The sequence below is a fragment of the Nicrophorus vespilloides genome, unplaced genomic scaffold, assembly GCF_001412225.1.
Source record: "Nicrophorus vespilloides isolate i.1.1-1 unplaced genomic scaffold, Nicve_v1.0, whole genome shotgun sequence".
Classification (NCBI taxonomy): domain Eukaryota; kingdom Metazoa; phylum Arthropoda; class Insecta; order Coleoptera; family Silphidae; genus Nicrophorus; species Nicrophorus vespilloides.
In genome coordinates this window covers 109-72,197 of record NW_017098258.1, presented here as the reverse complement: position 1 = coordinate 72,197, position 72,089 = coordinate 109, and the positions used below count along the sequence as shown (strand labels likewise).

At 29.8% G+C, this 72,089-nt stretch overlaps 2 protein-coding genes across 3 annotated transcripts; one reads left to right on the top strand and one right to left on the bottom strand.

Annotated features, from left to right (window-relative positions):
• Positions 1-47,379: 47,379 nt before the first annotated feature.
• LOC108562037 (exportin-6-B) lies at positions 47,380-52,092 on the top strand. Of its 2 annotated transcripts, XM_017920215.1 has the most exons (15): positions 47,380-47,519; positions 47,577-47,783; positions 47,843-48,040; positions 48,102-48,279; positions 48,376-48,521; positions 48,578-48,750; positions 49,261-49,467; positions 49,521-49,629; positions 49,683-49,775; positions 49,843-50,020; positions 50,078-50,219; positions 50,278-50,812; positions 50,870-51,036; positions 51,090-51,750; positions 51,802-52,092. In XM_017920215.1, exons 1-15 carry the CDS (start codon positions 47,517-47,519, stop codon positions 51,901-51,903), a joined length of 3,099 nt encoding a protein of 1,032 aa, XP_017775704.1. In that variant the 5' UTR covers positions 47,380-47,516; the 3' UTR covers positions 51,904-52,092. The 2 variants fall into 2 exon arrangements, with proteins under 2 accessions (XP_017775704.1, XP_017775703.1); XM_017920214.1 differs by having other exon boundaries at positions 48,102-48,521; positions 51,802-52,090.
• Positions 52,093-53,828: 1,736 nt separating this feature from the next.
• Positions 53,829-55,317, bottom strand: LOC108562034 (tachykinins). The gene is made up of 3 exons (XM_017920210.1): positions 55,020-55,317; positions 53,965-54,399; positions 53,829-53,899 (listed from the first exon to the last, which is right to left on the bottom strand). The coding sequence occupies exons 1-2, from the start codon at positions 55,315-55,317 to the stop codon at positions 53,972-53,974; spliced, it is 726 nt and encodes a 241-aa protein (XP_017775699.1). The 3' UTR covers positions 53,829-53,899; positions 53,965-53,971.
• Between the last annotated feature and the right edge of the window lie 16,772 nt (positions 55,318-72,089).

Genomic DNA, 72,089 nt, shown 5'->3' with positions numbered 1-72,089 from the left:
GATCAATATGAAACTTTTCAAAAGAATCCCAGATTTGTTTCAATTAATTAGTATAATTTTATTAATAATTATAATTACATCTTTTTGATGATTTTTATGTATTTTTTTAATTTTAATCCTACATATTTTTGGATGGTTTCTATAGGTTTCTATACATTTGTGCAACTATAATAGTTTTTATTTAAATTTCTATTTTCAAAAGGCAAAGGTTTTCGTTTAGATTTTTTTGGTTCATGTTGTGATTTCATTAAATGAGAATACAGCCTTTTTTTATACTATTTACATATAGATTTTTATCAACAGATCGTTATAAAATTGGTAAAACTATATAAATTTAAAAGTTTTCCTTAAAATTCATTAAAATTTATAATTTAACACTTTTCAAATTAATTTTGTTTTAAACTAAAGTTTGAAAAACGTATTTATCGACATATAAAACTAGGAAAATTACATCAATTTCAATTTTTTTTCTCTAAAATTAATTAGTCTGTGTACTTTCTTATAAAAACGTATCAATTTCTTAATATTTCTTTATAAAATTAGAAAAATTACATGAATTTCAAGTTTTTCTTTAAAATGAATTACTTTGTGTACATTCTTACAGAAACGAATCAATTTATTAACATTTCTTTATATTTGGAAAATTACATGAATTTTCAATTTTTCTTTAAAATGAATTAGTATGTGTACTTTCTTATAAAAACGTAACAATTTCTTAACATTTTTTTATAAAATTAGGAAAATTACATGAATTTCCAATTTTTCTTTAAAATGAATTACTATGTGTACATTCTTATAAAAACGTATCAATTTCTTAACATTTCTTCATGATATTTGGAAAATTTCTAATTTTTGTTTAAAATGAATTAGTATGTGTACATTCTTATAAAAAGTATCAATTTGATAACATTTATTAATGATATTTGGAAAAATACATGAATTTCCAATTTTTCTTTAAAATGAATTACTATGTGTACATTCTTATAAAAACGTATCAATTTCTTAACATTTCTTTATGATATTACGAAAATTACTTGAATTTCGAATTTTTCTTTAAAATTACCAAATTCTAAATGATTTTTTTTTTAATTTCTGTAATAATTATCATCATTTGCATATTATTATACTTTTATTACTTACAAATATTGTTTACGTTTTCTCTCTATTTGAATTAATACAAATTTCTAAATATTTTATGTCTTTGTTTTTTCTTCAATTAACACAATTTATTTGAGCTCAAATTTAATTGTTAAATTTGATTTTACTTTTACATTTTAAAGATGAACAATTTTACCACATTTAATTCCATATATTTAAGAAAATAGTGACGATAGTCCATTTCAGCAAACAAGATGAGAGAAAAAAAATCATATTTTTTAAAATTATAAATTGAAAAATACGTTTATTACTGTAACATCACTCGGATGAATGCCGAAGTTTAATCTTAAGTGCAAAACTTCCCATCCCAAATTGTTCCACCACCGATTAAAACTACTCGTACAGCAGAAGCACCAGCAGTAGTAGAACTACGACGATCCTCGCGAGTTCCGTCAGTTGAAGGGAATTACCGGAGGGTTTTAGATAAGAACGACGAACGAAAAGAATCTGAACCACCGTCCGAAGTAAAATTGTACGTGCTAAATTCCATTCCGCGGGGATTTCATTCGCCAGTGTTAATCATTCGGAATTCGAGCCTCTTAATGGCATCCAGTTGTTTTCCAGGACGATCTTCGAGAGGAGAGCAACAGAAGAAGAAGAAGCGGCAGAAGCAGACACGACCCTCTCATTTAAGAAATTACAAAAACAAATGAATTCCACCCGAAACCCCCAGGAGAGGGCCTTTCCGACAAAATCAATATGGCTTTTCAGCTAACCAATCCGATTTCAGGACAATTATTTACATTCCACGATTAGTTTATTATTTAAGAGGATCTCTTTGCATTGTATTTATTTACATTTGTTTAATCTATAAAGTATGATTTACAAACAACAATGTTAACTTTCGTTTATACTTGAAAAAGTTAATCTTTATCTCTAAATTCACAATTTTTTTAAATCAGCTACTTTCATTTTCTTTCATTAAATTAATTCTTTGAAATCTCTTCTACTTTTCGAAATATCATAATCATAGAATAATATACACATCAAATTTCACTTAACTTTCCATCAAAGTAAATAAAACGTACTTTAGAGTAAATTAAGCAGTGAATATTTTAAATATTATGTTTTAAAAATTGGTATCATTTCTCAAGAAAAAAAAAATCAATTTCCATTAATATCTTAGTAAAGTATACAATATTTTGTATTTTTATTTTGATTTTTTATCAATTATATTTATATAAATTACATAAACAAGACTTTTTGATTGAATATTATCGGAAATAAGGAAAAAAAAAAGAAATCGAAAAATTATACCTTCTCATTTTGTGAATTGAATTTCTAAATAAATACAAAGATTATAAGAAACAATATGAAATTAAGAGTATTAATCATGTTTATTATCAGTTATTTTTTGTTGGGAAATAATAATTTCAAAACTATACAGTAAAACGTTTTTTATGCGTTAGATAGGGACCGCATAAAAGAAATCGGACAAAAAAAATATTCGAAATTTTCATAAATTTTTACATATAACAAATAAATTTATATACTACATTAGAGAAACAATACATTAGCACTTAAGTAATACGTCATAGATTTACGAAATACATGAGAAAATGCACCCAAACAAAATAAATAATTAAATTACACATGGAAACATTTTAAAAACATTTAATTTCTCATTTGTACATAGAGGGAAATTTTAAAAATGCACATACATAATTTACTGCTACTCGTGTTAATCCAAAACGCGCATCTTCTTGTGATGAATTGGTTCAAAATCGACTAACAGAATCGTTTGAGATAGAAAACATTACAATGGTGCCAACGTCATTGAAATTGGTTAGATTTCATATACCGCATAAAAAAAATCGCATAAAAAGGACCGTACAAAAACAGGTTCTACTGTACATATTACGTAAAGTAATTTTCATTTCTGCTTTAACACATATTTTTTCTATATAAATTTTGTCATTTTAATTATAAGCTTCGTATAATAATTAGATATTTTATATCCATGGCTTTTGTAAATTCTTTTTAATGTGTTTACACAAATAATTAAATTTTGCTGCGCGATTTAAAGCCGTATCGCATTAACGAGATAATTGCGTTTAATTTAATAAAGTTTCGAAGCTTTTCTCGACTGTTAATTAAAATGTCAAAGTCAAATAAACAAAAACAAACAGAAAAATACATTTGTAACAACTCTCACATATATTTCAAGCACTCAGAATAAAATAAACGTTTAATAAAATTTTGTTTTTTAAAAGCATAATTAAACTACATTTTACATATATTTTACTAAATTTTGTTTATTTCTAATATTTATATAAATTAATGCTTAAATTTTGAATAACCTGCGAGAATATTATTAATTAATAGAGAATATTAATAATTATTTCTTAGAATCTTAGAATTATATGATTTAGAAAATTATTATTGAAAATTATACTTAATCTATATTTAAAACAAATAACTTTAATTGAAAATAACATTTTTTTTAATACTAAAAAATACTTTTTCTAATGATTTGTTACATTATATTAAAAATAATTAAATATAAAATAAGAAATATTAAAAAAAATATGTATTATGGAAAATAGTTAAAAAAGTTCTACTCAATTTACTATTGATATGCTATAAAATAATCAAAATTTTTGATATTTTTGTATATCTAGTGATAATTTATAAATTAAATTCATTTTCTCATAAGTTGATGCTTAACCCTTTGAGGACATAATTATTGTTTTTATTTATAAACACCGTTTCGTTGGTATTTATATGTTTATTTTTAACAAAAAATAACGTATTTCCTGCAAGATATGGTTTACCTATACTAACCACTAGGAAGATAACACATAAAACTGAGCCATTGAAATCTGTCTCTCGATATGGTGGAACTAATAAAATAATCTCTAATTTCTTCTTTAGAAGACCAATAGTCCTTAAAACTTGGCATCTTCTTCAGACTCATTGTCAGATTAACTCCAATAAATGTTTTTATTTCGGAAGTAGTTGTTGGTACAAAGTTGTTACTATCTCCGGATTTGTAGCGCATATAAATTTGTTTGGAAAACAATATCTTCTATGAGGTCTTCTATTCTATCTGATTGGGTTCATCGTAAATAATTTCCATATTTTTGATGTATAACAGATTTGTATTATTCGAAATAATAGGAGCAACCAAATCGACATCATCCTCCGTTACCATTATATTTTTAAAACCATTAAAAAATTACTTTAAATCCTAGTGGTTAACAGCATTAACCATAACAAAAAAAGCTACATTTCTATGTTATAAAATGCAATTCAACCAAATAATTAATTGCATAATACTAATTAGAGATAATATTATTGCTTTCATGCCATTGTTGCAATATTTTTAACAAAAAGCACCATACACAAAACGTGTAATTTTACCGGTAACTGACAGAGGTGGCCATGTGAGATGATCGACGTGACGTCATTACGACATAGGTAAACTAGTAAATACTCTGGTTCTTTAAGAAGACCCTGATTCTCAAAGTTAATATATAAGACAAATATTGATATTTTTTATTTTTAATGAAAATGTATTGTCGTGTCCCGTGATTCATATATCTCTGGACACTGTGGAATATCTCGTAGTTATGTCGTTGTGGAGTTTTTAAGGAATGCTAGAATGAAGTTGGAATTTTTATGATAATAAACACTTTATTATTCACTATAAGATTATTATGAATCTAACTAGGACTCAGGAGGACTCTCCTCTTGTACTAAAACTAACTTGGACTAGCCACTAGCTAGAACTAGGACTAACTTTGTATTACATAGTCATCCTATTTTATAGTAGGAAATTAACATAGTTGGTAAGGGAAGATAGTACTTTTCCGAAGAATGTATTTAACTTTCACTCATTAAGTGATTAGGCGAGTGTACATATTAGTAGTCCTTACATGGAATCTTCCTAAGTGAAGTATGTACTAAGTCATTAAGAAGTACATAAACATACATAAAATAATAAAGGTTAATACAATATAACCAATAACGGTTATACATAACAGTATAAAGTAAAATAAGACAAAAAGCTTTTTTATTTCTAATTTTTTTAAATGTATTCATTTATAAATTGTAGATCAATGAAATGGGACAAAATAAATAAATATTTGTATCTGGGTTATGTTCAAATGGATGTAATGTGTATTTTTGTAATTGGACGTCGGTAATTGGGATCAATTCCGCTCGGAACGGAGGAGGCCCGGAGGAGCGTTAAATTGCTTTGTAAGGAAGTAATTTTTAGTTTGCACCGGGAGGAAAAAAGTAATTTAAGCTTTAACGCCAAATAAATTACTATTAATACGCGAAATGGGGGCTCGGCCGTTGCCTCGGCAATATTCTCTTTGTACTTTTGCAAATTTTAAACAGCCAAAGTGTATGTGTGCGAAACAGCAAGAGAAAGAAGACTATGTTTGTTTGTGTATGTGTGTGAAAGAGAAGGAAGAGAGGACGATGATGATGAGAGGAGCAAAGCGAGTGCTGCAACATAAAATATAATTACAACAAGAAATGTTGCTCGCAACAAAATAGTAATAAGGGCAACGCGAGCAATATAAAAAGCGAGACTGCGACGATGATCATCATTATAATGCATAACGTTCTTGATATCTAACGAAGCGTTATATAACAACTAGATGAATAATGAAAAAAAAAATATGTAGCAGAGTTTGCAAACAAATGGGAACTAAGGGCGAAGATCGATGATTCTCCGGGCTAAATTATAATCAGCCTATAAAGGATGCTTCATTATCACGGTTATATTACAAAAATTAGTACAAAGAGAACAACGAAAATTACAATAGAATAGAAATAATACATTGAAACTTTGCGTCATAAAAGAAGCTTTGTCGTTTTGTTTCACTTCATTTTCTTGTAATATGTAACTATTGTGTAGTGGGATTATCTAAATATACAAGGTGGCGCAAAAGTAATGTCATAATTTAAATTGGCTGCCATTTTTGCAGATGGCGCCAAATGTCACTGTGCTTTGACATTTATGATGTAGATATATAGTGAATTAGTTGTCAGCAAGCCATGTAGCGATACACACCTCAAGAACGTGGATTTATTGTTATTGCTTATTTGATAAATTTTCAGTGATGAGCGATGAAGCGTATTTCCACTTAAGTGGTTATGTTAACAAACAAAATTTGCGTTTCTTGGTCACAGAGAATCCACATGCAATGCAAGAAGATCCATTGCATCGAGTTTTTTTTTGCCGCAAGTTTCTACATTGGATCTCATTATTGGTTTCAACTCACACAGCTCGGGAAACTTTAGTTTTGCGCCACCTTGTAATTAGAAATGTATTTTTTTTAGAAATAAAATATCCTTTTTTACAAAAAGAAAAACTACTATATATAAATAATAAAATTAGTTTTAATAAATATTTCATATATAAATACGTGTGTGAAAATATCCCAGATTACCAAAAAGACAACAACTAAAATTACAAGAAAAGAGAAATAATTGCTAGATTATTTATTTATGCAAACCGTAAAAAAAAACTTTGTTTTTCCCATATTTTGTTTCTTATATATTTTGAGGTTATGTAAGTTTTGATACAACAATTGTATTATTAGATAACATGTAGACTTTGTTCAATTATTTATAACCAAAAAAAACTCGGTAGTTACAGAAAGAAATTCGTTCAATTCAATTTTTATCACATTTTCTCCACAGTTTTACATTAAAAAAGAATCTTAGTTTTTTTCACATTTTTTATATATTTTAGAGTTATGTAACTTTTGATGCAATAATTGTATTATTAGATGTATTTAAAGTTTTATCAATTATTTGTATTAAAAAAAATTGTCAATTAATTGAAAATTTGCTTCCAAATTAATAAATATTTGTCAACAAAATAAACAATTTATTATATAATTCAATAATTTTATTTAATACACACTGACTTAAGTTAAAAATAAATAATTTAAAAGAAAACTCTTGATCATTACAAGAAAAAAATGAAAGAAAGAAATTCGTTCAATTACAGCCTCCCCAGTTCTACATTAAAAAAGATTTGTAACGTAATCATTGCGCGGGGGTGGATTTAATGCGGCCGTCGTCCCTCCAGAGAATTGAAAACACATTAATAACTCTCTCCTCTTCCTCCTACATCAATTCTTTAAAGCGAAATGATTATTTATTTTATTATTTTCTTTTTCTTCATAAATATTATTCGCAATCCATTTCACAAATTTAATCAATCGTACTTCCCGAGGCTTTACGCTGAAAACTTCCCTCAATTAAGGGATGTTTATAAGGATGCGCTTCCTACGTTTCCGTCCATCTGAATCGCATCCACTTCCTCTTTCATAACATATCTGTATGTCTCTTCCTTTTCTTCTTTTTATTATATAATATTGTTGTTGTTTGCTGCTGGTCGGGCAGGAAGCAACAGTAAAGGATATTTATGCTCGAGGGGTCCTGAATATGATTTATATTTGTGAGGAGGGAGCTAGTGGCTATAAAACTATGCAGCACTAAAAACGTATATAAATATCTTATATTTCTTCCCCATAAGATATACATTTTTAATGATCATTCGCGAAATCCATCATTATATCAAGTTTACATTCATTCTTAAAGCGAAAATAGTTTCAGTTTATATAAAAAAATCGGTTTACGAACAATTTTTCTGAAAGAATTATATTCGATAATCGAAGTTACACTCTAAATCAATACCCATATCCCGGACTGTTTGAATTCGGGACAATAAAACCGCACAAAGGGAGACTTGATTGTATAAAGAAAAAAATAGATTGTTTTAAAATATTCAAACCGAACTATAGTGAATCCGGACTAATCGAGTACTTTAAAACCGCACAAAGAGAGATTTCATTGTATAAAGAAAAAAATCGTTTGTTTTAATGTTTTTAAACCGAACTATAGTGAATCCGGACTATTCGAGAACTTTGAAACCGCACAAAGAGAGACTTGACTGTATAAAGACAAAAAATCGTTTGTTTTAATATTTTCAAACCGAACTATAGTGAATCCGGATTAACCGAGGATTTCAAAACCGCACAAAGGGAGACTTGACTGTATAAAGAAAAAAAAATCGTATTTTTTAATATTTTCAAACCTAACTATAGTGAATCCGGACTAATCGAGGACTTCAAAACCGCACAAAGGGACACTTGACTGTATAAAGAAAAAAAAATCGTTTGTTTTAATATTTTCAAACCGAACTATAGTGAATTCGGACTAGTCGAACACTTTAAAACTGCACAAAGAGAGACTTGACTGTATAAAATAATCGTTTGTTTTAATATTTTCAAACCGAACTATATTGAATCCGGACTATTCGAGGACTTCAAAACCACACAAAGAGAGATTTTACTCTATAAGGGAAAAAAATAGTTTGTTTTAATATTTTCAAACCGATCTATTGCAAATCCAGATTAATGGAAGACTTTAAAACCGCACAAACAGAGATTTGATTGTATAAAGAAAAAAATCATTTGTTTTAATATTTTCAAACCGAACTATAGTGAATTCGGACTAATCGAGGACCTTGAAATCGCACAAAGGGACACTTGACTGTATAAAGAAAAACAATCGTTTGTTTTAATATTTTCAAATCGAACTATATTGAATCCGGACTAATCGAGGACTTTAAAACCGCACAAAGAGAGATTTGATTGTATAAAGAAAAAAATCGTTTGTTTTAATATTTTCAAATCGAACTATATTGAATCCGGACTAGTCGAGGAGTTTAAAACCGCACAAAGAGAGACTTAACTGTATAAAAAAATCGTTTGTTTTAATATTTTCAAACCGAACTATATTTAATCCGGACTAATCGAGGACTTCAAAACCACACAAAGAGAGACTTTACTGTATAAGGGAAAAAATAGTTTTTTTTTAATATTTTCAAACCGATCTATTGCAAATCCAGATTAATGGAAGACTTTAAAACCGCACAAACAGAGATTTGATTGTATAAAGAAAAAAATCATTTGTTTTAATATTTTCAAACCGAACTATAGTGAATCCGGACTAATCGAGGACTTTGAAACCACACAAAGAGAAACTTGACGGCATAAAGAAAATATATTTTGTTTAAAAATTTGCAAATCGAACTATATTGAATCCGGACTAATCGAGGACTTCAAAACAGCACAAAGAGAGACTTGACTGTATAAAGAAAAAAAAATCTTTTGTTTTAATATTTTCAAACCGATCTATTGCAAATCCAGATTAATGGAAGACTTTAAAACCGCACAAACAGAGATTTGATTGTATAAAGAAAAAAATCATTTGTTTTAATATTTTCAAACCGAACTATAGTGAATCCGGACTAATCGAGGATTTTGAAACCACACAAAAAAAAACTTGACGGCATAAAGAAAATATATTTTGTTTAAAAATTTTCAAATCGAACAATAGATTAATCGAAGGCTTTAAAACCGCAAAAAGAGAGACTTTACTGTATGACGAAAAAAATAGTTTATTTTAATATTTTCAAACCGAACTATAATGAATTCGAACTAATAGAGGACTTTGAAACCGCACAAAGAGAGACAAAATCGTTTGTTTTAAAATATTCAAACCGATCTATAGTGAATCCGGACTAATCCATTCTCTTCATTACAAAAAGGAATCGATTTGGTTAGAAAGTATATTGCGTGGCCCGCAGGAATTTCGGGTATAACCGACTCGTTGTTAACTGGATGTTAACTGGAAGTTAACGAAACGTTAAACGTATATCGGGCGAACTTGGCCGTATGAATAATTCATCGTATTACTACATCGTTGCAGTGCATCGTAGTATTCGAATATTCAATGCTTTCGGCTGCTTGCCTCGCCGTTATTTTCCTGTGGAGGAGCGTGTTTCATGTGGCGGTCTCTCAGGGATTCGGGAACCGTTTGTGCTGGATTATTCAAGCAAATTCCTACGCGCTTATATAATCGATCCACGCAATAAAACACGGAGGCCCCGGATTAAAATAATCCATTGCAATCACAACATACACACACACACACGTGAATAGATAGGATAACTGGGTACACACAGGGCACGTGAAAGGAATGCTCCAAATCCCCGATTAACTTTTAATTAATGGTTTGCAGATTTAACGTACAAGTAAAATAATCAACGATAGTTTTTACTGCAAACATTACCAATTACTTCTTTGTATTTACCAATACCATAGATCAGGGTTTCCCAAACTTTTTTTGCAACGAATACTTCGTAAATCCTGAAATCCTGAACCGGTTGTCTCTAATTTATTGATTAAATTAATCACGGTGTCACATGTAGGAATATTAGGATGACCAAAGAAAGTACAGTTTTGATTGTTCGATCTTGTACTTTTCCATAACTTAACATCAATGTTTACTAATGACACAATATAAAAATCTCCACTATAGTTTTACCGCGAAAAAAATGGTGGCAAATTTAAAATGTCCGTTCTTTTTGGGACAAACTTTACAAATACAAAAAAACATATTTAATCAAACTAATTATAAAAAATAATTATTATTATAAAAAAAGGTAAAAAAATCAAAGCGTATTATTGTGAATCCGTACTATACGAGTACATTTGTTTATTTATATTTGAAATTAGTTAATAGGAAATCTTTAATTTATAAAATTATGAATTGTTCTTTTTTTTGTATTATATCTAATAATTAGCAAATATATTAGAACTTTAAATAAAAAAAATAATATTTGTCCTAAAAACAGTACAATTTCCGAAAGGGAAAATGTAAATGTCTTTAAATTATATACAGAAACAACAAACATTTCGCATGTGTCCTAGATTTTGAAGTTTGGGTGAAGTTACATTCAATAATTTATTCTTTTAATTTACTTTTTCTTTTCCCATGGCAAACACACAAATTAAACTTTTGTTTAGTTTCATGTTAAGAACGGACGACGGTCGTGTGCGTTAAGCTTTTCAATTATTTATAATCAATTTATCAAATAGTTTAGTGGTAAAGGGGGAGGTTGGTCTCTATTTATAGTTTACATGGTAGTTGTTTCCTTTTCCACCCTAGTTATGACCTACGAGGAACATGCGAGGTTTTTACTCCTTAGAGAAAACTGACCAAGAGGGGTGATTTCTACAAATATCCTTTCGATGACATCATTGTACAGTCATAGTGCGGGTAATAGGTTTCCCCAATCGTTTCTGGTTTATAAACCGCACTAATCAAGGACTTTAAAACGCCTACAAAAAAAGAGTGTATAAAGTGAAAAAAAAACATTTGTTATAAGCTTATAGACTTTAGTTAATCTCTAATCCAAATTGATTTCTTTTTATATACTCAAGAAGCAAGTCGTATTTAATTTAAACATCTTTAGGTACTTTTATAATACATTACATTTCCTTAATGTTCTTAATAAAAATAAACTTTTAAGTTTTGTATATTGATTGAGATTTAACTCTTTCCTTTGAAACATCATCAAAATTTCAAGATGTTTTCTTTCATAAAAAAAAATAAATTTTGTATAGACATATACACCATAATGTAATTTGCGCAAATTGCTGTACAGTTGAAGGTCATTCAAATGCACAGCGTAAAGGGTTTTAGCCCACCCGAAGTGAACTTTGCGGTAGACCAGTCGTTAAACCTCAACGTTCCAACGCAATGCGACCGACCAAACGACCGACCGACCCTTGCTTGCTTGCAATCTGCGTGCAATTTGTTAAATTTAACATTTGCGCATTGATCGCAAATGCACTCAAATACACTACAATAATCCTGCTTGACCAACTGAATAAATTCCCTGCAATCTGTCAAAACAAACATCGAAACTCATAAGCCGTAGTAACTACAATTATTTTCACTACAAACTCAAATCACATTAGATTAGGATACTTTACTAAATAAATTAATTAATGACTAATTAGTGATTTAAGTAAATACATTATTGAATTGGTTTAAAACAGAATCAATATAATTTCAAGTAGATTGAATCTATTTCAGTATTTCTCTTATGAAATTAAATTAGGAATGAAAAAAATAGAGATATAACCCGTATGTACCAGGGGTGGGTCAAACTGACCCACCTGATATTAGTTTTCATTATAATTTAATTGACCTTCTAGATATTCAAGTATTTTCTAGTGCATTTTCAGTAAAAGCAAAGCAGTCGCGACAAAAGGTACTTATCTTATTGTAGAGTGTATTGCAGGTCAAAATGACCCGTCTTTAGCAAATACGTTCTTGAAATATCATCAATATTTAAATTTCAAATTAAATTTCTCATAACTATGTGAATGTCCAAGCAAGAGCGATACAAAAACAGCAACGTTTTGTAAGAGAAAAAGTTTAAAATGATGTAAAATTCATTAAATAATATGAATGAATCTGTAGAAATTAATAATTTGTTCTATTTGTTTTTTAATATTTCATAAACGGGTCAATTTTGACCCGTTGTTAGTACTTGTATTTCATTTGTTTGTCCGTATTAGTTACGAGTTAAATCATGAATGAAAAAATAGAGATTTAAGTTAATGAACTTATAACAGAATCACATAATTTTTGTATAAAATGATCAATGAGGATTATTATTTTAATTATTTAAGTAAAAAATATGATAATTATAATGAAACTGGTCTAAAATATCTATATTGATGCATATAACTATAGTTTTCAATGAAATTATTGACTGAATTTACTTTAAAACTGTTGAAACAATGAAGATAATTGCAATTATAGTCGAGCAAACCTCAAATGCTAGCGAAATATGATGGATGTTTCTGTTGAATAATCCACACAGTGAATTTATATGGTTTTAGTAGTACTCCTTCGGTCCTCGGAGTGAGGGCACGCTTGGCACACGGTTTTTGGCGCTCCGCCAAAATGTTTTACTTTGCAGAGTCACATGACAGATGCATATTTTATGGAAATGTATCGGGCTTGATGTGTGATAATGCAGAAAGCTCATATACGAGCATCAACATTACATTCATGACGGCGACTAAATATTTCAAAAACATAAAAGCAAAACGAGGTCAACTTTATCTTCTTGATTAATAATAAGTGTAATACAGTCTGAATTTTCCTAATAAAATTATCTAAATTATAATAAATTAACTCATAAAATTAATAAAAGCTCATTACAAATATATTAAAGTTAAATATTCTAATTTCACAGTGAATTATAATAGTAGAAATTATACTATTTTCTATTTAATAATTAATGAATTTATATAAATTTATTAAAAAGTTTTTTTTTGTTTGAAAATATTGATTTTTTATTTAATAAAATAATAATCAAACTATAACAAATAATGATTATGTTGACTGATGATATTAGTATATTGATTAGATCAGGGTACTATTGTGAATCCGTACTATGCGAGCACATTTCTTTATTTATATTTGAAATGTGTATATGGAAATCCGCACTATGCGAGCACATTTCTTTATTTAAAGTTAAATATTTCACAGTGAATTATAATGGTAGAAATTATACATAATTATACTAATTTCTATTTAATAATTAATGAATTTAGAAAAAAATATTAAAAAAGTTTTTTTTGTTTGAAAATATTGATTTTTTATTTAATAAAATAATAATTAAACTATGAGAAATAATGATTATGTTGACTGTTGATATTTGTACATTGATTAGATCAGGGTTCCCCAAATTATGTTCATAGGTAATAACTAAATGTATAATTAATGTTTTTTTTCAGTATTTTACCTACAAAATAAATAAGGTGTTCTATGAAAATTTCAGGATTTTCGAAGTGTTCATTGCAGGATAAGTTTGGGAAATCCGGTTGTCTCTAATTTATTGTTTAAGTTCATCACGGTGTTACACGTAGGAACGTTACGAAGACCAAAGAAAGTATAGTTTTGATTGTTCGATCTTGTACTTATCCATAACTTAACATCAATGTTTAATAATGACACAATATAAAAATCCCCACTTTAGTTTTACCGCGAAAAAAATGGTGGTAAATTTAAAATGTCCGTTCTTTTTGGGACAAACTTTACAAATACAAAAAAAAAATCAAACCTTACTATTGTGAATCCGCACTATGCCAGCACATTTCTTTATTTATATTTGAAATTTGTATATGTAAATATATTAATGTTAAATATTTCACAGTGAATTATAATGGTAGAAAATCACATAATTATACTATTTTTTATTTAATAAAATAATAATTAAACTATGAGAAATAATGATTATGTTGACTGATGATATTAGTAGATTGATTAAATCAGGGTTTAGCAAATTATGTTCATAGGTAACAACTAAATGTATAATTAATGTTTTTTTTTTCTGTATTTTACCTACAAAATAAATATGGTATTCCATGAAAATTTCAGGATTTTCAAAGTATTCATTGCTGGATAACTTTGGGAAATTCTGGGTTAGATAATAGTTTTCGGAAATAGACTAGAAAGTGTGAATGAAAGAAGATTGAAGAGATTAAAGAGGACAAAGAACCTCTAGATAAGATACCAAAAGTAGGTTAATCTTTGGAGAAGATGAGGGTTGGATTTACTAAAATGGTTGAAGAAAGTTAAGCTTTAAAATTTGTTAAGATAAATGTTTCAACAATCGTATTTTTAATTATTTAGCATAAATTTTTATTATTAAACTTTGTTTTAGGCCCTCAATTTTTGTACATTTCGACGTGGACTTTAATTATTTCAATAATCATATGTAAATTTATAAAATTGTAATTACTTTCAAGATTCGTATACCATTTCGAGTTTATATGGAAAGATCACATTTTGCTCATGCTTAAATTAAATTTCTGTATATTATTTTGAAAACTTAATTATTAGTTATTAATTTATAAGTTTATTGGTTTTTCTACATTTCATATCTTATTATTTACTATAATATTAAATATAGATTCTTTACTTTTTCTACATTACATTGGTTTTCCAAATTTATTGAAAACTAAACTAAATTATTAATTTTTTTCAGACATTCCAAATTAATAGAAAATTATTGATGTTTTTGAATTTTCATATATTATCCAAATTTTTCATATTCTTTTTAGATCAATAAAAAATTATGAAATAAATAATATTTTTTGATATTTTTGAAAATGCAAATATTGAAAATAAATCTTTATTCACGATTGAAAATAATTCATTTTTTTATTACAATTTTATATTCTAACTATGCGAAACATTTGTTCGACTAAGTGAGTAATGGATTACTATGAATTGATTGCAAAGAAAATAACTTTTAAGAATGTTCAGTAGTTGCGGTTCAGCAGTGATTTATTGTAAATTAATGAAAAGTCGATGGTAAATTGCGAAATAAATTGGGGAAGGTAAGTGGTAGTAATTAATCAAACAAAAAAAAAGAGGTAGAAAAGAAATGAAGCAATTTGAAAAGCAAATCGGTCCCAGACTCGCACAGAGAGAAAGAGTAGAGTAAAGATTTTTTCTTTTCTTTTTTGTGCTACAAAGTTTGACTTGTTGAATCCGCTCACGATCCTGATGCTAATCTGGCGTCTGTACCGAAAAGGACGCGTAGAAAATTGAACGCCGATGAAGTCACGTGAAGTGATCTCTTATTCCCAGACCATTCTTTCCTATCGTTCCACCCTTGTATCAGTTACCAATCCTACCTTAACGATCTACGAATACAGCTGCTCTGCGAATGCAGCAGGAATCACAGCAACTAAGGTAAACTGTTGCTGCGATTGCAAAGAGAGACAGAAAACGAATCGTCGAGGATTAGCAAGTCATTAGCTTTTAATTTGTATTCCCTTTGAAGCTTATCTCCTGCTGCATCCACTCCTTTATTTTTACTCTCCCTCATTCTCCACGTTTCCTTCTTAATCGCGGCGTCGGTGAAGATGGAATAAACAAAATAAAAGGAGGTTTTTGAAACTTAATTAGAGGATTAGAGGATTGCGGATGCAATGCGAATGCAATTTCGGCTCGCGGATTGCGTTTTTGCGATTGCGATCCTCCTGCTCTGCTTGCATCTTTGCGCGAAACAGATTTAAACAAAAATTGCGAAACTGTTCCGTAATTGGTTTCGGATTTCGTTTTGCCTGGATTTTTGCGGAATGGGCTCTTTCCCGCATGGGGATTTCACCGGGATCCGTTTGATCTGATATGCGGATAGTGCCCATTTTCAATTCCTGCTTTATTTGCTTTCATCCACTTAGTTTTAACGGTGGAGCGACTTCTCTGTCCGCGACCGACGCCCGTAATCGTTTATTTAATGCCGGCTATTTGCACGAGCCAAACTCCACTTTCAACCCCTTTTTAAACCCGCCGCCAAAATCCTAACCCTTCACTAATTAACAACGTATCAACCAATCTCTGATTTTTTTAAAGACTTTATATAATCAAAGCTTTCCATCATTTGATGCATCTTCATCAAATCGTCTTACAATTGATAAATGCCAAAGAAAAGTTTACACTTCAGTTTTAAGACAACTACTTGCTAATTGTTAGAACTATTGTTTTTGCTGTAACTAATTGCTACAACTATCTGAAGCTAATACATATTAATAATTGTCATTCTTACATCTACTTCTACTTACTACATTGTTACAACTATTTGCTACTTGCTACCTGTTACAATTACATGAAACTTGCTTCTAGCTATAAGGATTTGGAATAACTGCTGGCTATTTTCTTCTTGCTGTAACTACTTGTTATTTGCTACAAATATTGCTACGTCTACTTGATACTAGAACTACCTACTACGTACGAAATTGTTATAACTATTTATTTTTTTGTTGGAACTACTTGCTAAAATTATTTTATACTTTCTTCTTGTTGTAACTACTTGTTACAAACATTTCTACGTCTACTTGATACATACGAAATTGTTATAACTATTTATTTTTTGATGGAACTACTTGCTACAATTATTTTATACTTTCTTCTTGCTATAACTACTTGTTATTTGCTACAAATATTGCTACATCTACTTGATACTAGAATTACCTGCTACTATTACTATTTACTTTTTGATGCAAATACTTGCTACAATTATTTGATATTGATTCTTCCTATAACTACTTGTTTTGCTATAAATACTTGCTATTTGTTTCAACTAACTGAACCTATTATATACTAATAATTCCCACAACTACTTGCTCCTTGTTCTATCTAGTTGTTATTTGCAACAATTATTGCTACAACTACTTGAAATTTGCTTCTTGATAGAACTACCAGTCATCTACTACAATTATACAACTACTTGCTTCTTGCTATAACTACATTTTACTTGCAACTACATGTTCGCACTATGCCAGGTATTAATGAATTAATTTTCTAAATATTTCTAATTTTAACTAAACTCAAAAGAAAATATGTATAAAATGTAGAGATGATGAAAATTTGATATATTAATCTTTATTTTTCAAATATTTTTAAAACATTCGTTTACTTTAGTAAACATTAGTTTATTTAGATGATAGTGTTAACAATATTAGTATATGCTTAAATACACATATTATCTTAATGAATTTATAAATTGGGCGGATATTAACGCCCTATTTGCAAAAAAAAAAATTTATTAACTTTGATTCCAATTTAAAATTTACTTGGTTGTGAAATTTTCAATCTACAACTACTTGAAATTTGCTTCTTGATAGAACTACCAGCCATCTACTACAATTATACAACTACTTTCTTCTTGCTATAACTACATTTTACTTGCAACTACATGTTCGACTATTTCTACAACTTTTTTCTATACTCATTTGCTTATTTACTACTTACTTCTTGCTGCAACTATATACAACTTGTTATATACATTTCAATAATAATTTCAAAGTTGTTTTTAAGATTAATTAGATTTCAAATAATTCAAATCTTATTTTATAGAAAACCTACATTTACTTCTTAATAAATAATTATAAATTTGAATATTACAAGTAATCTTAAAAGTAATAAAGAATAAAATGTTATAATTATCTAAAAAACAGCTTGTTATCGAAATAATGAAATGTTTAAGATTCAAATAAGAATTTTGTTAAAAATCTTAATTTTCATTGTAATAAACATTATTTATGTTTTATCCAATTAAAATCTATTGAATAGGAAGATTCGCAAGAAGAAAAAGATTGATATAAGATGAATTCAGATTACGATCAAAGATTTTGAATAATTCAATATTATCTTGTCCCAATCCGAAAATAAAAAAATAGAAAAGTAGTAGTCCTATCTATATACTCTAGTAAAAATCCTGAAACGATCTACGAACATTGTGGGTCCTGTTTTCTTTGTATTCAGTTCTTTGTCCCTTTCACTCACCATTTATTTTTATTAACCCGAACCAACCAAAATGTAACAAAAAAAAACTAAAATCAAACCCCAATATTTTTGCACCGCATAAAATCCCACCCTTGTATGTTCATACAAACTTCGACCCTCCATTCTTTCCTTCTTTATGTTATTGATAAACATCCATGTGTTTGTATTACGATAACAATCTTGATCGTAACAAAATTCGTGCTGAAACATTTCGATTTATTTCTATGCGATGAGGTGAGGTGATGAGCGTGTTAATTTAGTCCAATCCGTGATAAAAATGGGTTTCACGTGTATGTTTATACGTTAGAGAGGGTTGAAAAGAGGGAGAGAAAGGATTGCTGAATTTATGGATAAATTAATTGGGGAAACGTGGCACGCATGTTGAGCTGCGGATTTTACGAAAATTTTTAATTAAAAAAATTACGTAATTTATGGAAACTGACCTACATCCGTATCATCTGTGCTCGCGGTACGGACACGGACACGAACGAACGAACGACCTCTCTCGAAATATATAATAAATCATGAATATTTTTATTCGTTTCTCGCGTAAATATGCACGCCTACATGGAAAGTATATATAGATCATATTTTATTTTCTTTTTGGTGAAAATCATGAACTCTCCATAAATCATAAATTTAAAGTACAGCATTACCTCGCATAGTGCTGGTTTGAGACCGGACTAATCGAGAAACTAAATACACACACAAAATATACCGCACAAAAAGATCATAAATGTAAGTTTTTTTTTTGTATTTTGTCCAATTAAAATTTACCTTGTATCAAACCGGACTAAATTGATTCCGGAATGATTAAAGCCGCACTATGCGAGGTATTAATGAATTAATTTTCTAAATATTTGTAATTTTAACTTAACTCAAAAGAAAATATGTATAAAATGTAGAGATAATGAAAATTTGATATATTGATCTTTATTTTTTAAATATTTTTAAAACATTCGTTTACTTTAGTAAACATTAGTTTATTTAGATGATAGTGTTAACTATATTAGTATTTGCTTAAATACACATATTATCTTAATGAATTTACAAATTGGGCGGATATTAGCGCCCTATTTGCAAAAATTTTCCTATTTTTTTTATTAACTTTGATTCCAATTTAAAATTTACTTGGTTTAGAAATTTTCAATCTGGACTATAGTGAATGCGGACAAATTAAAGCCGCACTATGCGAGTTATTACTGGAATAGTTTAATTTTATAAATATTTCTAATTTTAAGTAAACACACAATGAAATATGTACAAAATGTATCGATCAAAATTTGATATAATGGTCACTATTTTTTAAATATTTCTAAAACGTTCTAGTTTATTATATAAATTATCTAAACAATTTGTAAATTGGGCGGATATTAACGCCCTATTTGCAAAATGTGTCCTGGAATTTACTTGGTTTTGAAATTTTCAATCTGAAGTATAGTGAATGCGGACAAATTAAAGCCGCACTATGCGAGTTATTACTGGAATAGTTTAATTTTATAAATATTTCTAATTTTAAGTAAACACACAATGAAATATGTACAAAATGTATCGATGAAAGTTTGATATAATGGTCATTATTTTTTAAATATTTCTAAAACGTTCTAGTTTATTAAATAAATTATCTAAACAATTTGTAAATTGGGCGGATATTAACGCCCTATTTGCAAAATGTGTTCTAAAATTTACTTAGTTTTGAAATTTTCAATCTGAAGTATAGTGAATGCGGACAAAATAAAACCGCACTATGCGAGTTAATACTGGAATAGTTTAATTTTATAAATATTTCTAATTTTAAGTAAACACACAATGAAATATGTACAAAATTTATCGATGAAAGTTTGATATAATTGTCATTATTTTTTAAATATTTCTAAGACGTTCTAGTTTATTATGTAAATTATCTAACCAATTTGCAAATTGGGCGGATATTAACGCCCTATTTGTAAAATGTGTCCTATATATTTTATTAACTTTGCATTGAGTTTGTTAGGTGTATTTTTTTTGTTTTGCAAACTCGAAATTAGATTCGTGCAATATAGGTCTAGTAGTTAAGGACGTGTGCACATAAATTTCCTGACCGTCAAGTTGCAAATCCTCCCTAAATCCTGAGAGGAAGTCTGGATGGCCCGCGCCAGGGAAAATGTTGAGAAATGTTGCGCTATTAAATTTGTATATACAAGGGGTGGAGGCGATGCACAGAACGCACGAGGAGGGATGAGTGAGAGAGCAGTACATAAATGTCGCATTCTGGTACAGTTCGCATCCATAAATATTTATTTTAAGTGTCCTGCTGAGTGGGTGAAAGCATGTCAGAGGGAGGGTGGGTCCGTTGCGGCCCCAAGGAATATCATCTTTCGATGCATTCGCCGAAGGGTGAGGAAAGCGACGGATGATGATCATCAACATCATCATCATCGCCCCTCGATATCCCGCTGGTCCCTTAGGGCGCGCACAAATGTAATACAAATACTCCGCTCTTATCACCCCAATCATTAATTATTAGCGGAGGGCGCATGCACACGAAAAAAAGAAGACCTGCACCCTGAAACGAGAGTAGTGAGATTGGGAGATGGGGATGAAGCGAGGCGTACCCCTTTTTGCTAATTCGAAAGAATTAATTGTTTAAATTGGTCATTTTTTCCTTTTTGCAGCCATACATCTTCGGGTTTGTTTTGTAGACGCGCGCGCTTTCCCGAGCACCGAGCAAATTGGTTGCGGAGGACTGTCATTAGTGTCCCGAATTTATGGGGCGCACTTCCCCCATCACCATCCAGACTCCTTCGGAATTAGTTGAACGAGCTCAATTCCGAAACATGGGGTATATTAATAATCAAAAAACAACAAATCTCTTCTACAGTTATCATTTTTTTTTGTTAGCTGCGCCCTTAGATCGTAGGGTCCTTAATTGAATATTTTTTGTTTGTTTTTTTTTTCGTTCTCTACGTGTGCCTTCTTTGCTGGCAGACAGACCGTACGGCTCCTTTCCCACACGGTTCTTCCATAATTGAACTACAAACGACATACATATTTTACAAGGCTCCCTCGTTAGGTATCCTTCAATAATTCACGGCTAATTGGTAATATACGCGAAATTCATATACCACGGCCTGCTCCAATTAAAACAAGGTTCGCTTTGAACAAAAAAACACATCCAGTGTATTTCTGTTTCATCGACCCAGATTCTAAATTCATCCCACAATTAGCATTACAATAATCAATACTTTCATCACTTTGTGATACACGTAATGTACCACCTTTTGAACATACCCAGTGGGGCATTACAATAGTTTTCTAGAAAATATCCAGGAAAGAGGAATTACCCTTTAAGTTGGTTGGTAATGCAAGGGATTAGTTTTGATAGTCCATAGATGTTGATTTAATAGAGAAAGTTGTCTGATTCTGCTGTCTAAAGATTTATTTCGTCTAGAAATTTACGCATTTAAGGCCTATAGTTATAAACAATTCATTCAATTGTTTTCGTTATATGATTATTTATTGAATTCGTAATTAATTAAATTAAACAATCAACTCTTTCATGTATATAATTTGGATTGTCTTCTAAAGCAGTTTATTAGAAAAAGTATAGTTGTTGTCAAAGTATTTTCCTTTTCTTTAATAATCTCTTAATAAACTGAATGAGAAAGACAAATATAAACAAAGAAAACAAACATAAAACTCTCAATTTTTTTTGTTTTTCTTAAAGTACATTTTAATTTTATTAATTAATTGCATTAAATACATTTTAAAGAAAATACAAAGTTTCAATTTTGATCGCGAATTTCTCGCTACATTCTCAAAACATTCAGCTTTCATATGCATCTTTTTTTTATACATTTAACCTATTACAGTTTCCTAGAAAATCACAAAATTTGATATAGTGCTTTTTCGAGGGTAAATTTTTCATTTTTCTACTTTTAACACGAATTAAATCCAAATGGATGTAACCACAATAATGTATGAATACTTGGTACATTCCCCAAATATCCAGCTTTTATATGTATCCATTTAACCTATTACAGTTTCCTAGAAAATCACAAAATGTGAAAACACTGCTTTGTCGAGTGTTAATTTTTCATGTTTCTACTTTGAACTCGAATTACAGCCAAATGGATGAAACCACAATAATGTATGAATACTCACTAGATTTCCAAAACGTCCATAAGCATATTTTAGATTCATTTAACCTTTTACAGTTTCCTAGAAAATCATAAAATTTGATACAGTGCTTTTTCGAGGGTTAATTTTTCATTTTTCTACTTTGAATGCGAAATACAGCCGCATGGATAAAACCACAATATATGTATAATGTATAAAAATACTCGCTACATTCTCGAAATATCCAGCTTTTATTTCTATCTTTTAGATCCATTTAACCTATTACAGTTTCCTAGAAAATTACTGCTTTCTTCAGTGTTATTTTTTTATTTTTATACTTTGAATGCAAATTACAGTCAAATGGATGAAACCATTAAAAAGTATGTATACCCGCTACATTTTCCAAATATCCAGCTTTTATATGCATCTTTTAGAACCATTTAACCTATTACAGTTTCCTAGAAAATCACAAAATGTGAAAACACTGCTTTTTAAGTGTTAATTTTTTATTTTCCAACTTGAATTTGGCGATTTACAGCCAAATGGATGAAACAACAATAATGCATGAATACTCGATACATTCCCCAAATATCCAGCTTTTATATGTATCTTATATTCAATCTATTACTGTTTCCGAATAAATCTCTAAAATGTGAAAACACTACATTTTCGACGGTTAACTGTTTATTTACTTTTCATATGACAATTGTTACCATGTTCCAAAGCTTCTCACTGGTGAAAAACTATTAGCAATTGAGTTTATGTACAAATATGTTGGGATGAGCAAAAAAATGGTTAGATTGTTAATTTTTAGACATTTTCGAAGTGAATACTTATGATGACTTCTATTTATAAACAGATAGAATTTGAATAATCAGTATTTGATGCATACACAACACAAATTTTGTTCGTATTAATACTTAACAATTGTTAAACTGTGCTAAATGATTAAAAGAAATAGTTAATAGATGTTGTGTTTTCAATGGAACGGAATGGCCTTGTAACAACTATCGCGTACTTTGCACCTGACAGATTTATAAACAGCCACGGATTATCCAACAAGCAAAGCCCGGAGAGTGGATTTGCGCTCTCAGATTTATGGACACGCTTATCGGCTTTAGTTCGATTAAGACCCAATATCTCCGCGATACAAAAATTCCATTTTACTAATCCATTTTCCAATTAAGAACTCTCTTTTTTCTTCTATTCCTACCCCAAACCGTGTTTATTTACATTTGATGCTCACACAACTATAAATTACAATCGTACTAATCTGATTAAAACCTCCCAAAACATAATCCACAACTTCATAATAGCAACAATTTACCCATTCATAAATTGGTAAGCGATGTTAATTATATGATTAATTAAGAGCTTTGCAGTAGTAAATTTGCCGTATTTACCTTCTTAATCCCGCTTTCATAATTTAATTTTTAAAAAGAAAACGGTCAGTAAAAAAATAGTACAAACATATTAAAATCGTTATAGCTGCAGCAGTTTCTTAACGCGAATTACGGTTTCAGACAAACAAGAAAATATCCCTTCATCCGGAGCAAAAGGAAACTGCGTTTAATTAAATTTATTGATTCTCAACTTCTTCATCTAGTTTATTTCTTCCACTTTTCTTCGTCCCTCTCCTACATTTCCTGTTTCTCGTTCCATCCTTACAAAACAACAAGAATTAAAAGAAAGAAGTTAATCAAACATCGCACGCAAAACAAAACAATTTGTCCATTAATTATTTAACGGAGCGCGCATACGGTTTTCTTTATACTTTACTTCATTTCTCTCCTTGGGATTATCTTCCGTTTCCTCCGAAAGTAAAAAAAAAATGAATTTTTACTTAAGTTACTGTTTTCAATTATCCGCCGCGTCTCCGGTTTTAACGTTAATCCGTCAGACTTACAGTTTTTTTTTTCTTTCTTTTTTTCTTCTTATTTTTAATTCAATTCCTCTGTTTCCATTTGCGAGCAGGATTTCTAATTCGGTTTTAATTAAATGCAATTATGTTTTGAAGGGAAACACGAGGAGGGAACATCGATCGCTTCGAATTTCGCTGGGAAAATTATTGATGATGAACAGGAAGGAAACTCGTCTCACCTGCACTTAAAACTACTTTAATTAAATATCCAATAATGGAAGAAACTTTCTATTTTCAGTGAATCAATAATCCTATATTTAATGTCGATTTTTTTAATTTATTTCTTTCACACTTTTGTTTCTCTCCTATAAAAAATATTAAGATAATTATAATTAAGTTAAATTTAAACAATTTTATTTAATGATTTGAACACAATTTCAATCCTTCAATGTTTCATTTATATAAAGTTTAGATTTCATGTTTTAGAAAAAAGAATTAAGTTAATGTTACTTAAGCTAAATTTCATATTTTAGAACTGATTTAGGTCATTTTATTTAATGAATTTCAAAAAAATTTCAATTCGCATTAAATTATTTCAATGTTTCATTTAGATTATTTTTTATTAATTTTACATTTTTATGTGAATTTTAGATTTCATCTTGTATAAATAAGACTTAAGTTAATATTACTTAAGTTATATTTAAAACCAATTTAGATAATTTTATTTAATATTTTGAATCAAATTTCAATGTTTTATGTAAATTTTTTTTATTTCTTTATTTCACATTCTTATGTGAAGTTCAGATTTCATCTTTTAGAAACAAGGATCAACTTAATGTTACTTAAGTTATATTTCTTATTTAAAACCAATTGAAATAATTTTATTTGACGAAATTTAACGAACATTTCAATTCTCTGTTAATCATTTCAAAGTTTCGTGTAGATTTTTTTACTTATTTCACACTTTTATGTGAAGTTTAGATGTAATCTGTTGGAAACAAAGATAAAGTAATTCTTCGTTAAATGAAATTTCATATTTAGGACCAATTTAATGATTTGAATAGAAAACGCATATTTTACAATTAGATTTCGAAAGGTGTTACAAAGCGATTCAAGTATTTCAAAGAAACGTTAATCATGGAAATAGCGTTTATTGAAAACTTCAGATGTAAATATTGAAATTGATCAAAAAATGTAATGATCTAAAGTAGAAGGATTATAAAAATAAAGATTGAAAACAGAATTATTAAAAAAGAATGGTCGAATAAATGTAGTGGTTGAAATTGTTTCAATCCTTACAAATTGTAATGATCAACAAAAAGTAAGGATTGAAAAATTAATGATCCGAAAATATAATGATCGAAAGTAGAAAGATTATAAAAATAAGGATAGAAAAAGAATGGATGAATAAATGAAATTGTTTGTAATGATCAAAAAATATAAGGATTGATAAAGAAAGAATCGAAAAATTTAAGAATTGTAAAAACTAAGGATCGAAAATGGAAGTATTAAAAAAGAATGGATGAATAAATGTACGGATTGAAATTGTAATGATCAACAAAAAGTAAGGATTGAAAAAGTAAGAATCGAAAAATGTAGGGATCGAAAGTAGAAGGATTATAAAAGTAAACATCAAAAAATTTTAGGATAGTAAAAAGTAAGGATCGGAAAATGTAATGATCGAAAGTAGAAAGATTATAAAAGTAAAGATTGTAAAAAGTAAGGATCGAAAATAGAAGTATTGAAAAAGAATGGATGAATAAATGTAAAGATTGAAATTATATTGATTAAAAAGAAGTAAGGATTGAAAACGTAAGGATCGAAAGTAGAAGGATTATAAATGTAAGTAACAATAAATTTAAGGATTGAAATATGTAAGGATCGAAATAGAAGGATGGAACGAAAATGTAGGAATCAAAAATAGAAGTATTAAAAAAGTAATCGAAAAATGTAAGACTCAAACGAAAGTGGATTGTAAAAATGTAAGTATTGATAATATATATATATAGAAAAAATAGAAGTACGCAACGAAAATAACAGAATTAAAAATATAAGTATCGAAAATAGAAGGATTAAAATTACAATGATGATTATTAAAGAAAATTCTAATCATCAATTGAATAATCTACTTCCGCGTTGATGCTATGTGCAGATGTTGGTTTCAGACATTAAAATCCCTTATTTTTAGAACAATGGAAGTTTATTAATAGCCCATAAAGAAAATAAAACAAAAAGAAGAGAAGGAGAACGGGAAGCTTTAAATTCGTAGAAAGTTTGCGAAATTTCGTGGCATTAACTCGCCGTTGCGTGAAACGAAAAAGGTATTTTTTATATTCGTCCATATTTTTTTAGTTTTAAAAGGGATTCCACTAATTTATAACGCCGGATATTTCTTTTTGTTTGATGTGTGAAATATTATTTCTAATTAGCGAAGTTGCGAAACTTTTTTTGTACTCCTAGCCATTGGCCTCAGGCATGAATTACTTCCATATATATCCACTTTATACAACAATTTTATGGAATTTCTAGAAAAAAACGTATGTAAATTATTAATTATTTCATCTATATATTTGCTTAATACACAATTTCTTAATTTTAAAAAGAAAAATATAATAAGAAATATTTAATTATATTGGATTTTTATATAAATTAATTAAGTTAAATTTAATAACAATATGATATAATTGAGGCCATGCTAAAAAAAAAGTTCAATTTTTTGATCCAATGTCTGCAGATGAATGAGTAGAATGAATTCTCTCAGCACATTTAAATTAACTTATGATGACTATTTTCCATCTCAAACAATTTTCTTTACATATTCAATGTAAGTGTTGTACATTTAATACAAAAAGAAAAAACTATTTTTAAAGATACATTTCACTTCTTGATCAGTATTAAAAATGAATATACATCCATTTCTGTCAAAGAAGCTATTAAAGTTCTATTACCCTTTTTGTACGACATATCTATGTGAGAATGTATTTTCAACTTATACTTATCTGAAACATAAATACAGAAACAGGTTAAGTGGAAAACATGATCTAAGACTAAAATACACAAACTTCGAATTGCTTTGTTCCAACAAACATCCCATTAAGATTTTTTTCAAATTTAACGTATGCTTAAGTAAGAACCAGTTGGTTTGTTAAATTGAATTAATATTCATCTTTTTATAGCTATCATTTTAGTACTTAGATGTTTAACGATTATATTTTCGTTGTTTCGTTGTTTTTTTACCTGTCATTAAAGAATACATAAGAGAAAAAGGTTAGAAAACACTGTACTAGGTTAAGCTTTGGACACGTGTTACACTTATTTGTCTATTTATTGTAAAGGTGAAAACCTTTTCATCCAGTATTGGATATGATCCAGGCTCTGCTGTAGCAGTGTTAAAGTATGTACCGGGTCAGTATTGGACGTAAAAATTTCAGTGTCATCTGCAAAGGTAACTACTGAGACCTTCTGTGTTGTTGGCAAGTCGGCTGTGGAAATTAGGTAAAGTACACTTCCTTGTGGTACACCAGATCGTATTGGTCTCAATGACCATTTTCTTCTTTTATTTTCACCTGGAACTGCCTTCTCTGTCAAGTACGATTTGTATAAATTGAAACTTATAACAGAATAATTAAAAGATGAAATATTCATGCAAAAATATATGTGTTGCGGTTCATAAAAGATCGCGTTTTTAACTGTCAATTATTGTTTTTTTTTTCTATCTCATAATTAAAGAAATTTCCAATTTCCATAATTTCCACCAGAAAGGCTCGACTAAGGAGGAACGGTATAATAATGTAAAAGGGTGGTCTCGGCTTTAATAACCGTTTCCAATAACCGCGGCAGAGAATAATCAAGTCCAATTTATATTTGTGGAAAGCCAATTACGGTCTGCAGGATGGCAACTCCGAAACCGATTTAACGATGATTCCCTTCTTTTCCCCCGTTTAATCTCTCTCCTACTCTTCATAGCTTCTTTTTATTAGTCTCTTTCTTCATCTCTGTTTCTCCTTTCATCATTTTCTGTTTTCCGCATCCTCCGTCCACTGATTTTAATGTAATCAACATTTTTATTATTCATCACCTAACAGCAGGGCTGTCGTTCTTCAAGTGTTGAAAATGTAAATGTCGATGCTTCTTACACTTTCAATACTTATTATTTTTTTGAGACTACATCTAAATCCTGATAACAGAAATCCCGACAGTATCAAAATCTCGACAACTATAATTGTTATTTAAGTTTTATTATGAGTAATTCTATATCAAATAATAAAAGATACTGTTAGGATTTTGTTACTGTCAGGATATTGACACTGTTGGGATTATGGTTGTCGGGATATCAAATGTCCGTATTTTGATTGTCGGGATTTCGATTGTCACGGTATTTATGTTCATATTTCAAAGAACCGTTCTAAATCATAACAAAAATAAGATGTAAAAGACAGCGGAAATTTAAATGGACCCATTTGGGAAACTTCGCACAAAGACCCAGCAGAAAGGCGGAAAAAAGTCAAGTCAAAGATATAAGGAAGAAAGGTCGAACGTCGGGAAATTAGTGGGCGAATCGTTCCGCGAAAACCAATCATTATCCCTGAATGGATGTAGAATGGAAGTGAACCACTTTTTCCGCGATGAATGGGGAGAAACTTTCCGATCCTTCTCTATCTCCTCTCCCTTTTATTTTATTCCCTTTTTTTTTCCTAAGGACAAATGAAAATTGCGAAAAAAGGAAAACTTTATTAGCACAATAAATATGGACGCACAATGATGATGATATCTATCTAGGCTTTTGATGTGCACGCGTATCGTCGAATAAAACTTAAATTGAAGTGAAAACTCTTAAGAAAATAAGTTTACTAAGTTGCAACTATATAATATTCTTTTAGAGCGTAAAATCTGTTTATACTCTGTTCAACTTCGGCTTTAAATAATTATCAACGGAAAATAGAGAAGATAAGTTCTCTTTTTGCTTTCAGAAGGGCGCTTCTCGTCGTTATTATTTTTGCCCGCAGTTTAATTTTATTAGTGGCCCCAGACAATAACCTCGTCCAATAAATTTTCCTATCCTATTGCATGGTGAGCGCCATTCGGCCATAAAAGTCATTTCCTAATATATATTTCCTCATTTTTCTTTTTCCGACTTACACATTTTTATATATATATCTATCTTATTATTATTATTTCGCGTCTTCGAACGTTATTTTTCTTCTTCCTGTCCTTCGGCATACAGTTAACACGTTTTCGCTTTTCCAATAATACCGGTTTCCGGCGTTTATTATGAAGTCTTGATATATATATTTTTTTTTCTTGCTCGTTCCAAATATAAATCACTGATTCTTGGGGACTTTAAATGAATCCATCTGCGAGTCAGTTAGTATCTCGAATGTCCTGTCGAGTTTCTTAAAAGGACCCGACTACTACAAGTGACTGATGTCCATCCAATCAAGGCTAATCCTCTGGGATAAGGATGGAGCTTATCCCTTGCTGCGTGACTACACTGTCCTGCACGCACATCCTCCGGGATTGCAATCCATTCCCGCTACCTACCGACCCAAGTACACGGGACATCAAGACGTTCGATCCACTTCCCTATTGGAAAACGTTGCACAAAAACACATTAAACGGACTAATCCACATTGAAAACACGTGTCTTCCATTAGATTAACAGGAGAAAAAATCAATATAATTAAAAACATCACAAAAATATTTAACAGAAAAAAGTACTAAATTTGCTATACAAAATTTAATCAACTACACAAATTATTGATAAATGAAGATTAAAATTATTGAACAATTAAAAAAATTGGTCTTATTTTGGAAAAAATATTGATGAAAATTTAAAAACTTTAATTGCATTAAATAAGAGTAAAATCGTAAAAAAAATTCATTAACAAAATAATTAACTTACCATAAATTTAATATTAATAAAACTAAAAGATTAACAATATTTTCAGTTATAAAATAACGTATGGTTGTTCAAGTTCTATAAAAGAGTTACAGTGAATCTCGGTTATGGAGAATTTTAAGAGAAAGATCGGTTTTTATTGCATTATAACTTAGTGAAGTTGTAACCGCGATTGTTATGGGATTTCCTTTTAATTGCTTCAAAGATATAACCGACTTCTCGTTATGTCTTATGTCGAGTTTAATTGCAATTATATTCCATTATAATAATTAAGTTGAAAATGTTAAATCTTAAATTAATTAATTAAAAAATTTATCGAATTTTTGTTTTAACTTTCGTAAGTTTTTATCAATAAATATTATTTAATTTTATATAATCATAATAATGCTAACAAACAATTGAAAATAATTAAGTATATTTTCATGATATGATTTTCAAAAATAATTTTATATTAATGCATTTGGACTAAATAAATATTGTTTATAAAGATGTAATAAATGTTAACATTTAAGACAAAAAATATTTAAGTATTAAGACGATATCTAGGAAATAAATCTAAATTTCGCGGTGATCTTTATAGTTGCACTTTTATATAAGTCAATTTGACCGTAAATAGTAAGTAAGTTTTTAATTAATACTGTTTATAAGGACGTAACAAAAGTTAACACTTAAGACAAATAATATTTAAATATTAAGACGATATCTAGGAAGTGAATCTAATTTTCGCGGTGATTTTTATAGTTGCACTTTCATACCGGTCAATTTGACCGTAAATAGTAAGTAAGTTTTTAATTAATATTGTTTATAAGGACGTAACAAAAATTAAAAATTAAGACAAAAAATATTTAAATATTAAGACGATATCTAGGAAATAAATCTAAATTTCGCGGTGATCTTTATAGTTGCACTTTCATACCGGTCAATTTGACCGTAAATAGTAAGTAAGTTTTTAATTAATATTGTACGTAACAAAAGTTAACACTTAAGACTAATAATATTTAAATATTAAGAAGATATCTAGGTAATAAATCTACATTTCGCGGTGATTTTTATATTTGCACTTTCATACCGGTCAATTTGACCGTAAATACTAAGTAAATTTTTAATTAACATTGTTTATAAGGACGTAACAAAAGTTAACGTTTAAGACAAAAAATATTTAAGTATTAAGACGATATCTAGGAAATAAATATAAATTACGCGGTGATCTTTATAGTTGCACATTCATACTGGTTAATTTGACCGTAAATATTAAGTAAGATTTTTAAATTATTGTCATACAATATTTATTATAGGATTTTTATAATGAAACAGGGAGTAAGACCAACCGACAATAACTATTCTAATTTTGTATCTGAAATGTTTATGTAGATTCGTCAATAAATGATATAAGTTTGACAGTTTTTCTTATATAAGATTTGTGTTTTGTAAACCATAAATGTTTGAAGATTTAGATATAATTATTCAATTCATTCCAGGTCAATTTGACCTGATAGTAGTGTGAGCGTAGCTAAATCATCATACTAGCAGTAAAGTTATCGAAATGAATAATATTTATTTGTATATTTTTTTTTTATAATATTTATTTATATTTATACATTTGTTAATTGAGTCTTCAGAGTTATTTAAAAACAAATATAAAGAAATAAGTTTTGCTAAACAAAATGAAATCTATGTACGGAATAAATTTATAATAATTCGAGGTAGTTTAGATAAATGCAACTAAAATAAACTATTTAGATTTAGCTGAACTATTTGAAAATAATTGTCTTGTTTCGTTAATTACGTTTTAAAGGAAATATCTGGGAACGTATCGAGAAACAGGATTTAGTGTTTCTTGTGACAAGTAAGCAATCTAAACTAGATGACTTCACTTAGTCTCCGCGAAGTGCATATCGCCGCCATCTATTTCCGTGTCGGTAGTGAAACTAGCTCCTTGCAAGGGGCAAATATAAAAATAGATTAAGAAGTTAAATGCGCTTATATAAATTCACATTCCAACTCTGTGTTTTTTTTTTGTTTTGTTATATTTATATGTATATTTCAGCTTTTGTTTCATTTTTGTAGCGACTTTTCCCATTCCGGTTAATGGTAATTTGTTAGGTGCAGCGGACTCACGCTATGCATATTATATGTATTTTATATATACAAACACACAAGCACATAGCTAGAGTTATAGAGTTAGAATTGAAGAGAGAGAGCGCTAAATTGCATAGTATGACGTTAGATAAGGTTGACATATTGTTCGGGCATTATCTTTCGACACTTTTTGAGATACGGCCTCGCAGCTCGCCCCTAATATTTATCATAAATACCGAACGCACTGCATTACTCAAACCACCCCCAACCCCTCACGACTCCGCGGATGTTTGCCTACACTATTTGTGTTTGTGTGGGTTCCTCGTTGCGGGTTTGTGTTGGTTTCTCTGTGTGGGCGGAAAACACATCAACACGTGCGTCTTTACGCCGTGTTAAACCGTTTTTTACACACGCAAAAAGAAATACCGATTTTATTACAATTTTAACATCGATTCTTCAGATCTGATAATTCAAAATAAAAACACAATACACATTGAAAATTAATAATTTTCTTCTGGTAATTATTTTAATAATAATAACATTTATTACAACAATAATAAATACAAAATAAAAATTGTTATATTTTATTAAAAGTATTGATTTCTGCTACTTTGCATTAATATAAATATTCTTCAGAAGTTTTTAATAGAAATTATTTAAAAAAAATACATAATTTTATTGAAAAGAATCAATAATTTCACTTTGAATTATCAATACAAAAGTAGTTTTATTTAAGTTTAAATCAGTTCTAGTAATACTAATTACATCTGTCTTTAATTGCAATTAACTTTTAAATATTAATTAACATCTTCTAACAATTAAATCTAAACTCAATTAATCAAAATTTTCAACGATAATATTTGATAATAATAAAAATGTTCTTACTTACTTCTTACTGTTTTATTATTGATATGCGGTGGTTTTATTTTTACTGCGACGTAAACTCATATTATATGCAATTTTTACGTCAAGCTTACGACTTTTATTTGCTCTTTTATACGAAAAAAAATAATAATAATATGATTTATACCTTTAGGGTCGTAATGTGAATCTTTTATGCGAATATAATATTGAAACGGGAGGGACAATGACTTCACTTTTTAATATGTACATCATTTAAAAAGAAGGAAACGCATTACGTATTCTTCATATTAATATTGATAAATTTATTAAGAAAGTAAGAGGATCGTTAATTCGGTTGTAAAAATGGACGTAAAGTTAATATTTAATTTTAGGTTTTATTAAAAAATGTTTGTCGTAAATATGAATTTTGAAGTAGGTGGAATATTAATTTCGGTTTTTTAAAGATTCAGAGATGGCGTTACTATTATTATGTAGATTAAATAGAAATTGTGTATGAATGAAACTAACATGACTTCAGTTTTTAATAATTACATCTTTATAATGAAGTTAACTTATTTCGTATTTTCATAGCGTATTCTGAATATTAAAATTGATTATTTTTTTAAGAAAGTAAAAGGATCGTTAATTGGGTTGTAAAAATGGACGTAAAGTTAATATTTAATTTTAGGTTTTATTAAAAAATGTTTGTCGTAAATATGAATTTTGAAGTGGGTGGAATATTAATTTCAGTTTTTTTTAAATCCAGAGATGGCGTTACTATTACTGTATAGATTGAATAGAAATTGCGTATGAATGAAACTAAGATGACTTCAGTTTTTAATAATTACATCTTTATAAAGAAGTTAACGTATTTCGTATTTTCATAGCGTATTCTGAATATTAAAATTGATTATTTTTTTAAGAATGTAAGAGAATCGTTAATTCGGTTGTAAAAATGGACGTAAAGTTAATATTTTATTTTAGGTTTTATTAAAAAATGTTTGTTGTAAATATTGATTGATTTTAGTTTTTTATTGATTCAGAGATGGCGTTGTTTAAAAGATGTAGATTGAATGGAAATTGACTCCTATGTACATATTTTATAGAATTTAGTTAAGTTTGATTTAATTGTTATTTTTTAGTTGCGTTAGAAGAAGTTTTTATTTTGATTATTTGTGCTGAAGAAGGAAGTTTACATCTGGTTACTTTAATTATTTGGGCGGAAGAAGAAATTCGAAGCTTATTGGCGCGTAATGCGGAAGCCAAATGAAGAAGGGGGAAGGAAGAAGAAGAAGGAAGAATGGAAGTTGAGTATGAATGAAATTAAAGTAACTTATATTTGTAATAATTACATCATTTTAAAGGAGTAAATGTATTGCGTATTGTTATATATTAAAATTGATAAATTTCTTAAGAAAATTAGAGGATCGCAGTTGTAAAAGTAAAGTTAAAATTTAATTTTACGTTTAATTAAAAAAAATATCGTCTTAAAAATAGATTATGAATTAATTGGAATAATAATGTTAGTTTGTAATGATTCAGAGAAGACATTTCTGAAACTATGAAAAGTTGTGGATTGATTGAATATAAATTGAGTATGAATTAAATAAAAATTTAATGTATTGTCGTGTCTCGGGATTAAGAAATCTCTGGACACTGTGGATTATCTCGTAGTTATGTTGTTGCAGAGTCTTAGAGGGGTTTTTTGAATATTAAATGCAATATTCTTAATTAGTTTTATTATACACATCGGAGTTTTTATTGAAAAGTCAACTATACAATAGTTGATTTCTGGGATTTTTACTAAGAGTTAAGTTAGTAATTGGTCTTCCTTAGACTCTCCAAGTAACACCATGTTCTTCGTTGGATTCTCTTACTAAGACTTCCTCTAGGTTCGGCCACTTAACTAAGACTAAATTATATAATACAAAAATGTTTTCATTTCAAAAAGGGGCTGTGTGGGAGGTTAGGAATTCAGTTTTGAGTGAATTTATCTTATTGAAACTTATTTTCAAACTAGTCTTAAATTCATTTAGAAAATAACCAAAAGTTAGTATTTGATCAATGGTAATTTCCTCGCATCCCATCTAAGACATGAATGTTCGTGCAATTTCGGATATCTACTTTTGTATATGTATATTTTTAACCGGATTCCAATTTGTATTTGTACACCGTTTCAAGTTCTATAATTAAATGTCATTTAAATTGACATGTGTCAATGCTAATAATATTGTAACATCGACATGAATCTAATGTTAATTTACATTCACGTCTATAAATGACATATGTCAAAGTTAGTATTTCGATGTGACATATGTCAATGCTACTATTTTTTATAAATTTAGGTTGTATAATGTTTAAGTTAAGTTTAATAAAGTGATAATTTTGCTAATACAAAAAAGTGGAGGTGCCGGGTAAAAACATTTATTTTTAACGAAATTTTGTATTCCATACTTTAATAATTATTTTTTACATTCACATTATTTATATTTTGATTAAAAATAAATACAAAAAAAACATATGTCAATGTTGGTAATTATTGATAGATTTTGTATCTTTTATATTATTTCCTTGCAAAAAAATCAATAATAATAATATTTATTGAAATTTTACTAAAATTATAAAATAGAAAGAACTCAATACAATAATATAAATATCATAAATCAAAAAAGTCAACTGCTTCAAACATCATAGGTCTTTCTGCCCTAAAATTGATATAAAGAAATAATATAAAATAATTTTGTATTCGAATACACAAATCAATATTTGTAAATACAATAGAAATAATTGAAATTAGTTTTCGTTAAAAGAAACAATATTTCGAAATTAAACTTTTATGTTAAGGAAAATCGAATGAAATAACAGGATGAGGGTGAACATCCGCTCGATTTGAGATTTCGTTGTCTATCCGTGTTTCGGGGGAGAAGTTTAATTGGATTTCAATTTTTGTTAGTATTTCGTGGACGATTAAATTTATCCTCGGAGTGACAGTCTTTCCATCCCTCCTCCAATGGAATTCGATTCTTTCCAATGACCAAAGACACTTCAGTTCCATCTTCCTACTTCCATTCATTTTCTCATCCTCTCCTTTATTTTTAAATTAAAATCATTCAAAGAAAACCCAATTTCCATTCGTTTTCTTCCATCCTCTTTTACATATTAAAAATTTAATATTATAAATCGTATCGTGGACACATGCATACACACCGAGGGGAATCGTGCGAAAAGCCCCCCGGATTCTGCCGGCCACGCTCTGATCTCATTCTGTATTCCCATTGGGTATTACACCGAAAATCCATGCATTTATTTAAATCGTTTGTGTGTTTGTAAACTTAGTTTAAATTCATTCCTTTTGATTAGTTCACCCATTCCTCCCATTCTCTCATCCTCCCTACCTCTACACGTGTATGCGCGTTATTTTTTTTTTGTTTATTTTGTTGTTGCATTTATATATTTGCTTTTGATCCTGCTTCGCTATTCATTTATTTCGTTTGCTGCCTTTTTTGTTTTATCGCAATTGATCTGATTTCGCAATTTCGCAAAAGCCATGATACACGAACCGGAAATAGCGTAAACTTGTTTTGTTGTGCATGTCGAGCGCAGATTATGTCCAATGCAATTGTAACATTTCAATCATCATCTAGATATGCTTCCAAATTGAACGCGAGACCGAAGAGGAACATTGGAATTATGCATACCGTTAATGTTATTCCTCCATTAAATTCGAAACAATTCAACCGCAAATCTCTGAAACTGACACAAAAGTACACTTCATTTATTTCATAATTTTAAATAGAAAACGTATTTGTGATTACCTCTTTAATTATTTCCAAAAATCTTAATACTTAATCCAGATACGTTAATTAAATTTCATGCTTTCATAACATCTTCTTTCCAAGATACAATTTTGATTCTGTTTAATTGTTTTATATTATTTTATATAAGATAAAAATTGTAAATAGAAATTTTCAACAGTTCTTGTAAATATTTACTACTTATTATTCGATTATTAATAACAACAATATTCATAAAATATTGTTGTTTTTACAATTATTTGTGAATGAATCTAGAATGTTTATATAATATTAATGAAGGCATGTTGCGAAAGTCAAAGTTTGTAGTGTCAACAAAATTCAAAGTTCCGAAACCGGGAAAACTATTGAGTTGAAGTGAGTGCAGGCAGCATTACGGTAAAATGATTAATGCGCTCCGAGTGAATTATGGATTTGGTCGAAACTTGTTGCTGTTATTTTTTTATGTATATATAACTAAATAAATAAATAAATAATCGATGCACAATACAATAATTTAATGCGCGAGATGCGCGCAAAGTTACGAGGCGAAGTTATAAAACTGCGCCGCTCCTCCATAACCCATCAGAAGTTTATTACACAATACGGCGTCGCATAAGTTAGTAACTAGTTACTAAGCCAGGCATCTGCATATGAAATGTTTACGATATTCGCACACACACAATGCTCTCAATATACCCAGAGACTAAAACTCTGAGCGAGCAACAAGTAAACTAAAACTTGTGTATTTCATGGAATTATCGGTTTCCAAATTCCTCATCCACTAATTAACAAAAACAACAACAACAACAAAATTATAAAACGATACTTCTTCAATGGTTTTACAACATTTAATTATTATATTTCGTCGTGTTCCAGGGATGGAATTCTGGACACAGTGGAATATCGTCTGGTGTTGTCGTTGTGGAGTCTCAATAGTTGGGAATTTAATGAAATTCGTTTGGTTTTACATAACTTTATTCGTCACGTGGTTGATTTAAGATTCATCTGAGGCTATGCTCGTAATATTAAGGTTTTACTGAGACTAATTCTAATTACAAAGTTAATTCACAACAATTAATATAAATTATTTTTCTCATAAAGTATGCTTAGTATAGTTTAAATATTATTTGTAGTTTGAAATAAGAATTGAGAAATTTTTAAATGAAACACTAAAATATGCAAATACTTCTGTTCATATGATTTATTCACAATGTAAAATTAGTAGAGTAGAAAAATAATATGCAGAAAATAACAATAATTCTAAATTAGTTCTTAATTACTAAAAGAAAGAATGAAATTTACTTACAATTAGTTAAAATCTCAGTAATGGAATATAAAAGTAAAAGTAATTTTTAGCGAAGAATGAGAACGAGAAGTTACAAAGTTAATTCACAACAATTAATATAAATAATTTTTCTCATAAAGTATGCTTAGTATAGTTTAAATATTATTTGTGGTTTGAAATAAGAATTGAGAAATTTTTAAATGAAACACTAAAATATGCAAATCCTTCTGTTCGTATGATTTATTCACAATGTAAAATTAGTACAGTAGAGAAAATCATAGAAAATAACAAAAATTCTAAATTATTTCTTAATTACTAAAAGAAAGAATGGAATTTACTTACAATTAGTTAAAATCTCAGTAATGGAATATAAAAGTAAAAGTAATTTTTAGTAACAATTTGTATACTTTGATTTATTTAAATTGTTATAAAAAGTGTGAAATCAGGAGATGCAGTGCATACCGGTCAATCTCAAGAGATGTTGTACAAATAATAGCGGGAATTCCACCTATAGAACTAGTTGCCACAGCGAAAAGAGAGATGTCAACGGGCGCTAACAAAATGGATGAAGACTGTGGCAAAGATGGCAAACTTCAGAGAATGGACTAGAAGACTCATCCCAGAAATCAAACCATGGATTAATAGAAACCACGGGGAAGTAAATTTCCATTTGACACAGGCGCTTTCTGGACACGGATGTTTCAGTAAACATTTCCACTTCATCGCGAAGAATGAGGACGAGAAGTGCTGGTATTGCGAAGATAATGACAGCCCGGAGCATATGTTATTCAGTTGCTGCAGGTGAGCTGCAAGGAACCATGTAACTGAAGCAAACCTCGGATTTGTTCTAACACCGCAGAATTTTGTCAGTGAACTGCTGAAAAGCAGCGACAATTGGAACGTAATTGCAAGATATGTTGTTGTGTCCAACCACTTTGTTATTAATTATTGATATAAATATATATATATACTAATAAGTACTGTATATCAACTACAGTCTTATGGAAAGTTCCCACGCCAAGCTTATCGGCACTTGCAACACCTGCATAGTGCAATAAAACCTTTTTTGAGAAACTCTCTGGTTTCTCATGTTCTACTAGACCACTGTCTCAAAAGGAGGATTATGTAAAAATCGGACAGCCAACTATAAAAACTACGCCACGAACAATTAACCTTCCCAAACAATTGTAATAATATCACCCTTTAGTCCTTATCGGCAGCCTTACTTGGAAAATTAGCCCCTACCCTTAGAATATTACTTCGTATTCAGGACGTCCTCCTACATATAAGACGACTCTTATGTTATTTTAAGTTAGTCCTAGTCTTAGTTAGTCGGAGACTCATGTGAGTCCTAGTTCTAGTTTGACTCTACTCTTGACCAGCAACCTATGCTTGTAGCAACTGGAAGCTAGATTAAGAATCACCAGCATCTAAGTGTTAAATAAATACTATTATTACACTGACTTTAATCTAGACTTCCATAAAACCCACTAGGACTCCACATCGGCAATACTACAAAATATTCCACAGTGTCCAGAGATATTCCATCTCGGCACACGACAATGTATCAAATGTACTCCTCTACCAAGGAAGGACTAACAGGTGAGACAATCAACATTTCAGAGCTGTATCATCATCAGGACCTGAATGCTGACGAAGAAGAGAAGAGGTTTTTAGTGGGTAAGAATCCCACAGTACCACGAATCTACCCTGGTCCCTATGCAAGGTTTTCCTCTCCTCCCGGAAAAAAATTTGTTATATTGTCCACTAATTAAGAAAAACAACAACAAAAATAATATAAAACGACACTTCCTTATAGTTTTACAACATTTAATTAAAGCCGACGATGAACCGAGACATACCGTAAAGAATGTTTATTTAGTTCGAGTCCGAGAAGGGTTTTTTTTTTTTTTCGGGTGGTGGAAAACGATCAAAGTTTTACGGACATTTTAATGCTCCGAAGTTATTATCTACGCTGCAACGAGATTTACTTTTACGACGTTAAAGCTAATAGAGCAAATTTTTATTTAATCGTTCACGTACTCTATATTTCGTCCGTTTTTTCTTCCGGCCGAAGAAAGAATGAAGAAGAAAAAATAGGATAATGCCGCGTTTTTTTTTGTGGTTGGCGCAACTGTGATGGATCTTATCGTCCGGATACAGGGTGGAATGCAAATAGCGTTATCTGTCATGCAAATGGGGCACCTCTCCGCACAATGTTGCCCCATTAATGCGGACTATTTAAATAATCATTTCGGTTTAATCTTGCAGCAGCCAAATAGGGAGATTCCGCAAATTAGCTGTTTCTATATCAGTGCGGACTTCATAGTATGGGGGTTTATATTGAAATCCCGACAATCAAATTCCCGACAGTATCAAAATCCCGACAACCATAATCCAGACAGTATCAAAATCCTAATCACAACTGCCACAGTTTATAAGAGAGAAAAAAATTAATGTTAAAACCATCTCGGACTCGAGAATGGGTTCATCGCCGGCTTCAATTAAATGTTGTAAAACCATCGAAGAAGTGTTGTTTTGTATTGTTTTGTTGTTGTTTTTGTTAAATAGTGCAAGAGTTATTTGGAAACTGATAATTCCATGAAATCAGCAAATTTTAGATACTCCGTAATACAAGAATTTATCCGAATCAAAGTATATAAGTTGTAACTAAAAAAACACTTTAACTTTTATATTCCTTTAATGAAATTGTAACTAATGGTTAGTAAATTTTATTTTTGTAATTTTTTTGGGATTTTCACTACTCTACCAGTTTTATATTGTGAATAAATCATGTGAACAGAATGAATTTACATATTTTAGTGTTTAAAACATTTCTCAATTCTTATTTCAAATAATATAATATTTTACTTCGTAACTAGAGGATTTTGATATTGTTGGGATTTTGATTGCCACCATACTATATACTTCAGGGTATTCAAAGGATTCGAGTGAGAAATTTTTTGATTTTTTTTTTCTATATTTGGTGGCAGGATGAAATTTAGGATAGGAATTATATTCACACTTCCGTTAATAACGCATCGTAAATCAACGTTCGGAACTTTCGTAATTAACTCTTAAAGTTTAAACGCGAACCACACCAATGGCCGTATTATGTCGTAAGGATTTTGCGCAAGTTTTATGCTTTCTATTAGTTATTACACCACTTAACGTATAACTTATAATGAACGTTTTATAGAAATTTCACTACTTACTCAAACCATTCATTTTTTTATTTCATTTTTATTATATTTAAATAATAAGTGTAATTAATTTACAATTTTATTTAATCAGTTCAAGGATACATTTACTTTTCTTTAAATTATTCCATTTACATCTATATAATCTTAAATTTTGTCCAATTTTCAAAAGGATTTTGTTAAAATATAATTTGATAGACAAGATTTTCGTTAATAACTCGAAAACTAATGAACTTTTATATGTTTTTATTCCATGATCAACTCGATAAGTGAGTTTAGTAAATTACTCGAGAACCAATGAACACAATTACATCAGTTTATACTCATATTAAACCAGAAAATCTAATCTTTTCAATTCTTACAACTTTCTGCTACCATCCGTTCATTTGCTACGATCAGTCAACTTTAACGTTGCTGTAACATCTTCATATTTTCAGGATAACCACGCATTATATTTACATAATTCAATGAGCCATTTGAAACGAATCTACCATCGATTTTCGGAGTGCTAGTTTTCAGTATTCCTGTTTTTTTTTTAATAATTTCTCGAAAGTCACGATTTTGCATTTTTGTTGTTGCGTAGGAAGGACGCCACCATTACGTAACCTATTATGAAAGAAAAGCTACGTAATGTTCATTATGTAAACAATGATTTTCAGTTTTTAGTGAATTAGGAAAGAATGAAATTTTATTTTAAAAAAATGGTAAATTTAGCATTTTACTATTACAAATTTTCGTTTTGTCGCTGTTTCAATTTTAATTTATTTCAACAATTAATGAGAAATTAAATTAAATATCCTTTATATTATTTAATTAGTTATTATGATAAAGTAATAAATACATTTCTTGCATGAAGATTTAATAGAAATTTACCAATTTATGCTATTACTAATTTACAGTCTTCATTTGGAAAAAAATTTACATTAAGTTTTTAGATGATATTCTACAAGAATTTGAGTTAGTAAATTGCACTTTTCCTCTTCATATTGTCAAGATGCATTAAGTAATTGAAGATGTGTCGAGAAGTGCGTAATTGTAATTGATTCTATCTGTAATAAAATTAGCGAAGAAGAAAGTATTAATTACTTTTCCCTGAGTAATAAAAGTATGAGAAAAGTTGTCCCATGAGAGGACAAATACAGAGATTTATGATGCGGCTGAAATAGATAGATATAAGTGTGTGTGTGTGAGTTTCCTCTTGGCTCTTAATAGCTGCGAGTCCATTGTTTCCTCTTCGCAAAAGTTGACAAATGGTGAAGGATCATCGGGCGAAAGAAGGAATTCAATGAAAATTAATAGAGCGACCAGCGGTTTGATCGTTAGCGTTAACGTGTCCATCTCGAAACTCCGATCTCGTTATAGTATATAAAACCGGAAAATTCCTTCAAAGAAAATTGCTAAAGATTAAACGAGTTCAGAGTTTGAATAAATTGATTCTTGTCGTGCGGTCCGCTGTAATTGTCAACTCGCGTTACCTGAAAGAAAAAAAAAACTTTATATATCGTACGTGAAAATCACTTTGGCTAATTGATTCCGCGCTTTTCCGTTTCTCCACGCCAGAAATGCATTAGTTCACAAACAAACAAGAACAACAACAACAACGAAAATAGTAAGGGAAGAAACGAAAAGTAAGGGTAAAAGAGAAGAAAGAGTAGTTAAAGAGGCGAAATGCACACTGCACGTAAGGCTTGAGTAAATATTCAATCTGGAACATGAAAAATATAGTACAACGAGAGTGCATTATTCTTCTACATCTTCTCCTGCTTCTATTTTTTTTTTCTTTTTGCACCCTCGTTTTTTTTTACTCTCGGATGCGAATTGTATCTTTATTGAAAGAAGGGAGACTCTCAGCTCTGTGCTCTCCAATATTTATAATATCGGGAGGGAACACATAAACGGTGTTTCATCCCTCGGGACGGCGCGAAAACAACCCTCGTGCAACCAAAAGAAAAATCTATCTATTTTTGGTGAAAAAAAAAAGATAGAAAAGAGAAAATGATAAAGCTCCCACATCAGGTGTAACAAACTGATATAAATGTTTCTGTGGGATTTTTATTAGATCAAAGTGTAGTAGTAAAGTTAAGTCGGACATAAAAAACAAACGCGCATCGATTTATGTCCGGGACTTTAAAATATTTACAGAGATCCAAATAAAAATGTCCGAGCGTGTAAAAAATATATAAGGAGAAGGAGGAAGTTCCCTTTTAGATGATTCAATAATTTAATTGGAAAGTTTTTGTGTTTTTTTTTTAGTTTTTCTTTTAAAATTTTCTGTACTCTAATCACTGTAAGATTTTGAATAAATCATGTAAACTTAAAAGTTTTAATTCATTCATTTCTGCAATGTAAACAACCTAAATATCTCTTAATAAAAATATACTTAAATTTGTAAACTAAATTTGTATAGTTTTATATATAAAAGACTAAAATCTTTTCAAAATATATTGCTAACATTTATTAATGATAAATTACGCCAATCTATTAATTTTTTCCCAATTTTTGTACCCCCAAAGTGTTTTGTGTGTTTTTCTGTTCATTTTTTTAAGATTTTCTATACTTTATCACTGCTTTTTCGTTTTGTATAAATCATTTACAATTTCTCAATTCTGATTTACAATCACAAATAACATTCAAGTTTATTTATAAATGAAAAATTGTAAATTAATACAATACCTAAAAATCTTTAAAAATACTCTCATTTTTTTACATAAAAACAAGGCAATAATTAAAATAAATCTATTCAAAATAAAATTATCAGACTAATTTAGTGTTTTAAACTATATTTGTTGTGTTCGTCGTTGTATGGTTGGGTCTATATCGCAAGCCCGACAACCGAAAGACCGTCTATCGAAATCCCGACAATATCAAAATCTCGATAACCATAATCCCGACTATATCAAAATGTCGACAACCATAATCCCGACTATATCAAAATCTCGACTGTATCAAAATCCGACTATATCGAAAATTTTTACAATAACATTTTTAAATTATTTCGGAGCGTAGTCACTTTGTACTACACTTTAATTATTAATAACAATAAATTATTATTAATTTATTTGATTTTTTTGAATTATTCATAATAAACCTTAACATTATGAAATAATCTCAAATACAATTAGATTATTAATTGTTATTATTTATTATTAATAACAATTTAAAAGTCACTACGCTCCGGAATAATTTAAAAATGTTATTGTAGACATTTTCGATATAGTCGGGATTTTAATATAGTCCATAATTCCGATTGTCGGGATTTTGATATAGTCGGGATTTCGATACAGTCGGGAATTTCGATTGTTGGGATTGCGATTGCCACCGGTATGGTTATATAAGACTTTTATCCTACTGGCTTATATTTGTCTATATCAAAGTTTATATACATTGAAATATGCATAGAACATCGATACTGTAAATACTGCTTGAAAGCACAATTTCTCAATGCTGGAAACATCTGCGGATATTCCTGCTTCTCATTGTTTGCCTTCTCTACAATCCTGTATATTATACTTACTTAGCATATTTATACAAATATTATACCAATAATATTTAATTACAAAATTTACTTTTAATTATAGTTCAATCGATGAGAATTATAGACGAAAAAACTTAATTTTTAAATTAACCTTTAACTACTAGCGCACTGAAATTTCTATATACTACTCGCTCGGTGTATACACCACATGTATTACTGACAGACAAAGTGCATTAATGTTTGTATTACGACAAAAAAAACTTTTTCAAGTTAACTAATGCTTTTTTTAGATTCATAACGATTTGTAATACATTAATATAATAATTTCTGAATCAGAATTTTCGCCATTGTCTCTATATAAGTCTCTATATAAGCGTGAGTAGAGGTATCAGCATCGTCTGCTATTACACCAACACTGCAGAGCAAGAAAGAACATGCACAAAAACAACTTCTTTGTGCCGCAATCAACAATATTGCACCGGCATTTAGTGAACACTTTGAGCATAGGTTACGTTAATTGTCATAGATGGGAGAAAGAATATATAGATGTGGTATTGTTTCTTAGAAAATTGGTATACTTTTTACACCGGCGCGAAAAGTTAAAGGTTAATACTTATATTGATTACTGATATTTAAAAAAAAAAAAACATTAACAAATTTCTTAATATTATAAAATTATAGAATGATTCATATTTTATGATGTTCATTTTTTTGACCTTAGTGAATTACATTTAAATTTGGTTTAATGTTAAAGAAAAAAGGTCAATTGAGTAACATTTTACAAAACAGTTTTTTCAGTACATTTTCTTTGTGTCTTCCATTAAAAAAAATTATATAATTTAAAACAAAAACAATAATATTTAAATCAATCAATCATAAAAATTATTATTTTAATTAATAATTTTGCATTCCATTATTTTATCATTTATTATTTAGTTTGTAAGGTGATTTTAGTTCATTTTATAATTGCATTATGTTCATTATCGGTTAATTATTAATTCTCTCTCGTTAAATGAAATAATCATCAATGCATATATTCGTCATAAATAGTTTATTAAAATTTACATAATAAATTAACCGTAATTGTTCAATATACGTACGAAAATAGCTTCATGTAACCGAATCGTCCCCATTTTTACAAATACAAATTATACATTTGCAATAATTTAAATTAATCATATTATTATTTGATTATTTACATCCAGAGACTCGAACTTGAACCTAAAACCGTAAACCTGAATTTTTAACTGAACCGTAACTGTAACCGCTCAATTGAAAACCGAAACCGGATCGAATTTTTAATTACGGTTAATTTCGGTTCATTTTTTTTTCATTAAATTAATTCATAATTGCTTTCTTTCATGTATGCTCTTTGATGGTAATGTGCCGGTGCTAGTGTTTTGGTTTATTTATATGGTCAGTAGAATAAAAATAATTTTTCGACATTGTGTTGGTAGGTCTATTGTGAATAGAGTATATAGACAAACAATCTATAAGAGACATGGATGAAGTCTCTTTGAATTCTTTTTTCAAATAAACAAATACATAATAAAGAAAAACCATCAATGCCGAATTCTGTGGGAACGCTTAATCATCTCCGACAAAAACAAGAAAATTTGAAGAATAAAGGGCAAGCAACTATCATTAGAACAAACTCAAATGGAAGGATATTATTGTCTGCAGGATGAAGAAACATTACAAAGTGCACTCGTTAAGCGCAGTTCCACTGTAATTGAATATGTCTAAAATCAATATAAAAACTCTTGAATTTATCAATTTTCTGTGTAAAAGTAATTAGTATCCATCAATAAAAGTAGTTCATAAAAGGAGACTTTACTATATCGAGAAGAAATATATTTTGAATATCAATCACACTACGAATGTTCATAACATAGTTAAAAATATTACATTCGGAACTAGGACGTGAATATACATCAATCTATCAAAACTGTCTATCCGTTATGTTGTTTTACCTATATTATTTCATACATTTACTACATAAAATCAATATGCTATAACATACTATACATTATTTCCAATATTTCCGTAAACTTTAATTTGTCATAATAAAAAATATCAATATTAAGATTTTAAGAAAAATATTTACAATTTCATGTTCAAAAAGTCTTGTACTTTTCTAAATTGTATTTTTTTCTATAATGAAACAATTGTGATTTTTCATTGATATAATTTTTTAAATTTAATACTACTTGTTATATTACAATTTAGTAGATTTAATAATTAGTAATCAATACTTTTTGATTATTTAAATTAATCTTAGAAGTTGAAAAATTGTGTCAAAAGCTTCAATAATTCAATATAATTAAATAATTTATATAACATTTAGTGTGGTAGAACAGGTAGTGTACTCTAATGTTGAATGCTACCAACTGCTATTATGTAACAAAAAGATAGGTATCTTTAATGATCATAGTATGCAACCAAATAAGCTTGTATGTATGAAGGTATGCTTTGACCACCAAGGAGAGATAACTGAAAATCTCGAAAGTAGTTACATTTTAACTGTCAAAGTTCTATATAAAAATGTATTTTAATAATATTTGACTGATTTTCTTAACATCTGAGAATTTCTATTATTCCTTCCGGTCCTATTTGCCTTGAGAAATGGTGAGTAGATCAAATTCTAATCTGAATTTGTTATACAGATTTCTTGGTTAATTTCAGACTCAAAATGAAAGTGAGTCCCTCGCTGCACTGGAACATTTGATGGAGGAGTTCTTCAGTCACACAGTGAGCAACTCCAGGAAACATGAGATTGAAGTGCAACTCAACTCGTTCAGTTCCCAGCTGGACTCTTGGAAGTTATGTGTGTACTTCGTTACACACACATCTAGTCAGTATGTCTCCATGTATGCATTAACTACGATTGAGGTAAAGTTTTAAGATTAATTAGGGTTTTGTCAAGTATTATTAAATTGTGTTGTTTTTAGTCTGTGATAAATAGGCAATGGGTCAGTTTAGAATGGGAGCATCGAGTGCAACTGAAGAGTGCATTGTACAACTACCTAATAGAACATGACACAACAGCCCCCAATTTTATAAGGAACAAGTTGGTTAAGCTTATGGTGGATATAGCTAGATTCGATTGGCCACATTTTTATCCAGAATTCTTTACTAATATTATTCAAGTATTATCACCAATAATTTTGATCTGCTTAGTAAATTAATATTTGTTGTTTTTGTCTTTAGCTATTGCAATCACAAAATGGTCAGTTGTTGGGGCTGATAATGCTGAGGACCGCAAGTGAAGAACTGATGTGCCCGAGGCCAGATCTGAGCTCGTTTCGTAAAGAGGAATTGACAAGACTGGTGCAACAACACATTCCCCAAGTATTCCAAATATTGACTTCCATTTTAGACAGTTTAGGTAATAAACGGCGTCAGAATGCGGCAACGGCGACGCCTCCTCCGTCGCCCACGCATCCCAGTTCAGCGCCAAACTTGGCCCAGCAAATTTCTGCAGCTTCTTTCAGACCCGACAGCAAAGCCATCACAAGGGAGGCCCTATCCACCGTTCAGCACTTGTTCTCGTGGGCCAATCTCATTCAGATTCCAGTACAAATGATCACGACCATCTTCAACTTTACCAACGTTTCAAGCTACGCTCAGGTTCGTCAACCTGCATTTCCTATTGGAAACAGTTTGTTACATCTCTTTGTTTTCAGGATGATGACGATATGTGTGTACTAGCCATGTCTACTTTGAACGAACTGCTATACAGGAAATGCGTACCTCCCGGAAGCCAAGAACTGTTTATACAATTGTATCATCACATCGTTCAATTGCTGAGGGACATTTCCTGTCCGTCGACTGGTAAATTGGACACTTTAGGACCAGAGTAAGATTTTACTATTCACTAATTAAATAACAGTAAATCTTTTCTTATTTGAAAATGTACGCTTATCTGTTGAATTTAAATGATTCTTCATTAATTATAGCAAATAATTATCGTCATTTCTTAATGATTCATAATTTAAAACTATACTAAAAAATAGTTTGTTATTGCTGTTACTAAAAAAATATTTATTATTTGTTTTCATAGAAAATAAGTAAAATAATATTTTTTTTGTATAATTAACATTGCGATTTGAACTTAAATTGAAATTTACTATGATTTAAATTTTCTTACATTTTATGTATTTCGTACTAGATGGATATATTTTAGGGAATTGTAGGTTTTTATAAGTGAATGAAAACATTTTAAAGAAGGCGGAAGAGAAAAAAATATATTTACCAAAAAAAATATATATTTGGATAATATTGAAGAAGTCCAGTGTTCTCTATCTTTATTCTAGCAAATTGAAATTAAAATTGATCAACGTTTCTATAATATATGTAATTTTTTAAGTTTCATGGAAAAATTATCTGAATTATTATCCTTGCTAATTGAGCAACATTTGTGGCGATTAGAGAGCGAACCCGGATTTTCAGCAGTCGATTTCTTGGGATTGCTATTCCAACTATCTATGCAACTGCCTTCGGTGAATTGTTACTTGCGTTGTCTTGCCGTTTGGGCCTCATTCATCAAGCAAATCAAACCCCAAAATGCACAAAGGTAATTTTATCACCAATCTCATCATCACAATTACTAAAAATTGATATTTTCAGGTATTCAGAAGCGCTGCTTGGATTGGTCATAGCTGTACTCAATAAAATGCAATTCACATGCAACATGAACCAATTGAAGGAAATTAGCAACGACGATCAAAACGATAATGTATTAATCAATTATTAATACTTATACAAATAATTTGATTGTTCTTTTTGCAGAATGAGACTGAGTGGCAAGTTTTTCTTAAGACTTCTATAGAAATTATTGCGATGATCGCCGAGTTCGCTCCAATTGAAACCTTCACACGAGTCGTAAGTTCTTCAAATTTAATACGATTGTTATGTAATTTATGATTCTTATTTTTTTTTTTTTGAAAAGTTAGCACCATGGAAAACAGCGAACGACGTGTTCTGTATGTTGGAGAACGCCGTGGATATAAGAAACTGTAGTTTGAAACTGGAGTTTTCGGAAACTGTAAGACTGCAATGTATTCTTAAAGATTTGACGTCGCTTACGCAAACGTTGGCTAGACTATCGTCGATATTTTTAGATCCTGGTAAGTTTGCTTCTTAATCTTTGGATTGGATTAATTGATTTAACTATTGGTATTTAGATAGCGAATATTATCAACAAGCATCACCGATTATCGATAATTTACTTATGAAATTGATACAAAGTGCTTCGTTAGCTACGAACGCTAGGTTTTACCACTTGAAGATGAACGATATGAAATTAGTCAATGATTTCACTGAAGTGTAAGTAATTCGATTTTCTTCATGTTCGATGATGTTTCAATTATTGGTTTTAATTAAGGCATGGACAAATATTGGCTGCACTGAAAACATGGTGGTTATGGCTGAACACTAACGGTGAGATGAAGGTGAAAGAACTGAACTCGCTGATGGATATAACCGTGCCCATTTTGCGCTCCGCCAACCACGAACCACCAAAGGTGACGCACGGAGCCGCCCACCTTTTGCTGAGCATCACCGACACGATGTTTCCGCCCACGCTGATCGTGCTGCCATCTGTGGTTGAACTATTGCAAATGTGTCCGACTATTAAGTATCCCGATAAACAGTGCAAAGAGGTTGTCATGTGTGCTTTTACAAACTTGCTGGTGAAGCCGTGGGGTGAATTGTCGCAGCAAGATTTGCAGAAGAGGAACCAGATGATCGTGCAGTTCTTCGAAAGCATCACGAAGGATTTCAAAGAAATCAATGCTACGACTGATGCGAGACGAGTTAAAGATGTAGTAGAAACTGTCTTACCGTGTTTGTCGAGCGTCGTAAACTACTCAAAACATTTTCCTTTAAACTCAAAGAAAACGCTGTATTCCGCGATTAAAGTAAGCTTGTATCTTGTTAAAAAAAAAGTATAAATCTTTAATTGCTGTTATTTTTAGTCCACTATAGAGCAAGCTTTAATCGTTTTACCAATTTACTGCAAATACCCGAACGTAAACGAGCATCTCTTAATATTCTTCTTAAACGTTTTGGGTGTTTTACAACAACATATGGGAGTGGTTTTGGTGAAACACGCCATGGAAGTATTCTTGGATGTTGCAGTTAGGTAAGTTAATCACTAATTCTAATAGATACTTGTATTTATGTTTATAATTGAAGTGATCAACAGCGGAAGGATTATTCCGGCTTGGATAAGATGCTGCAAATTTTCCAGCTGGTTGTGGAGGCGCCGGGCAACAACTACAAAAATTTCCTTCCCGGCATCCTCAGTCTCTGTTTAGACAACGTTTTCCCCACATTGATCGTGGAGGCGAACGAGCAACCGGATTGCATAATAGCCTTGATAAATCTCCTTCACAGTATTCTTTTACACAGATGGAATTACTTCTACGTTTCGCAAATTCGCTTAGGGAATTCGCCGGGTTGCAGTGACGCTGACCCGAGTCCGGATAGCATTCAGCAACCTGAGCTTCTGCTGAAACTGCTGCAAGTCTTCGGGCAATCCCTTCTTCAACCGGACATCAACACCTTCCGAACGAGTTTAGCTGCTTTGGAGAATCTCAACGGCAAATGGAAGCTGTATCATAAAGGTTTATTCAGAGATCATCTCCTGAGCCAATTCCTCACGGTGTTACTGCAGACATTACTGGACAAATCGCATAACCTTCTGACCGATGACATACTGTACGCCCTTTACAATATGTCGGCTGTGAACTTTCAAGGATTCTTCACCACATTCCTTCAGCAATTTCTGCAGAACTTGGAAGGATTGTCGGCGCAGCAGAAGGATAACTTACGAAACAATTTCGCCCAGGAGACGGTCAGTTTAACGATCTAATCAATTTAAATCTTATAAATTTATTATTCTCAGGATACGCCTACATTCGTGCATCATCTGCAGAGGTTCATCAACGACACTCGGTGTTTCAGGTTGTGCAACTCGAGTTTGCCCGCCGGATCAGTGGTACTTTAGTGACAGAGTTTATTCGAAAGATAATCAAAGCTAATTTTATACGTGTATAAACAAGAAATTTTTAAAAGAAAAGAAAGTATTCGTTTTTCGTACACATTTAATTCATTCATGCTCAAAATTCTTGACATTTTCATTTCGTACAATTAGTGTTCATGATTTAGTTACGTTTTTTTTTAATTATTTTAAATGTTATTCGTCATTTGTATTGTGGTACTTCATATTTTTTATATATTTACATAATTATATATATATAATGGGCTTTATAATTATCAATAAAGATGCTATGTTTATTTAACATGTTAGTTTTTCCTTACATTTTAATTACAAATTAATTTATTTTATAATAAAAAAAAATATAGAATTGTTAGTTCTCAAATGAAATAACTCAGTTGGCTATAAAACAAAAGAGGTCACGATGCTGTAACTCTATCCGCAATACGTGACTAAAAATATTACGTCCACTGTAGCTCTTCATAATTTGCGCAAACGCTTTGCAGTTTAATCGTCAGTTACGGTATGAATACACACTGAGAACGTGACATTCTGTGCGGATAGTTTACATCGGTTATCTAACTATTAGTTGGATTTGCGTCAGAGTTAATCCTAATTAGATCAAACAGGAATCAATGGACTAATGATAATATTAGCAAAGATCGAATCTGAACCGAATGTTATTCTAAGCCACAATGATTAATCCTTGATTAAAACAATATACTTAATTTAATTATCGTAATACCTGAGTAATAACTAATTTAGTAGATTAAACAATAATACTTATTACATTTTGAGTATATGATGAAAAGTTAGTTATAAGTAAGAATAATTTATTTCATTTAATGAAATTAGTAAAAGTAGTCTTTCTGAAGTTGTCAAATATTGACAACATTCCGTTCCAATGTATTTGTTCGTAAGTCGAATTTGTTCGTAAGCCGGGGGAATACTTATCTTACCACACTTTATCATGGTTTTTACAATTATTTAATAAAAACACGTAAAAGGAAACAAATGCAATGAAACAGAAATTATCAATTTTTGTTTGGACAGTTAATTTTTTTTTATCACTATATATCTTCTTGTAACAACTTAGAGCTTTTATAATTTTGTTCGTAAGTCCGGGGGTTCGTAACTCGGGGGATACCTGTTGTTGAATGGGTGACTTTTTTCTTATTTGAGGCTGATATAAACTAATCATTACTTACCTATTTGATACTAATTTCAACTGAAAATTGTTATGGGTGAAATATAGGAAATGAATAAATATTATTTTTTAATTCGAATGCCATTTATTAATTATATATTTTATATTCATATTTAATAATAATAGTAAACATTTACAACGTAATAAAAGTCTAATTAATAAAAATAATAATAATACTTAATGAATAGTTAAACAACGATAGAATCTATATATTATTTATAATTTTGGACATAGAAGAATAGAGATTTTACACTTATTACATTAGAATGAAATGGAAAGAACGTCTGCAAAGAAGTGTGTGTTTGTGTGTGTGTGGATATTTGCAAGAGGAAACGAAAACGTAAACATGTTGATATGTGTTTCATCGAAGGAAATCTTAAATAAATAAAGTTTTTAAATGAGGTAGGGTTTGAAAATAAGAGAAGGGGACGGACAAGAATTTCGTTAAAAATGTATTCCGAACTTCGGGTTTCGAGAAAGTAAGTCTGAAGAACAACACTATATACTATGCAGATCAGACCTTTGAACATCCAGCCATGTGTTCAAAGGTACATAATCCTGAAGAGAAGAAACATGTCGTTAGTTATCATCATCATCTACAAGTCTTTTTTTTTTGTTTATACATTTACTTTCATACATTAAATAAAATAATATACTTTCTGATATATGCTTTTTCTTTTTAAAGATATTTTTAAAACTCTACCTACTAAATATACTCTTTTTTTTGTTTTTCTTTATTACTAAATTTCACTAAATCGGGTTTCACTTCAGACTACTGTGTTGCTTCTCATTTATCATCTGTAATTGAAAATTTTTGAAAATTAGTCTTATTAATTAATTGTTATTTGGATTTGTAGTTTTACCTAATATTTAATAATCCTGTCCAGTCTCTTTGGCAAGGTTGTAGCCGTCGTTTTCGGTGAGCAGAAGCATGAGCTGGTTGATGTCCAGACCCTGGCCGAGCTTACCAAATTCCTCGTAGTATTCTGGTGGTGGGACAGCCTCGTTCGACATCTTCTTGCCGCGGACACCAACGAATTTACCTCTGAATTCGTACGGGTATTTCTTGCCTCTCATTCCAAAGAATCCGGCGGAACGAGAGGGTTTCTTGCCGCGCATTCCGAAGAATCCGTTCGGAGCCCTCTTGGACTCTTCAGGAAGCAGAACAGTCTCCAGGTCCTTCTTGCCACGCATTCCAAGGAAACCGGACGGAGCTCTCTTCTCGAACATATCGTCGTATTCTTTCTTTCCGCGCATTCCCAGGAAACCGGATGGAGCTCTCTTTTCTAATACTTCAACTGAAATTTAATAACAAAATAGTTGCAAGTGATTTTAACATTAGAAAATCCTTCATAGAATAATTAATTTGATTCCAAAGAGAGTACAAAACTTTAGTTTAAATGTATGAAACCATACTGCCTAAACATATCTTATTCAATAAGAAATTTATTTGTAAGGAATAGTCAAATTGTTTTGCATGCAATTTTGCTAAAACGAAGTTTACTTTGGGGGCGGATATATCCGCCACTGATCCGAAAATAGTTAGATACAAGTTTATTTGTGGCAAGGAATGAATATACATTAAATATTGTTATTTGCTCTTGAGTTATGTAATAAACTATTTAATTAAGGGTTTTAGTAGATGATTTGTTTCGTTCGGGCTAATTGGTTGTAGACTAATTTAACGAAAGTTTTGTTAGTTATCGACGATGTTGTTGCTCAATTATAAACTATAATAAAGTTCTTTTCGCGCCGCAGACGTTGATAATTTAACTGAAAACCACGAATAGTACGCGTAATATATATGCGATATTATGTCGCGTCTAGTACGGATCCTTTATAATTAGAATCAAACAAGATGCGCGCGTATTGCGCAAATTAAATTCGACTTTGGAAACTAATTTTCAATCGTCCTCACCGTAATCCAGACCCTTTTTGCCGCGCATCCCTTGGAACCCAGACGGAGCCCGTTTGATGCCGACTTCAGGGTAGTCCAAGGACGTCCATCCCTCAAAAGGCTTCTTTCCACGCATCCCCAAGAACCCGGACGGCGCCCTCTTATCCTCGATATCCCTCATCTCGAAGTCCTCATCCTCGAAAGACTTCTTCCCACGGACGCCGGTGAATCCCGACGGCCCACGCTTCTGCTCCTCAGCGGCGGTAGAAACCAAGCACCAGACGGTGGCCAAAACGATGGAGATGTTCGGAACCCTCATCTGAAAGTATTCCAATAAGAATTCCGTTGTTAATTGCAATTTCAAAGTAATTTAAAACCATCTTTATACGTATCTACAACCATATCCCATCCACCCACCTAAACACTCATACACAAGTATACATTAGGATAATCCGCTGAAAATTCATCCCTTTACATATCTGTGCGGAGAGGATACATTCCGAACCATTTAATAAAGCGCCAAGCGGAGAATGCAGCAGTTCGGGATTTCCTTTTGACGATGTTTCTCCTACACTGAAAACTTCCGAGCGTTGCGGTTTATGTACACGCAAAGAAAACAAGATGAGCAACACGCAGAGAAAAAAAAAAGAAAACGTTAGGTTTGAGGAAGATGCGGAAAGGAGCAGTAGCAGTGATGTTAATCGTTTTCCAACGAAACCCTCTAATGCATGTGTGTCTTAATTTCAAAAGGGCGGAGGTACAAAAAGCTTCCGTTGCGAGAGCTGAAAGCTTCTGAAACACGAGAAATACAAACAGGGAATAAAAATCAAAACAAGCGGCGGCAACAACAAAAAAAAAAACTTGCTGTCTCTTCTCTATTTGCTCTTTATTTTCTTTCTCTTAGCCGCTTCTTTCCCTTTTCTATTAAAGCCCTTATTTCGCACGGTTAAGCAACTGAAATCCACGCGCACGCAACTTTCACAAAATATTCGCATTTACATACATTACGGTCTAAGCTCTGAAAAGTACATGATTAAAGGGGAGATGCGCGCTTTTCGAGCTCTCACACACGATACTTTCCTGATTAAAGCTATGGAATAGGTGATATATGGCTGCATCATTAATCTAAGATTAATTGATATTAATCGCGTTTTCGGGTCAATCCGGGTCGGAAGCTTCTTTTAATTGGAGGCTATAGTCTTCAGCGTTTCATGAAAAGTGCAGCGGACCTTTCGACCCGGAATACGATTATATAATGTGCTTCCGGGCGTAAAATCGCTGAGAAATTGCCACTTAGGGCGTTCGTTCATACAGTTTTATTTTGCATTTTATTCTTATTTTTATTTGCATAAAAAGAGAATTCTAACGAAATTACTACGATATTAAATCTTACTAAATTGCCAATAAAATGTTAAGTAAAGAGTAAAATAAATTTTAATAGTCCAAAACAAATCTATTACAACTTTATTATATTATAAGCTATACAATTTGTTAATTAAACTAATTTTCATTTCACGCTCATGTTCAAAATAATTTGATGAATATATATGCAAGTAAACTATGCTTTGAACATGCAATGAGTGAAAATAAATTGAACTGGAATTTTAAATCAATTTAAATTTTATGCTATTCTCTCTGCAAATATAAATCAACACTTGAATTATTGACGAAATAACATGATAAAAATGCGGGGAATTAAAAAAAAAGTTATTTAAAACTGTTAACTTGTTGATTCATTGAAGCGAGTAAAAACTAATGACTGTTTAATGTTAGGTTTTCTTTGTAAAAAGCAATAAAAAAATACCCTTTTTGTAACGTTCATGATGCAAATGCATTGCATACTTTTCAGCATTCGCACTGTTCGTATCGAATAGTTAAAACAAAGTGAGACGTGAAAAATGTTTACGAGTGTTAATTAGTTTTATTCTCGTTCGAATTTCCATTTAACAACTGCATTAATTTTTCTGTTGTTGTTTGCAGTAGTTTATGCATGGATTCTGCACGAAACGCTTTGGTCAGCGGCCGCAGGCAGATTCAGACGAAGGCAATTTACCGTCGCGGCCCATTTCCCAATTAGTCCTGAAAGGAAGCTCGTTTTCAGCTTAACACGAAGAAATAGAGAGAGAGAAAAAGAAAGCACGAACGGCAATAAGGACGAGCGTAGCATGCAACACGTATGTTAATTCCTTCGTATTAAAAAAAGAAAACAACCCTTAGATCCCGAGATACACGGAGGAACAAAAAATCAATACCAATGGAGAAGCATTTCTTTAATAACATCGGACTTGTTTCCGGGTACAGCGATATCCGAGGCTCTAGGTATGAGTCGTAAATGTTACGAGATGGTCACGTATAGTGGCGGATGATGATGATAGTGATGATAAGGGATGGAAAAGGGGGAAGAGGGCGAAATGCAAAACGGTTTTCTCTCTCTATCTATCTTTATGCTTCTTTCTTCCCGCAACAAACTATTTTATCGTCCCGAGTTATTGCCGTTGCGAATCACAACATTGTACCAACAAAAATATAATTAAAAGACATGATAATAATAAAAGATATGCGTTCGCTCACGATGGAGTAATTATGAAACATCTGACTTGCGTGCATCAATTATGCAACGTATGCATACTAATCAAACCCTAATTTCGGAGTTGGAGTGTTCTGAAGCGCCCTTTCCCTTCACCGCGCTCGACTCTCACTCACTCTCGATATGAGAGCCAATACGATTTCTTTTCGAGATCCAAAAAGCTAACACCTTCTGGAAATATGATTCCCTTGATCCTTTTTCTATATTTCTCGTCTGCGAAGACCCCAAGAGGGTTCCACAAAGCTCAAACAAAACTAAATTTATTTACTCCTCTCTTCTACCACCTCCCCCCTTTCACGATATATTCAATATGTGCCGAATGTTTATCACAGACTACTCATCCTGTGAATACAACAAAAAACACAACTCAGTTATTTGAAAAATATTTTTTTCTAACTATTAAATTATCCATGATAACAGTATAGCAATATTTATGTATTTAGTTTCTCGATTAGTCCGGTTTCAAGAAGTCCTGGAATTTACCCGAACTATGCGAGGTATTGTTGTAAACTTTTGAATTATCTAAAAAAATACTAGTAGTTTTATATTGTTTTGTTACTTATATGCCTTTAGTTATAGTTATATTACCATACCAACTACATTGTAAACATGTAACTACAAATGTCATTTCAATTATCCTTGATAATAGTAGTTGGTACTACTGAAATGTATACATATTACATAAAACGTACAGTACAGAAGCAGAAACTGTCAATTACATCATCCATAATAATAGTATATCAATTTGCATGTATTTAATATCTGGATCAGGACTGTTACAAACAGTCCGCAAACTATTGTTCTAGTTGGTACTTTTGAAATGTATAAAAAAACGAGTAGTTTCATATTGTCATGTTACATCCATGCGTTATGTCAATGTAAACATGTAATTAAAAATGTCAATTCAATTAACTCTGAAAATAGTGGTTGGTACTACTGAAATGTATACATATTACATAAGAAGTATAGTACAGAAGCAGGATTTCAACTGTCAATTACATCATCCATAATAATAGTACATCAATTTGCATGTATTTAATACCTGGATCAGAACGGTTTCAAACAGTGCGGTTACTTGAACGAACTGATTACCATTACCATCATTCTAGTTGATACATTTGAAATATATAAAAAAAAAACGAGTAGTTTCCTATTGTCATGTTACATCCATGAGTTATGTCATTATAAACATGTAATTACAACTGTCAATTCACTTATCATTGATAATAGTAGTTAGTATTATTGAAATGTATACATATTACATAAAACGTACAGTATAGAAGCAGCATTACAACTGTCAATTACATCATCCATAATAATAGTACAGCAATATGTATGTGTTTAATTCCTGGATCAGAACGGTTTCAAACAGTCCGGAATATTGGCGTAAATGATTAATCGTACTATGCAAGGTATTGCTGTAGTTAGTACTTTTGAAATTTATTAGAAAAACAATAGTTTCCTATTGTTATGTTACATCCATGCGTTATGTCATTGTAAACATGTAATTACAACTGTCAATTCACTTATCATTGATAATAGTAGTTGGTAATATTGAAATTTATAAATATTACAAGAAGACGCATTGTGTAAAAGCAGCATTAGTATAGAAAATGTAGATTTTCAATGCAAACAAAAACTATATGGAAAACCCTAAATATTTACAATTTTTTGTAAAATTTAAATCATAATCATATTAGCATCAGATTTATAGAAAAAAAAAATTTAGAAAACTTAAAAGTGGATGTAGTTTTAATATAATTGTATTAATAAAACTTTAAATAACAAAATTAACAATTCTTTGTTTGCACGGTTATATATTTTCTTTTATAGTAAATTTTAGAGAATTTTGATCAAATTGGAGTTTAAGCAAATATTTTAAGTGATAAAATCCTAAAAGTTCTACAGATTTTTTTTTACCAAAAGATACAGTTTCATAAAATGCATTGTTTCAGTAACTATTCACTACCTATCAACAAAATCTAACGTAAAAATGAACATAAAATGATTTCAAATCATATTTCAATTTCAGACAACTGATATCAATAAAAAATGGATATAAGAAATTTACAAACCGTACATATAATGACAAGAAGTTATTTAATAACAGTTAATTTAATAAGAAAATCTATAGAACAAATGAAGAAAACTTAAATATGATTGATAATCAATTAAATTAATGGAAACATCTATTGAAAATTGTTAATAATGAAAAAAAATACTGAGATATCAAAAATGATATAATGAAAGAAATGATTGTATTTTTACATAATCAAAGTAAAATATGAAATTTCTTTAGAGCTTTGGTCTAATTTAGGGACAATCAATAAATATGAAATTAGTTACAGTAAATTTGAGAGAAAGAATATAAAATGATTGCAAAGTATTTACAAAATTATATGGTTTTACCCAAAATATGATGATTTGAAATTCTATACTTATTAATAAATACAAGAAATTATTGAATGATAAATAATTTATTCAATGAAACAAATATATTTAATGACTAATGAAGAGTACACTAATTTTTTTATGAAATATTTTTTTTATACAGAATTTGTTACAGTCAATTTTTAATATTATTGCGTTTTTATATATGAATGAATAATTACAAGTAAATAGATATTGAATATTTGGAACATCTCTACTGAAACATAAACTAGTCCAGTTGTTGAATTTCGAGCAGACTGTATGTTTCGCGAAAACAATAAGTACCCAATGCCGTCAATCAAAGCGGCGACGCATTTCATTAGATTCATTGTCACCTTTTGCTTTCAATATTATCTCGGTTTCATTATGCCCACATGAAACGCGAGGCTGCGAATCAATTTCAGCGGATTTTCAGCCGCAAAATAATTTATCACGCTTTTCGCGTTGCAGAAAGAGATGGATAGACGACGTGCAACAACCTCAACCGAACTTGTTGCAATAATCCGTTGCTGATTTCCAGTGGTAATTGAATGGGGAATAATTAAGGTGGCAAATTGGCAATCCGGAATCCAAATCCAGCGCTCCGACTGATGATTCTCCTACTCCTCTCATCCTCTTCTACCAACATTCGTTGGTTTCGAGCCCACATAAATATACTTGCGGCGCGGAGAATAAATGCTTCTGCTTTCCATGAATAAATCGCAGCTGAAGATACACAATGTACGGGGATGGCATAAAAGGGGTAAAATATGACGACATTCACCACCCCGCAAAAAAAAAAACAACCCTCAGCATTCTTTCGCTGCGGATAAAAATTACACACACACTCGACGATAGTTGAGTGAACACAACGCAACAACAAAAAAAAAACTTACGTAAGATGAAATGAAGAAAGTGCTTCTGTTTCCACACAAACCGAAATCACTCAGCAATCCAATTTCTCGCAGCAAAAGTGGAAACATATTTTCATGCAATGTTTTTCTCACTCATTCCCTCATTTTTTTTTTGTATTCTTCTTCATTTTTAATTAAATTTACTTGAGCATCGATTCCGTTTCCAGAATGAAACGTGTGTTTCTTGTAATGTCTTCGAGCTGTCAGAGCTGAGGGGTCGGGGGGCTGTTAACATCGCAAACGCGATGAAAAATTGTTTCGATATTCCCGCGTCGCTGATGTTTCCAGATGCATTTACTCGTAGTTCGATGGAAAACATACGCAGGAGTTTAATGGAATTGACAAAAGGTATTATTTCTTTGCTCGATGGAAGAATAGTTTTGAATTGAGCCGAGGAAATACGCAATTTATATCGGAATATGAAAGGTGAAAATACAGTCGCGTTTCATTTCCGACATCAGATTGAATGTAGAAACAAGAGGAAATAAAAAGCTTTTAGAAACTGGTCCTCCCTTACTTTTAGGGACTTTGGGTCAAAGCCACTTTATTTATTTTTGACCGGAAATAAATTGTCAATTTGACGTTTCAGGATCAACAGTTTAGGCCTCAATCCAATTTTTTAATTGATTTATAATATTTAATTATTTTTTTTCAATAATAGTTACAAATCTATTACCTTGATTTGTTTTATAATCAACAATACATTAAACACTAAAATCTTGCATAAAGTATAATTACAGAAAATTACAAATATTCTAATTTGACAGCTGTCAATTGTCATGTCAATTTTGACTTTTGATTAAACCAAATCATAACCGCTTAATTTATTTTTTTTAACCGGAAATAAAGCTTGAATTTGGCATTTCAGGTTTAACAGTTTAAACCTTAATCAAATTTATAAATTGTTTCTAATATTTGACTTTTTAAATAATAGTTACAAATCTATTATCTTCGACATTTTAATCTCAAATGAAAACTTTAAAATTACAAATATCACAATTTGACAGCTGTCAAATTTTTGTCATTCTATGTCAAATTATTAGTATTGAACTGTCAATTTGACGTTTCAGGATTAACACATTAGGAATAGATGAAATTTATTACTTGTTTACAATATTTGATTTTTTTCAACAATAATTACAAATCTATTTATTATTTTTCATAATCGCAAATTTATTAATCACTAAAATGTTACAAACAAATTTGACAGCTGTCAATTTACACATTTTTGTCAAATTATTATAAAAATGATATTTTAAATTATATTATGAAACAAATTAATAAAAATAAGTTTTTAAAATAAAAATCTTATAAAATAAATTAATTTTTAATTAAAACTGTATTTTTTAATTAACTTGTCAATAATAGTTCATATATATTTCACATAAAACAGTTGAAATAAAGAAATTTTATAGCTGTATCACAATGTAACTGTTTACCTGAGAAATATAAAATTCCGAGCGCTCGGATTTTTCGCTGAATTCGTTAGTAAAATGCGGCGAAAACACGTTATGTGCAAAGGTGTGTTTCTGTGAGAACACAGCAAATACAGCTTACAATGTATAATTCCATAACCTCAATTTTGCAATTACGCTTTTCGCACACTGCAATACCGCCACAAAAACAAATTGCGTTTCCGTAGTTTTAAAAACTGCGACAAAAATAAATAGAAATTGTAATCTAGATTTGTCGAATCAAAGTTTTTCATACTTTTATATCAAAGATTTATTACATTTTATACTCATTTCATGTTTACGTTTAAATGGTGGATTCGCCGGGTAAATATAAAATTTGTAATATATTGAATTTACTTCACCTCTAAATGATTAATCTATTATTTTATTAATGTAAATTAATCATTTTACAATGAATTAGAACGATTAAATTATTTTTTAAAAAAAAAAATATAAATTGACAAGTTTATTGGTTTTAAATTGATAAATTAACTAAAACTTAAAACTTACAAAAATGTAACAATTTTATGTTTTTTCTTTGTAATTTTGTCTCTTAAAAATTGGCTTTAAATTATCATAATTCACTGATTATTCAATGGAAATATTTTATTGTTGATTAAACAAATATAATTAAAATTCACCAACTTCAAATATGTATTTTTATAATTATAAAGTGGAATATTTACATAAAATGCAAATAAACTACATTCAATTGATGTGTATGTTTATTGATTTCGGCGAATTTACAGTCAATTTTACATTTTATTTAATAATCGTAAGCAAATAGGCGCAATGAACGCTCGAATAGTTCGGTTAATGACCACGAAAAATAAACGGATGGACAAAAAAAATAACGCATTTGAATTGTGTATATATTTGCACGGGTGAAACCGAATCCGACTGTTAAGTTAAGTTCTTCGTTTTGGGGAAGAATTTACGTGGTAGGGAAAAGGGTTGAACTTTGCTTCATTTCCATAATACAAGACAATTAACGGCCCAGTCGAGTTGTTTGATTGCATTTGCAATGGAACTTTGCAAGTGGAAATTTCGACCAAATGCAGAACGCTTATTTTTTCAGTGCGGTTCACAATTTTCGCAAATGGTCAATTTAAAATTACTTTATTCCTTATTTCATAACTTCTTGAAAAGATATGAATATTTCAATTAATTATTAATAAATTAAGTGTAAAATTCATTATTTATATAATTGAACAAAATATATTACATCAAAGGAAATTTCACAGTTTTATTTTACTTGAAAATGATCATATTATTTAATCTTTGTAGAATTTTTCAAATACATTCAAATTTTCCAATGAAAACATTCAAATTCAACTATAATTGGATTCATCATTAATAAATTACTAACGATTTGAGATCAAAATTTAAAGCAAAAACGATTTCAGAATTCTACTTTTATCATTATTTCTACTATTTACAATATATTTTTTAATTATTCAATAAAATGTATACACTCAAACATTTTTTTTACAGATTTCTCCTATTTTTGTACTACATTTTTTTGGATATAATTTCAACAATTTGTTAATTCAAATAAAACTTAACATTAGTTGGATTAATCATTAATAAATTAGTGAAGCTTGGAGATTAAAATCGAAAGAGAGAGTATTTACATCTTTTCACAACAAAAAAAAGTAGTTTTCTTATAAAATTGAACAAAAATATAATTAAATTTCATAGTTTTTATTTCTATTTTAAGATTTGTATTTTTCTGGCATAAATTCTAATTTTCCAATGGCAATTCAACTGAAATGAACCCTGATTTGATTATTTATTAGTTTATTACTGTTTATTAGTTTATTTTAACATAATTCAATTTTTTTTTTGCATTTATATAAAGGAAGAAGATGTTTATAAACAAATCAAATTTCGTAAATCTCTTCGTACTTTTATCGCTGGAATTTGTGCATAATTCATCATGAAGTATTTAGTTGTTTAATTTTAGTAAAATTTTCAAAATTGAACTTTAATTTTTTTTTTCAAATTTTCTCAAAGATGTGGAAAATTTTCAATAATATTTGTAAAATTCAACTCAAATAAACACATGATTCATATGAGCAATTACATATTTCTCATTTTATCATTATTTACGACTTACGAACAAAATAATAATTTCTTTAAGAAAACCTAATATTTTTGTTTGCATTTGTTTCTTTTGTTGTTTTTATTAAATAATTGTGATGCCTAGATTGAAAAGTGTTTGTAAGTAATTATTTTGTCTATTTTAATCATTTTTTTTTCAAATTTTTGCAGTCAGTAATTCAGAATTTAACATATATAAAAGTAAAAACCATGATAAAGTGTGATATCATGTGTAAAGTGTAAGATTATAATAGTTTGAAATTTTTTAAATGAATGAATTTGGAATGGAACTAGTTCGTAATGTACATGTAAATATTACTTTTATCTAAAATAGTATATTTAAATCTGTTATTTTATTCTAAATAAGATTTTATCGAAAAAAAATGTCTTTTTCTAAATTTTTATTAAAATCTTATCGGAATGGAATTTATTGAAATATTCGAGCGGCAGTGAAACATTATGTAAATCTGTGACGCTCGTGGAAGCGGATGTCGGATAGTTTTCTTTTTTCCACACTCTAACTGCAAAGTAAACTTTGCTCTACGCGGTGGATTTCCACGCTTTCCTCCTTTTTTTTCGCAGTCGCGTTTCGCTACTTGCATCCGATGAAGGGGGGATAAGTGGGTTAAGGGTTGGCGATACAATCAACCGGTGTTTGTTTAAATGGTTGTCGTGGAGAGGAGTGGGACGTGAGTAAGGGGGGAGTTACGTAATAATTGGCGGATGCCTTTTTGGCCGAAACGCCACCGGCGAACTTTGCGTGTAATTGGATTTCGCAATTAAGTGGCATCGTGACAAGCAAACCCGATTGTCCTGGAAGATCCTTAGTGGTCTATCAATATTTCAACCCTGCCGCAGCAGAACAGAAACATCCCCACGTGAATGTAATGAGCGTGAACGCTCGATGCACTACATAATAAACAACAATGCTGGAGCAGAGTATTTCCATTGACCGTTATTGTTTAATAAAATTAACGTTGAAACGTACAATTTCTGGATATAATGCGGTAATATTAAAATTATTCAAGAGTTTAGTACAAAAAACAATGAAACACTTCATCAGTTCCAAGCGAAAATTTAATTAATATTAAAAATTTAATAATATATTTTTGATTTTCTTTTTGATAAAACATTTGCTATTAATAAAATCTTTAATAACTTTCAATTAATTATTAATTGTTTAGTCGAAATGTAGAATTTAAATTTTAAGTATGAATTAAGTTGAAATTAGCGTTGAGTACCAAGAAATTATTAATTTTTGAAATAAGTAAAAATAAATATTTAAAATTTAAACCATATTTTCTTGTGTTTTACTTCAAAATAGATATTTTGAATGTTGAACTATATTTAAATAACTACGGATGGGTAAAAGTGCTTTCCAAGTTCAATCCTTTCTAGTCAGTCTTATGTCCAGGTGTATTCCCAAGTGTCTCACACTTGAAGATGCTGGAACTACTTTGTTGTTGAGTTTGACTGGAAGACACCGATTTCGACTGGTTTATACCAATTCGACGATTGAACCATATCTCGAGCAGATTAAGTTCTTCTTGAATGTGTCGAGATGCAATTATCGTACTTTCGTCTGATGCCATGATTGCTGCAAATCATCAGTCATCTGCAAATGTTGCCATGTTTGTTTCCTCTGTTATTGGTATATCTGCAGTCTATAGGAGATATAAAATTGGGCCCAAGACAATACCCTGTGGAACACCCGATTTGATGGGACCAGCTCAGTTTGAGCTTCCTCCAATTTGATAAAAAAAACTTTTGTTCATTTAGGTAGGATAGATTTCAGAGTAAAATTCATTATTACGTCTACATTTTACAATTTTTTTATTTGTTTGTTTATATTTGAACAAAAATGAGAAATAGTGTGAAAACTATGGAAATTATATATATATTTCCATAGTTTTTTCACACTATTTCTCATTTTTATCAAATATTGTTTTCTTTTCTTGTATATAAAAGTTTTTTTGCTTAGTTCTATCGAAGAAATTCTAATTATTCAAAAATTTCTTAATTCAACTAAAACTGAAGATAGACTATAAAATCTAAATAGTGACGAATAGTGACTACATCACAATAAAACTAAGATTTTTTTACTATAAAATTTTATAAAACTTATAAAAATATTATCAAATAAACTTATAAAAATATTATCAAATTTCATATTTTATTTTCCTATTTTTATCACTTAATTTATTATCAATGTATAATTTCCGATTTGATTTTTTTAAGTTTTATTAATGAAATACTAATTTCCCAATAACAATTTCTTAATTCAACTTAAATAAACTATGATTTGATCAATCATTAATTCGTTAATCATTATTGATTAGAGAAGAGAAAAATATTAATATTTAAAATTTACTTGGAATCATCGTTAAATAATAAACATTACTAATAAGTGAAATATGTAATAAAAAAATACTAATTAACTTAAGTAATATTGAAAAATTTAAACCATTTTTCCTTTCCCTTTCCCTTTATGTAAATACATATTCTGAATGTTGAACATTATTTAAATAACCTGTAAGTACTACGGTTGGGTCAGAGTGACCCACCTGATATTTGCTTTCATTCGTATTTTATTGCATTCGTATCTTAAGTACGTTGAAGCGTATTTCGACTCAAAGTCATCAATTTTTTGATTTTAAAAGATGTAAAATTAATTAAATACTAAGAATTAATCTGTCTTTGTTGTAAAAATTAATAATTTGTTCTATTTTTTTTTATATATTTAATAAATGGGTCATTTTGAGATAAAAATAGTTACGAGATAAAAATAATTGATCTGAGAAAAACATTATTTAGTTATTGAAACAATTCAAAAAAATAATAATTATAAGAATTATCAATAATAAATTACAAATCATAATCATATTTTGTGATAGTATAAAATGTATTAATCTGTAAATAAACCAAATATTTAATTTCTGAATCAATTTGAAGTAAAAATTGGATTAATATTAATACACGTAAGAATGAACAACTATTTTTATTATAAATAATGTTAGTTATAATATATAGTGCATTACCGACAAATTGATACATTATTATTCATTTGGGAGCGTCCATTCTCCTCACCAAACATGCAATGTCAAAGATTCCAGACGTACAAATTCGTGATCAATTTCAATTTACCAATGATAAATATCACTTACTTGCAGCAAAAACAGAGTCATAGTTTTCATTCAGTAAATAATATCAAATGTCTTAAAAACAAAACAAAAATATTTGATTAATACTATATAATTTAAAGATTTTATAAATATAACAACACTTCAGATAGTGCGGCTTCGATTAGCCCTGATTAACTACAGTAACGTTTAAAAATTTCAAAACTTAATTTTAATTGAACAAACTAAAAATACTACATAAAATTATATATAAATGATCAATTTTTTTGTGATTTTTATTATCCGTACTATGCGAGGTATTGCTGCATTATATGCTTTTTATCAAATATATTTATAAATATTTTGTTGGAATTAACAAAAAAAAATCACGTTATTTATATATTACGATGATATGAAATATTTTTTTTTATTCTGGACTTCCTGATGCATACAAATTGCATACAAATTGCATACGAAACTAATTTATTTCTCTATTAATAGCAATTTGTAATAAAATGCAATACGTGTTTGTGACTGATACAAATGATGGAGCACAGCAAAATCCATGCAATATTAAATGTGCAACCTACGTTTATATTAAATTTTTTATGCAAATAAACCAAAAAAAAAATACATAAGCTTGAAAAATATCAGTCCATTTTTAACATATTATTGTTAATAAACAAATTGTTCAATCTCGAAAAATAACAAAAATAATTGAATTAAAATGAATAAAATTAACACCTCACTCATTAAGTTCGTAGGATGACATATACATTGAGCCTCTATAGAAAATGTGATTTTTAGGAAGTACAAACCTTCAGACGACGCCTGTCAAAATTTCATGATAATATGACGTTTAGTTCACAAGTTACAGTGGTTTTAGTGACGCTACTTTTGTAATTTTCAAAACAATGAAAAAAAAACATTGCTTTTTGATGAAAAAAAAAATGCCGTTTAAGCAAAGCAATGGCTTGATAGTATTATGGGGACTCTTCTCCGTCGAGTCAAATGGTAGAGACGTGGTTTGCTAATTTTAAACTCGGTCGTGCAGACACAAATGACGCTGAACGCTCTAATCTCCCAAATTTGCCAATTGTTGCGTGTGGTAGCTGTCATCCTGAAGATTTCAGAAAGTAGTGTTTGATCATGAGAAAGCTTCAATTATGTTAAATATTAATTATTTTCAGATAAAAAAAATATCTTTGCATTTTGCATTTTTTAGTAAAAAAAAATGTTAATATCATTACATTAATTAATAGATATTTCAAAGATCTTTAAAATTTTCCAAACTTTTCTTCATATTTTGTTGCTACATCGTTAAAATTTACAACAATTCCAAAAAGAATATTCAGTAAATCAACGCTGCAGAAATATAATTCAAATGTATTAAAATTATTTTATTTTACAATTTACCTGTACATTCAGCAACAAAGATTTATTGATTACTTTTGAAAGTTAGATATACTCAGGTTAATTGTTAATGCATGCATATGAACTTTATGATATGTTCGTGCTCGGTTGAGTAGAAGAGCTTAAGTTGGACTTTGGCGAGGTTAAACTAAAGCCTCTGTATTACGAGCATCATTATTGTTACGCAAAAGTGCAAAACTATAATTCGGTTATTAAATAAATCAAAACGCTGTGATGTTATGCAACAATTAATATGAATCTATACTTGAAAAGTATATCTGAAGATATTATCGTTACCTAACCATAGGAGTTGTAAACTTATTACATAGTCAGTAGGCTCAAAGCGGAGTTAATACACAAGCCAGAGCTATTGATTTTAATGTGATAAATTTATAAACAGCTTGCGCACTATCATTTACTTGGAATCATTATATAATCTGCCACTAATTAACAAATATTTGAATAAAACTAAATAAAATGAATATCTAGTTTACTTTGGTTTCAATATTTGTTTTAGTTAGAACTGTCAAACAACTATGACTTTATTTTTTTGTCAATTTTTTTTTGTATACTTATTCATAAATCTATATTATTATAAAAACAAAGCTAAATTTATAAATTGTTTTACTATATTTAAGTTGTTAATGAAAATACAGAAAAAAAAATTGTTTACGTTACAAGTTATCAAAAATATCTGTGTTGGCAACACATTTTGTTATTTACATAATATTTAGTTGGTAATTGCACCCCATCATGTGATGTGACAGTGAAACAAAAGTTGTGTCTACTTTTTACTGTTTTGTATATAAATATGAAGAAAGATATTACAAAAATAGAAGAAACTGAAATTGGTAAGTTAATTAATTAATTACTAATAACAATTAACATCTAAAACTTCATTTTCCACACTTATTTAATTATGTAATTCATTTACATTTTTTTATAGACATGTAGTATTGTCATGTCAGCCAACTTAAACAATATGTTACCATATATAGTTTGGAACTACAAATTGTTTCACATTTTCCCGCCTTACTTCAAAAATAACTTCATAACATGGAGTAAGTGAAATATAGTATACTAAAATATCATTTTTTAAGTGAAGTATTCAACCATCCGATACTCGCACGACGCCTGTGAGACGCTAGTGGGTACAAACCAACAAAAACTTTTAAAACTGGAACACTGACCTATGTAACTTCTTCATACTTACTGACGATTTGTAAAAGCACATCAAGACATTTTAGATTAACAGCAAAATATTCTTTGCTGGGTCTATTATATGGGTTTTATTTATTTATTTATTTTTCAATTTTAAAATTTTTATTTACACATTTGTATTACAATGGGTGTGGTATTAAATATGGGTTTTATATTTTACTTTACCATTTTTGGAAACACATAAGTTTCAGTGATTAAAATAAATATAATGAAATTAGTCATATTTTCAAGATGTATCAATTTTTTTTTACGAAAATTAGCAATAAAAGACAAACAATTAGAATTCAACGATTTTTATAAAATAAACATACTTGGAAGGTAATATGTTTATTGTTACTCAATCTAATCAAGTATATATTTAGATAAATTAATTACTAACGGAGATTCACAGATGCCACGCGAGTAACGATTATAGTAACAGAGAGTTATAGAATGATATGAAGAAGAAAAAGTAATTTATGTGCGTAAACTGTGTATCGATTTCAAAAGTGTATACATCAAAATGAATTTATTCATTGAAATAAGAGAAGAATGAATACAAAAAAATAATCAAAAACAATAATATGCAAATCATACGCAGATGGTGAAATGAGAAAATGCTTTCAGCATTGTTTTCTTGTAGGCATTGTTGTTCGTAATATTTCCACGCAGCGCAACGTTATGATTATTATGAATTGTCGAGAAAACGATGAGAAAACTGCTAATTTTCTAATGCGTTTTTGTTAGAATTTCACCAATTTTCCGTTGAAGGTTTCCAAATGCGGATGATTGTGTTTGCGAACTGTCGCCCAAGTCCACAAATTACGTTTTATACATTCGTGACCGAAGTTTCCAATGGCGAGAGAAAATTCCCGCTTCCTATCCAATTCTTTTATTCGCTTTAAAGAAAGATAAAAAAAACATGAACGAAAAGCTGAAAATTCGATTCGTAATTATCTGCATAATAATGAAGGACTGATGAATTCGTGAAAAAGTTTTATATAAAAAGAAAATGAGTGGAGGTATGCATGGAAGGAATTATTACTTCTTATTACTATTTCCATATGCTCTTGTTCAAACCACGAGCAGCCGAATTAATCTTGGTCCATTCTCTGGATTATTTAATTCCCGGAGCCGCGCACGTAATCCAATAATTTTTTCATCAAAGCCGCGCGCGGTTAGGGGAAAAAAGTTTTACACAAGAAAAAAGTGAAGGGCTAAAATGAAGAAATTAAAAGAAGTAGACTTAAATTTGTTTTTTTATTTCGGATTATGTGAAGTTTCGGTCGGTGCATTATCGACAGGTGCCTTTAGGTAAAATGTTTACCAATTCATTACGGTTTAGGTAAACATTGTGGAGAATACGCTGAAATATTTAATTTCGACTGGGGGAGTGGGAAATCCCGTTCCGCCCTTTAACGGTTGTTTTGCGGCTTTTCTTCCTTTTTGTTTTCTGCTTTCTTTTTTATTTATTTACGTTTATATTGGGATGGAAGCGTGTTGTATATTTTTTGGGATATGTATAGTCTCTAGGCGGTTGTAGTTCGTCTCGGTTGTTAATTGGAGAAACCCTCCCGGATGACCTTTCAAGACCAAAATCAAGGCGTTCTCTGCGTGTACTTGGGCTCATAATGATCATGCAATTAACTAATGGTTCAATTAATTCATCCCCTACGATCGACGGAACCCTCTCGCTTGCTTCCTTTCCGCTCTGATTTTCAGAAATCCAAGAAAACCCCCCAAAACAATTCCTCCCCGTCGTACACCTACCAAATACGATCCAATCACATTAAACGCACGCATCTACTGCAGCAATTTCAATCTTTTCAGCAACCCGAAATAGTTGCATTCACTTCAGTTTAATTCAGCAGAATTTCATTAAATAATTACTA

What these genes read in the sequence shown, in the direction of transcription:
- LOC108562037 (XM_017920214.1), top strand. An exon ending in ACGACGATCAAAACGATAAT is followed by an intron (nt 49,630 to 49,682) that starts GTATTAATCAAT and finishes TTCTTTTTGCAG; the next exon opens with AATGAGACTGAGTGGCAAGT. An exon ending in TTCTTGGATGTTGCAGTTAG is followed by an intron (nt 51,037 to 51,089) that starts GTAAGTTAATCA and finishes TTATAATTGAAG; the next exon opens with TGATCAACAGCGGAAGGATT.
- LOC108562034 (XM_017920210.1), bottom strand. Translation starts at nt 55,317, where the DNA reads ATGAGGGTTCCGAACATCTCCATCGTTTTGGCCACCGTCTGGTGCTTG. An exon ending in CAAAAAGGGTCTGGATTACG is followed by an intron (nt 54,400 to 55,019) that starts GTGAGGACGATT and finishes ATTAAATTTCAG; the next exon opens with TTGAAGTATTAGAAAAGAGA.